At 38.0% G+C, this 60,948-nt stretch overlaps 2 protein-coding genes and 2 long non-coding RNA genes across 4 annotated transcripts; 3 read left to right on the forward strand and 1 right to left on the reverse strand.

Annotated features, from left to right (window-relative positions):
* Nucleotides 1-33,232: 33,232 nt before the first annotated feature.
* LOC147493618 (uncharacterized) lies at nt 33,233-39,900 on the forward strand. The gene is made up of 3 exons (XR_015200214.1): nt 33,233-33,442; nt 33,540-37,018; nt 39,806-39,900. It is a non-coding gene; the product is annotated as an uncharacterized LOC147493618 (long non-coding RNA).
* Nucleotides 38,928-39,385, reverse strand: LOC147493619 (uncharacterized). Its single transcript, XR_015200212.1, has 2 exons — nt 39,334-39,385; nt 38,928-39,260 (listed from the first exon to the last, which is right to left on the reverse strand). It is a non-coding gene; the product is annotated as an uncharacterized LOC147493619 (long non-coding RNA).
* Nucleotides 39,901-41,961: 2,061 nt separating the features above from the next.
* LOC147493620 (uncharacterized) lies at nt 41,962-43,518 on the forward strand. The gene has a single exon (XM_086567883.1). It carries the CDS (start codon nt 41,962-41,964, stop codon nt 43,516-43,518), a length of 1,557 nt encoding a protein of 518 aa, XP_086424009.1.
* Nucleotides 43,519-43,926: 408 nt separating this feature from the next.
* Nucleotides 43,927-46,862, forward strand: LOC147493621 (uncharacterized). The gene is made up of 5 exons (XM_086567884.1): nt 43,927-44,338; nt 44,417-44,668; nt 44,751-45,471; nt 46,326-46,389; nt 46,651-46,862. Exons 1-5 carry the CDS (start codon nt 44,001-44,003, stop codon nt 46,860-46,862), a joined length of 1,587 nt encoding a protein of 528 aa, XP_086424010.1. The 5' UTR covers nt 43,927-44,000.
* Nucleotides 46,863-60,948: the final 14,086 nt, after the last annotated feature.

Below are 60,948 nucleotides of genomic sequence, written 5' to 3' on the forward strand. Positions count from 1 at the left end.
CTAGTGCTCTAGCATGGAATTGTTTTCTAATCCAATTAGTCGCTTTTAAGTCTAATGAGAGCTTTATTTAAGGTATGTTATACTTCGATACCTATATAAAATTGATTATGTTGAATCTAACTATGAATGCTATGGAAATATGATTGTTTTGAATCTAGATAAAGGATTAGAGGGGAATTGAATCTACCTCGAATCCAACTTAATAGCCTAGCATAGATTCTTGTATCTCTCGATTCTTACGTTCTTACGGCAAGAAATTCGAAGTTCTAATCCCTAGTGTTCAAGGCATTTCTACCGAAAGTACTAACTAGCATGTGAGGTCGTCCACCCATTCTCATGGCGAATCACGACCTTCTAGATTGGAATAGATTCTACAATGCTTCTACACTATACCACTAAGTTTTCATCAAGGCTTCATCAACCCCTCTAATGGAGGTTTTAGCCTTGAATCATTCCGCAATCATTGCCATATGAATCTAAACTAAACATATTATCAAGATTCAAAATTTACTAATCTAAACTAAATGATAATTAAATTCTAATTAACAACTAAGAAATGGTAACCAACAATAATTAAAACTAGATCTAATAGATTGAAATAACACAATTCGAAATTGATAAAATAACTATTTTATTTATCTAATCAATCAAGAACAATGATTCAAAGACTTAATCTAAAACAAGAATTGAAAATGGAACTAAAACTTAATTTAATTAATTAAACTAGATCTAGAATTATCTATATTATTTTAGGTCTAACTAGCTACCATTAACAAAGAGCTAAGCTTTGGTTTTTATATGTCCAGATCCAAAAATCGTGCATGGGCTTGGAGCCATGTTTTGGGCCAGAGAATCAGGCCCAAAACCCAATATTTTCAGTCCAAAAAGGCCTCTTCAGCTGCAGTTGGCTTCAACAAACGTTTCGTCCACTTCTGCTCCTCTGATTGGGTCAAGGCTTGGACCATTGGAAAGCTCTTTCCGAGCCGGTTGTTTTGACATAAGGTAGGCCCCATTCTGAGGTCTGAGTCCAAAGATACGGCCATCGGAAGTTCTGCTGACTTGTGTGCTGTTTCTGCCCGTGTTGACTTTTCAGCTTTTGACCGGGCTTTAGGAAGGCTTTGTCTTCTTGAATCTAGGCCTTTAATCACGGAACTCCTTAGTAACCGACCTTTGCTCTTTTATCTCGCTAAAGTGGCACATTTCTGCGCACATAATGGACTTTGAAACTGAAATGCATAAAAACACGTAATCGGTGTTAACTCTTAATTATTACTCACATAATTGGTCTAAAAGTATGATCATTATTCTGGGGTTAAAACTACAGTTTTGGGCTCTTATCAAACCACCCCCAAACAGCATTTTGCTTGTCCTCAAGCAAAGATGAGAAATTAGAATAAGTGACCAAAAATGGAGTTCTATCTACTCTCGTTTACTGAAAAGGATTGCATTGACCATATATGCAACAAGGCGCTTAAACCACTAGGAATTCCCTAGTGGGCGAGTTTAGCCTCATTGAGAGTTTTCCATGAAGGTACTCACAAACTTTAACTATACTACAACGACTAAGAAATAAAACTATTGTTTCCTCATTCATGTCCCAACTATCTATACATCTCACTAGCAACCTAATAAGAATAACTAAGTCAAAACCCTAAGCTAATACATGCATAATAATCAATCATCTATGATACAAATATAAATACTACGAGTAATACTATGAAATGCCTAGCGGTTTTCGTTTTTTTGAAACTTCGAATAGTGTCCTTAAGTAGGTCCTCACATAAATGTCAAGACAAAACCACTCGATTTTTCTCTCGAGTTTTTTACTCCGATTAATGCGATGGGCACACTTTACCTTACAATCTCAATGACAAACAAGGAAGCCGGTCGATCAAACACATCCGCCACTTACTATCACACTAACCTAATCCTAATTGAGCTAGAGGTCTTTATTAGGTGTTGCGGGTTTAGGAAATGGTTTAAGAAGGAAGGAAATGGATATTCAAAAGGACAAGTCCGAGATAATAGAGTCTTCATATTATGTAACTTAGAGAAAACCTTGTTATTTTCTTTTGCTTCTATACTTTGTTTCCATCCTTAGCCATATTTTTTTTTCTTTTTTTTCTTCTTTTCTTTGGCTTTTTGACTCCCTTTATTCTATTTTTGGAGTTTATATATATATATATATATATATATATATATTTTTCCTTGGATGGAAACTTCTTTTCTTTTTTGGATGGAAACAACTACTAATTTACATTTTACCGGGTTTTTCTCTTCTTGTTTCTTCACTCATTTCTATTCTCGGACTTATTCTATATTGGGTAAGTTGAATTTTTTATTTTGTTTTGTTTTGTAATAGGGTAAGGATTTGTGGGTTATGAAAGGCTAAAGAAAGGCTCGAGGGGCTTAACTAGCGGAAAATAATTTATAGGTTTGAATTTACGGCTATATCGATCCAAAGAGGGCCTAAATTCTCACTTAGGATATGGCATAGTGATCAAGCAAGTGGACTTGTGATTTCTCTATCCGGATTTTACTTCTCCCTTGTGTCATTTCTCAAATGTTTAAACTTATATAATGCTTTTTAGGCTATATTCTCCGCGGATTTGTAGAATAAGTACTCTAGCCTAGATTTGAAAACTTCTTGCTAACAATCATAGATACTCATGTAATATATTTATTTATAGATAGATGCAAAGATTATTACCTATATATTAACCTAAGTTTCTAACAATTATTCTCGATGCAAAAGCTACGTTGAGACTTCTAGATTGTTAAGAGCATAGAGAAAGAAAACAATACCAATACTCCTAAGTGTATAGTATAAACTTATTTATTTATATTTTTGAAATTTTTTGAAACTTTAACTAGAAAACAAATGCATATTATACATATCTATATCCTAATGGATATGGATGCCTTAATTACACATGTTTCTATGATGAATCATGCTTTGTCCTCAAAGTATTGTAAATAAAGAGGGTAGGAAAAATACTATTGAAACGTGTGAAATTCAGGAACATCTACAAAACAAAGTTAGAGCGTGCTAATCTAGGAAATAAAACTGGACGAACTCTATAAGAGTTCCACCCATTATGGGGTTAACCGAATTAAATTGCTTGGGACATAAGCGGACACTAACAAAACTAAAACTTACCTTATCTCCCCGCTTTAAGCATCCTCTTCGTCGTTAGTGAGGCGAGGTTCCTTCGCGATCCCCGCCACCCATTGTAATTTGCCAAGCTTGCCGCCAGTTATCATCTACTAATGCTAACCTGTTAAGTGCTATCATGTCTGATGGGATGTACGGGGCAACCAAATGAGGCTGCACCTGCCATCCCGGCCAAGTCATTATTCGCAACGAGTGAACCACCCGATTGGTGGGTCTCATGACTTCAACCCTTTTCCAATCTATGAATTGTGTACAGAATACAGGTAAAACAACTACGCATGATGCGGCTTACTAACATAGGCATAAGAAGATACTTCCACCTCATGGTTTGGGCTCTCTTAAGACTAGCGACTAATACTTCGAAATGTCATATCGGCGACGTCCCCCTCAATTAAAGCGAGGAAAATGTCACCGCCAGCAGATCGTTTGCGAAATGAACTACCATTCCACAAAAATATTCATCAGGATGAATAACATGGTGGTGCCTACGTTTAGGGAAAGGCTACCAAGGGCAATGCTATATCGCCCCTGGTCCATTACTCGAAATACCCCTCCCCCATAATACTCATGGAAATATGTATAATCATAAAGATATGCATTATCGGTCATATATGCCCATGTGTGAACAGGATCAGGTATTGGTAATCCTGAAACTAAAGCGACCACATTTTTATCGAATTGATGTGCCGTGTCTTCGACTACGACGGAGAATTCTTGTTCTCCATCCTGATTACAATAGAATTTAACATGGTCGTAGAAATAAGCAAAGAAGTCGTGGTGAATATGAATCATCATCACTTACCGTAGATGGCGCCATCCTAATAGCAGGATCCCGTAGCCGGAACCAATGTCCATAGGTCTCGGTGCCCAACACATCTTGAAAAGACTGTTCGGTATGACTATAGGAGATGTCATCTTAACTACTCTTTGAACAGTTCAAAAATCCTGGGACCCTCGAAAATTGGAATTTCCCGTTAACGAAGGCGGTATTAGCCACATAGAGGCGGTCGCTCGTGTGTTAATGCTTTTACAGTGTTTTGGGCGCGAGTCGCGCTCAAGGAGGGCGCGGGTCGTGCTCTGACAAAATTTCGTGAAAATGTAAAGGGCTAGGCTTTCGGCCACGAGGCGGCGCTCGTAAGTCTTTGAAACCGGGGTTTAGAGCAAAAAGAAAGAAAAACTTGGAGTGGAAGGTACGGGATGATGGTGGGGTGTAGTGTGGTTTGTTAGCGTAGAAAGAAAGGAGTTTAAATAGGTTCTGAGCTACCAAAACGAATCGGGAAGTTCCTAATTTGTTTGAAGGCAATTTTCGGAAATAGAAAAATTCCAAACCTGAAAACGGAAACAAACCATTTCCATGATTTTCTATAAATCCTGGTATCTTTCATACTTGATTTAGAATAGTAACTTCTAAACTTTCCTAGATTTCATGCTACCACCACACAAATCATAGATATGCCGATATCGGCCAAATTATCAACCTTTCCTCCAATACAACTTTACAGACAGATGATCATATAACGACGACTTATGCTCGGTATAAATATTTCCACCCCAAACAAGTTCGGGAAGGTGGGATTAATGATAAAACAAGTAGTACTTTCGAAAATAACCAATTATATTAAAAATAAAATTTAAATCCAAACAACATTAAATAAACACATTACTATTTAAATTTAACTCTTTGAATTAAAATCCAACTAATAAAACAAAATTATGAAATAACAAATAACACAACCGATGGTGAACACCTAGTTCTGTGATGATGATGATGGGCCCCGGATGGAGATTGGCTTGAACCATCTTTTTTTTTGGCGACGACGCTCATGCCCGTCGGACTCGGCTGAAACAGAGTCCTCCACGGGTGGCATCGTCGTAGCATCTCTATTCGAACAAGCGTTAGGCTTCCATCTCGCATCGAAGTCGCATCTAATTGGGTTTGTTGATGCTGGTGGATAGTCTCCATGTTAGACAAGATATCGTCCAGAACCCTTCGAGCATTTCAAATCTCCTCTGAAGGTTCCCTTGCTTCTTTTGAACTACAATCTGTCTATCTCGGATATTTCCACAAATACCATAAACGCACCGCAAGGCAGTTTGCAACACTTGCATGCGTTCTAAATTAGAATTACAATTATCTAATGCATCTTCATCCAGACATGTCATATCTTCCCTTTCATCCTCTGACTCAACCATTTTTCTTCGACAACGGCCAAGTCTCTTGGATGCAATCCGTATAGATACTTGCATTAGAATGCAATTTGATCTTAATAGGAGCAGATCTTGCGACAGCTCTAAAGGAGAGCATGATCTTAGTGATCAATACGGGAAGAGGCGCCAAGCTCTTCCCCACTCCTCGAATCACATTAAACATTAAATCAAGGATGCAGAAATTATACTTATTTGTTTGCAAAATCCAGAGAACGTGCAGACATTGCAGGCCGATATCACTGACTTTGTCTTTTCCGAGGATGTTCCTACCAACCCACTGAGCTACAGCCAGTTGATTGGTTCTCAGGGTGGACTGGCGGATGTAATGAGATGTCGGATTGTATTCACCCTCCAGGACAGTATCCTTCATCAAAGCAGGAACTCCAGTATACTGGGATTCCTGAATTGTCATTACCAGGTTGCTTTCAAGTGTAATTCCTAACAGTTCGGCCAACAACTGTCTCGTTACTTCCCTCCTCGTTCCTCCTAACTTTATGAAAATCCTACCCCCTTCCAATTCTCGCTTTTTATAAAACTGTTCTACCAAATCATAGTGATAGAACTCCTCAGTCGAGTACCACAGTCCATTCCAATGCTTCTTAATCATCTCCGCGTCGTAAAATGGCGCGAAACTGTCGGAAGCAAACGCGTGCTCCGGCAAAATTCTAAGTCGTAGCACCATTGAAGTTTCTTAGACAAGTAATGGTTTTGTAGACTGTGGGGGAGGCGAGTGTGAAGAAAAACTACTAAAAACACGGTGGTGGCGGTGGTTACTTGAACTGGTGGCTGTGTTTTCTCGAGTCAGTGGTGGGATTAATGGTTTATAGAAGATTTAAGTTGGCTTTGATTATCTTGGTGTGGGTGTAGTTAGGTTTCCTTCTCTCTCTCTCTCTCTCTATTTTTTTTTTTTTTTTTTATTTTTTTATTTTTTTATTTTTTTATTTTTTTATTTTGGTTTTCAAAGTTTTGATTTAACTTGTAACCGGCGGGATTGAAAGGGAGACACTGTGCGTGCGGTTTGGGAAGGAAGGAGACGCACAGTCGTGCGTGTGGTTTGGGCCCAAGCCCAATTTGAATTCCGAAATTTTTCGATTTTTCGCGCAATTTCAAATTCAATTTGCCGCTTCGTTACTGGCCCGATTTTGGCGAATGAATTATGGAAATGATCAGTAGAGAATTTCCAATCCAATGATCCATAAAACACTCAATTCCAACCATGGGTGACATATAAAAGGGTGGAAGAACGCCTCGAAGTGCGTGTGTGACGTAAGTTATGCGAACGAAGGAATTCTAGGTTTAGATTACGTCAACCCAATTGAACTACAAGTAATGGGCCTAAGCAACACCAATGGAAAGTTCGAGCAATCCCGATGGAAAGATCGACTGCCCACCCCCAAACAAATTTTTAAACACAAAATTTGTTTAAAACGTGGGTCGTTTAAAGTCAAATTCCCAAGACTTGTTGGATTGCTATTTCTATGATTTTAGAAATTTTATTTTATTTTTATTATATTTTTATTATATTTTTTATTAGTTTATTATAAGAAATACGAAAAACAATAAATACATAATTCACCCCATAGAGGAACATGACTCAAAAACGGAGAAAACATGCAAAAGTGGAAAACGTGAATTATGTTAACCGTGGACTTAGGATCCGGTACTTACAGCCACACACTCCATAGGGAGGGCCCGGTTACCTGAATGGTGCACTTACCACTATATGGGAGTGAAAGGAAGTACACCAAATGACAAGGTCAGTCCTCATAGACAGGGTCTTGTAAAAGGACTTCCTCTACATCAGGGGACAGAAGTTCGTGAAAATGTTTTAACCGTTGACCATTAACTTGAAAGGTATTGTTGTCATTTGGATTTACCAAGGTGATTGCCCCGTAAGGGGTGACTTCAGTAACCAGAAAGGGGCCAGACCAACGGGTTTTTAGTTTTTCTGGGAAAATATGTAGACGGGAGTTGTAAAGCAAGACCTTTTGACCGACCACAAACTTTTGCGCAAGATATGCTTATCATGAACATGTTTCATGTTAGCTTTATAATCCTTCGCGAGATCGTACGAATCGCTACGGATTTCTTCAAGCTCATTCAATTGCAACTTGCGTTTGACACCTGCCTCATCAATATTGAAGTTAAGGCTTTTATAGCCCACGAGCACGCAGTGCTTTAATTCAACGGGCAAATGACATGGTTTCCCAAATACAAGTCTAAAGGGAGACATACCTATAGGAGTTTTGAAAGCAGTTCTATCGCCCATAAGGCATCCGATAGGCAGCTTTGACCGATCTTTCCTATCGGGGGTTTACAGTTGTTTCTAAAATCTTTTTGATTTCCTATTAGAAACTTCTACTTGTCCGCTAGTTTGTGGATGATAAGGAGTTGCTACTTTGTGTGTAACTCCATACTTTTTTCACTAGGGATGCAACAACTCATGTTGCAAAATGTGTTCCACCATCACTAATGATGGCTTTCGAATGCCAAACCGACGAAAAATATATTCTTTAATAAAAATACAACGGTCTTATGGTCATTGCTACACAGCAAGCTAGGGCCTCTATCCATTTAGACACGTAGTCCACGACAACTAGAATATAAATGAAACCGTGGAAACCGGAAAGGACCCATGAAATCAATGCCTCAAACGCCAAAAATTTCTACTATCAAGATTGGATTTAATGGCATCATATTACGCCAGGATTAAGCCCAAGTTGTTGGCAACGAATACACGCCTTGCAATGCACTTGGGCATCTTTAAAAGGGTAGGCCAATAAAATCCACATTGAAGAACTTTAGCGGCTGTTTTCATCCCACTAAAATGGCCACCACACTCTTTGTCATGGCGAACGATAGAACTTCATTGTATTCCCACCGGGAATACAACGACGAATAATCTGATCCGCATGATACTTAAAAAGATAGGGCACATCCCAAAGTATAACTTAACTCGGCCAAGAACTTCTTACGTTCATTTCTTGATCAATTATAAGGCATAACATCAGCCGCTAAATAATTTACAATGTCGGTATACCATGGTGTTTGAAAAAATGGCATACGATGCTCATCGGAAAAGAGTCCGATATGGACTCGAATCACCGATCATCGTTTGTGAGTCTAGATAGGTGGTCGGCAACTACGTTTTTGACCCCTCTTTTGTCATTTATTTCTAATGTGAACTCTTGCGGAGAAGGATCCATCGGATTAATCTCGCTTAGCATCCTTCTTCGCAAGAAGGTACTTAAAGGGTGCATGGTGCAGTAAACTAAGGTTTTAGAACCAACCAAAAATAAGGACTAAACTTATCTAAAGCATAAATGACGGCTAAGAATTCTTTTTCGGTAGTTGAATAATTCCGTTGAGCATCGTTTAATGTTTTACTAGCATAATAAATCACAATGGACTTATTATCTAGTTTTTGTCCCAAGATCGCACCAACCGCATAGTCACTAGCATCACACATGAGTTTGAAAGGTTTAGACCAATCGGAGGTCTGTATAATTGGTGCAGAGGTTAGGGCTTTTAAAGTTTCAAAAGCCTGCTTACGGTTAAAATTAAAATCAAAGATTGCATCTTTCAAAAGCAGATTAGTTAAAGGCCTAGCTATTTTTGAAAGTCTTTAATAAATCGCCTATAAAACCCTCGCATGGCCTAGAAAGGCTCTAATATCACCGGGACAAAATCAGTGGTTTAGGTAGAATTCGCTATCTTATCTAGTTTGGCCTTATCTACTTCGATGCCATCACTAGATACAATGTGACCTAGTACTATGCCCTTTTTCCATGAAATGACACTTTTCCCAGTTTAAAACGAGGCTCTTTTCTTCACACCGTGTCAAAACCTTAGACAGGTTAGACAAACAAATCGTGAAGGAGTCTCCATAAATAGAAAAATCATCCATGAAAACTTCCATAAAGCTCTACCATGTCACTAAATATATGAAGCATACACCATTTGGAAGGTTCCGAGCATTACAAAGGCCAAAAGGCATTCGCTTATAGGCATACGCCCAAAGGGACATGTGAGGTAGTCTTTTCTTGGTCATCAATATCAATAATAATCTGAAAATAGTCCGAGTAGCCATCCACAAAATAATAAAAAGCATGACCAGCTAGGCGCTCGAAAGCATTTGATCTATAAAAGGTAAGGAAAAGTGATCCTTTCGTGTCATAGCATTTAACCGCCTCAGTAATCAATACAGATCCTCCATTTCATAGGACCTTGTGTGACAACATAGTCACCCTTCCCATTTCGTACCATGGTAACTCCCGATTTCTTAGGAACTACATGAATGGGGCTTACCCATTCGCTATCAGAGATTGGGTATATGATACCCGCATCGAGTAATCGTAAGACTTCTTCCCTAACCACCTCTTTCATGGCAGGGTTCAAGCGACACTGAGGTTCGCGAGAAGTCTTCGCGTTATCCTCCAAATGGATACGATGAGTGCAAACATTAGGGTCAATTCCCTTAATGTCGGCTAGGGACCAACCAATCGTAGACCGATGTTCCTTAATCACCTGGATTAAACTTGTCTCTTCATTCTTAGATAACAGAGAAGATATAATTATCGGATGACTACCATCCGGATCGAGTTAAATATATTTTAACTCTGGGGGAAGGGGTTTAAGCACTGGGGTGGAAGGAAAATCAATAGATGTTTCGTCGGGGTCCTCATTTTGCATAATGAATACTTGCTTAGGTAGCAAGTCTTCATACTCAATATGTGGAGCAACCGAAGTGTCTACAATTGGTGTGGACTCAAGGATGGTGTTGACTTCCTCTAAGTAGGAGTCATTTACAAAATCTGAAGTTCCAAAAGAAAGGAATTTGTACATATTGTTTTCAGGAAACATGTTGTTAAAATAATCTTGAGCTAAGCTCTCGATCATGCTAACCTCCCCATCTATAGACGAATCTGGTAATTGTTTCATCATTTTAAAAACATTCACCTCAACTATAAGATGGCCAAAAGATAAGGACATCTTACCATCGCGGCAATTTATAAGTGCGTTGGCAGTTGCTAAGAAGGGGCGCCCTAAGATGATCGGTACAGAGTTGTTGGCGACTTCTGTATCGAGGATAACAAAATCAGCAGGATAGTAGAAATCCTGAACCTTAACAAGCACGTTTTCCACTACACCCTTAGGATACTTAATTGACTTGTCCGCTAATTGCAACGTTATTTTTGTAGGTTGCATTTCCTGTAGACCTATTTGTTTATACAAGTAATACGGAGTAAAGTTAACACTTCGCCCCGTGTCTAATAAAGCGGTCGTAGTGTGGGAATCTCCTAAGGTGCATTTTACAAAGAGGGACGACCGGGGTCCTTGTATTAACGATTCCATTATTTTCGGATAAAGTTGGGAATTGTTCGCTTAAAAAGGCGCCTTTAGGTATGTTGGTCTTACACCTAGTGGTGCACAACTCTTTAAGAAACTTAGCGTGGTTAGGGGAGCTTTTTAATAGCTTCGAAAAGGAAGGTTTATCGTTAGATTCTTGAAAACGTTCCTAATCTCCTCAAAGTTTGTATCCCTGGTTAGCATGGCTAACTTCTGAGGGAATGGTGGTTTTGCTCTATATTTAGCGTATGGCTCGACTTGATGTGTTACCTTGGCTTTCTGTTTCTTAGTTTGTTGTTTAACTGGTACCTCTACAGTGGTAGGGTCTTCAATTTCTACTTTGGTATCTAGTTCGATATCCGGTGTAGGGAGTACTGATGGGGTAACTATAGGCATAGTTACTTTGTTATCAACCACTCTTCCAGAGCGGAGAGTGGTGATGGCATTTAGGTCACCTACTATTGTCGTTTCCGTACTAGTATTACCGTTTACCTCAAAGGCTGTGTTTGTTGTTTTAAGGTTGGGTATGGCTTGTCCTGAAAACATACCTTTTGGTTGGGCTTTCTCTTGGGCTAACTATTGTATGCCCTGATTTATGGATTGTAAGATCTGTTGGTTTGATTGAGTCATTGATTGGAAAAGTTGTTGGGTAACTCAGTATAAAGCGCGATACGATCCGGTTGTGTAGGTGTAGTAGTCACAGGTGGTGCGACTGGAACTATCTCACGTTGATTATTAATGGGTGGGTTGTGATAGTTACTATTGTTAACCGGAACGATACCTCTATTGGTATTATAACTATTATAATTATTCTGACCTTGTGCTACACCTTGTCGTGGTTGTGCTTGGTTGTTATAATTATTATAATTTCCTTGACCTTGTCCCTGTCCTTGCCTAGGTGGAGCTTGATTATAGTTGTTTGCTTGCCTAACATTTTGGTTATTAAACCCTAGAGGTGTAACTTGTTGATTGTTTCGCCAACTAAAGTTGGGATGTTGTCTCCATGGGGCATTAGGAATAGGATAGTTATTAATAGAGCAAACATTATCTTGCTCTAATTGTTGTTGTTCATAGGCGAGAGGACAATAGGAGTCAGGGTGCTCAGGACTCAAACAGAAATTACATGGGTTGGAGTTTACATTCATGACGGGGATAGGCTTTTGTTGAATAGAAATAGCCTCTACCTTTTTAGTTAGAGATTCGATTAAATTTTTAAGTTCTGGATCGGGTTTCATCTCAAACATACCGGCGGCCTTAACTGTTGAAGAAGAACTAGCAAAGCGGGGAATATCATCACTCCCCCCTCAATTGTTATTGCGTTTAGTTTGTTCTTCTAAAATTTGTAAGCCTCCGGGCTCCTTTTACTTAGGAAACTACCCCCATTCATTATGTCAAGGACTTCTTTATGGTGATGTTGAAGTCCTTTGAAAACGCAACCGAACTAACGTGTCTTTTGCTAGGTTATGGTGTGGACACTCTATAAGCAGATCGGTGAAACGATTCCAAGCCTCGAGAAAATGATTCATGAGGGTTCATTTAAAGAAATGAATCTTGGAAAGCATCTCATCCGTCTTTTTAGGGGTGGGTAAAAATGTTCCATAAATAGCTGAACAAGTTTAGCCCACGAGTCCACAGAGTTAGGGCGCTTTGGCAGTTAACCAAGACGCCTTTATCGGCTAAGGTGAAGGAAATACCCTCGGTTTAATTTGTTCCGCACCAACCGTAGGATGATGGAATGTTGTAAGGACTTGTTCAATCCTACGATGTGTTGGTAAGGTTTTTCATGGCCTAAACCATGGAAAACGGGTAACAAATTAAATATGTTTGGGGATTCAAAATCCCCCACCGGGTCCGCTAGAACGATGCAAGATTTAGGGCTATCGCCAAGGCTTTGTAAAAGTCGGAGAGAGGAGTCTCTTTTTCTTCACCATTGTGGTCGTGTGGTTGGTGGAATAGTAGTTAGAGGTGTAGTGATTGGTATACTCGATAGATTTGTTTGTTGACGTTGACGGTTAATTACGCTCGGTGTTTTTCTCCCACCGCACCTTAATCTCATGCAAGTCTAAGTCTAAACACGACAACAATCCAAACAATCTTGATATATTAGTATGAACCTCTAACCGAGATGCGAGGTATGGAAGAAAGGAATACCGATAAATGTCCTTGCTTCGCTTATGAATAGCGTCTTGTAATGCGCGTGTTTGTAAATAACAAGTTAGAACACCGAAAAACTAAAAATCGAAGTTTGAAACAAACCCGTTGAAAATCCGTGGATTTTTTGGCTTAGCCTGCAGTGCGCCGCATATAAGCGTGTCGCTCCTTGTTCCATGACTTAGCGGGTCGTCGCTTCGGTATGAGGGCGGTCGCTCGTGGTCCAAGAACTTAGGGGTCGGTCGCTGTTTCCCGTTCCAGACTATAGTAGCGCGGTGCGCTCTTTATAGCCGGATGTCGTCGCTTCGGTGTAATTTTGTTTGTCGGAATTTTTCGACAAAACAGATAACCACAAAGATGAATCAAACAAGGGTGGGTGGGTTTAATGAGACTTAAAAATGACTAATTCTATTATGAAAACAATGCTAAAGTGCAACTAAGATGGCAACGGCGCCATTTGATAAATGATAAAATTGATAGTTTTACCTACGAAATAATGTGATGAAACTTACAAACGCAAGTAAAACTAAAACTATTTATGATCCTTATATGCTTATCAAAGATTTCTCTACTCTCAATCCTATGAGATATAGTGGAGTAGGAAGTTCGTTCCACTCCTAGTGCTCTAGCATGGAATTGTTTTCTAATCTAATTAGTCGTTTTTAAGTCTAATGAGAGCTTTACGAAGGTGTGTTATACTACGATACCTATATGAAATTGATTATGTTGAATCTAACTATGAATGCTATGGAAATATGATTGTTTTGAATCTAGATAAAGGATTAGAGGGGAATTGAATCCACCTTGAATCCAACTTAATAGCCTAGCAGATTCTTGTATCTCGATTCTTACGTTCTTATGGCAAGAAATTCGAGTTCTAATCCCTAGTGTTCATGGCATTTCTACCGAGTACTAACTAGCATGTGAGGTCGTCCACCCATTCTCATGGCGAATCACGACCTTCTAGATTGGAATAGATTCTACAATGCTTCTACACTATACCACTAAGTTTTCATCAAGGCTTCATCAACCCTCTAATGGAGGTTTTAGCCTTGAATCATTCCTGATCATTCCCATATGAATCTAAACTAAACATATTCAAGATTCAAATTTACTAATCTAAACTAAACGATAATTAAATTCTAATTAACAACTAAGAAATGGTAACCAACAATAATTAAAACTAGATCTAATAGATTGAAATAACACAATTCGAAATTGATAAAATAACTATTTTATTTATCTAATCAATCAAGAACAATGATTCAAAGACTTAATCTAAAATAAGAATTGAAAATGGAACTAAAACTTAATTTAATTAATTAAACTAGATCTAGAATTATCTATATTGTTTTAGGTCTAACTAGCTACCATTAACAAAGAGCTAAGCTTTGGTTTTTATATGTCCAGATCCAAAAATCGTGCATGGGCTTGGAGCCATGTTTTGGGCCAGAGAATCAGGCCCAAAACCCAATATTTTCAGTCCAAAAAGGCCTCTTCAGCTGCAGTTGGCTTCAATAGACTTTTCGTCCACTTCTTCTCCTCTGATTGGGTCAAGGCTTGGACCATTGGAAAGCTCTTTCTGAGCCGGTTGTTTTGACATAAGGTAGGCCCCATTCCGAGGTCTGAGTCCAAAGATACGGCCATCGAAAGTTCTGCTGACTTGTATGTTGTTTCTGCCCGTGTTGACTTTTTAGCTTTTGACCGGGCTTTAGGAAGGCTTTGTCATCTTGAATCTAGGCCTTTAATCACGGAACTCCTTATTAACCGACCTTTGCTCTTTTATCTCGCTAAAGTGGCACATTTCTGCACATAATGAACTTTGAAACCTGAAATGCATAAAAACACGTAATCAGTGTTAACTCTTAATTATTACTCACATAATTGGTCTAAAAGTATGACTGTTATAGGGTTAAAACTACAGTTTTGGGCTCTTATCAGTTAACATGTTTAGACAAAAGCAGAGACAACTAGGTTTTCATGTAGAAGATGAAGTTAAGTCTATTGAGAGTTTTGTATATCACATTAGTGCTTCTGAAGATCTCGTCTCTACACTAGTAGATACCCCTCTTATAGAATAAGACAAAGATCATAATTTTGACTCCTTGAACATAACTGAACTAGAGAAAGAATTTTCCACCCTGCCTTCCGACACTACAAGAGATGGAGTAAACCTCACAATAGACGAGATAGATGAATTCCTCAAAGATGGAGATGAATACCATTTTTTTTTGCATGCAAGTAGAATTAATATTTTATAAATAGGAATAAAAGAATACAACTCTAACAAAATGGAATTACAACAAACTCTAAGAATCAAATCTGTAGTAAGTCCGGTGAGGACATTCTAAGGACTTAATGAAAGGGGGTCTATTGGGATTCCAATAGAGCTCGCCTTTACTCAAAGTTTATCCATGTTTTGCTGCCGTATCTGCCCCAAAGTTTGCTTCTCTGAGAGTATGTGAAATTTTCCAGTCAATCAGCTTTGATGCTCTATACCACCTTGCTCTCAGCCATCGTGGGACTTCTCCTCCTTTGAATGCTAGGACTACTGCCATAGAGTCACTCTCTATCCAGAGTTTTTTCCACCCTTTTTCCACCGCAGTTTCAGCCGCCAAAACCACTACCAAACTTTCTGCCTCATAATTTGTAGTAACCCCTAGGCCTTGTACCAAGATACCCAGAATTTCCACCGTATTGTTTCTGAAAATGATTCCCGCACCCCCATTGCCTGGGTTTCTGAAGGCCGAACCATCTGTGTTGGCCTTAACTACTCCTATATTAGGAGGAATCCAGGACACTTCCCTGATTTTACTCGCTGGCCTCACTCTTCTTTTGATGTTCAGTTGGTTTAGAATCTGAAAATCTATGGTAGAATTACTCATTGTTCCAGTTAGCAGGAGACCAGCGATGCTTACCCCTTTGATGACTTCGCATCTTATTCTCAGTGGATTTAGCTTCACATCTTCAAAGAAAATACTATTTCGCACTTTCCATATTTGAACCATGAGATGAATAGCCGCAACATTCCAGAGTTCCTTTCGTATCTGGCTGTGCCCTCTTCCTGCCTCCATGATCGACTTTAAATTGATGTCTAAGGGCTTTACTCCAAAGTAGTTCAAAGCCCACTGCCACAGTGTCGTGGCCTCCTCACACTCCCAGAGAATATGCTTCACTCTTTCTGCTTCCTTCTTACAGAGCCTATATCGCGAAGCAAGTTAAACTCCTTTCCTTTGCACTCTGTCATCTGTTGGGACCACTCGGTGGATCAGTTTCCAAGCTAGGCCAGCCTGTCCTGGATGGATATGACAAGCCCACACCCACTTATACCAACTGATCTTATTTTCCTTCTTTCTAATCACCTCGAACCCTTGCTTCACTGAGAACATCCCATCATGAGAGGGTTTCCAAATTTTGTTATCGTGCTCTTCTCCTGTTGGTGGGTTGAGGTGATTGACATTGATGCCCGCTTTCAACAACACTTCTTGAATAGGTGCTGCAATATGCCAATTGTTATTGATGATAAGGTCTGAAACCTTTGCCGAGAATTCCCTCCAGTTTATACCACGAACCACGCCGCCATCACGACCACCAAAGGTTCCTGCCACACATTGATGCTTCTTCCTTGTCCCACAATCCACCCTAGGAAAGGCTTCATTTCTTTTAAGGCCCATTTCAATCCCGACCATACTGAAGAATGTTTATGGTAGGTTAAGTAATTGTCATCTCTCATAGTGCATTTTTGCTTCATGAATCTGCTCCACTCAATCTCCCCATTCAGAAAGTTCCAGGCTAACTTCATAAGAAGTTCAAGGTTCAGCTCCTTGAGCCTTCTAATTCCTAGTCCCCCTTCATCGAGCGGCTTACAAACCTTTTCACATTTTAAAGTGACTGCCTTTCGCACCGTTGGATCCCCAGACCAGATGAAATTTCTGATGGTGAGTTCACATTCCCTTATGCATGTTGCCGACCATTTATACACCAACATGTTGTATACTGGAAGGCTGCTTAGTATTGACTGTGCCAGAACCACTCGACCTTGGAAAGACAGCATCTTACCAGTCCATCCACTAGCTCTCCTCCTGATTTTGGCCACCAAGATTTGTATTCTTGCTCTAGTTACTCTGCCTTAGAATATGGGTGCTCCAAGGTACCTCTCCGGTAGTTGGCTAAGCTGGAATTCAAACAGGGAGGCGACTCAATGCTTCTTGGTGTCCGGCATGGCTCCCAAGTAGAGTTTGCTCTTTGAGGGATTAAAAAACTGCCCTGCTGAAAACTAGTAGAGATAGAGCATCTCTTTAAGAAGTTTGAGTCTACGCATGTCTCCATTCGCAAAGATGAATATATCGTCAGCAAAGAGGATGTGTGTAGGGCTAGGACAGTTCCCGGCTACCGTCATATGCTTAATTTTCCCCATATGGAAGAGCCAGTTAATACCTCTGCTTAGGACATCTTCAGCTATGTCAAAAAGTATTGGCGAGAGTGGATCACCTTGCTGCAATCCTCTACCAGCCCCAAAAAAGCCACAAGGACCCCCATTGATCATAACAGAGATATGAGCACTTTTTAGCAGAGTAAAGATCCATGAGCACCAAGTATCATTAAACCCAAATCTTGAGAGAACTTCTAGAAGAAACTCCCAACTGAGTGAGTCAAACGCTTGGGTAATATCCATTTTCATTGCTAAATTGCCACCCCTTTTCTTTAGATCCAGCTCATTCATAATTTTCGAGGCCAAAGCAATTCCTGTTGTGCCTGTTCTTCCTTTAATGAAGGCTAATTGCTCTCCACTTATAATGCTGTTTAGGATATGCTTTATTTGCAAAGATAGAATTTTAGTGATAATCTTGAAGAGAAAGTTGCTCAAGCATATAGGCCCGAAGTGGTTAACTGTCATGGAGTTGTCTATTTTTGGTACTAGGACGAGGAAACTAGAATTCATACCTTGAGGGAGTGTGTTATCCCTAAAGAATGAAATGATAGCTTGGCTGACCTCATCCCCAATAATACTTCAAAAAGAGTGATAGAAACATCCCTGGAATCCATCTGGTCTTGGGGCACTGTTAGCATCCATGGCAAATGTAACGCCCGTATTTAAAATACGTAATTTTCTATTTATTAATTAATTAAATTATTTATTTAAAAATCAGCTGGATTGGATTTGGGATACGCGGGCCTGATTTCTGGGCCCGAGTCTGTATTGGGCTTGGGTTTCAAACCCAAGTATATATTCGTATTGTTATGGAGAATAGGATTTTAGAGAATAAAAAAATAATAAAAATGGAGGCGGCTGGTTTGCTCGAGCGTTGGAGCGTGACGAACTACGAGAGATTCGTGGTGCTTTTTATACAGGTGACTAGCTATTTTTGCTATTTCACCGAATTTATAGTATTCGTGTATCGGTGTATAGGTTTCTATTTTTTTATATATACTGCTCATTATCTTGTTTTATTCGGCGTCGTGTTCGTCGGGTTGTTAAAACTCTAGTGAAATATCGGAAATTGTATTGAACTGTTGAACTGTGATACTGTGGGAACGGTTCCAAACTCGGGAGCTTTGTTAATGGAGGCGCGAGTCCCATGAATCGTTCGGCCATTTTAGTTATGTTGTTTGTATTGGTGGGTGTTGGAGTATTGGAGGTTGGCAGTGGGGCGGTCAAAGCTGTCGAAGTTTTGTATCCGGCAGTAATGGCATCGCCTGTACTGATGCGGTTTGAAATCTTGTCCTTGTGAATCGAAATTCGTCGGCTTGAAGGGGTTGTTGGGTTGATGTTTGGGTGATGTCGGGGTTGTTGATTGCTTTAAACAAATCGATGGAGGTGTCTTTGTTGAAGCTTGAAGCATTCTCATCAATGGCGGCGACTAGTAACCGCCCAGTCTTCATTTAAAACTTTGTTGTTGGTTGGTTGGTTTTGATTGTGTTTTTGAATGGAGTTTGGTTGTTGAGGTTTGAGTGCGTGAGGGTGGTCGAGTGGGGCTGTGTGAAGCTCGGAGAGGAGCGTTAATGGCGGCGGTAATATTCTAGATCTAGTTTTGGGTGAAGTTTGGATTGAATGATTTGAGGATTTGGCGTTTATTAAAGTTGGTTGGGTTTGGATGGGGAGTCGAATCGACTTGATGGAGAGGAGAGTTGGTGGCCGGCGCGATTTGGTGGCTGGTGGTGGAGGAGAAGCCTGAGGAAGAAGATGATCGGCTGGGCTTGGGCCTGGGTCGGTTTCTCTTGGGCCTTGGGCTTAGCTAGGTTAAGTGGTTGGGCCTTAGCTAGTTTAAGTGTTTGGGGCCATTTCATTTTAAGTGTGTTGGGCCCATTTCATTTTAAGTTGTTTTGGGCCAGTTCAGTTTAAAGTTTTTTGGGCCGGTTTCAGTTAAATTTTTAGGCCGAACCCATTTGTGTTTCGGGCCAGTTCAGTTGAAGTTGTTAGGCCTAAACACTAGTTAGTTATTGGGCCGGATTAATCCTTTGTTTCGGACCAGTTTAGTTTAAGTTGTGGACCAGTTTTAGTTTAAGTGTTGGGCCGGTTTCAGTTAAATTCTCCGAGCCGAACCCATTGGTGTATTGAGCTAGTTTCTAATTTTGGTTTTTGGGTTGGTCATATAACTGAAAATATATCTAATTGGGTCTTTAAATGTTTAAACTTTTGGGGCCGGGTTTTAAGGTTTGGGCTTGGCCAGTTGGGTCCGAACCATTACCTTAGTCATGAGCCCATGAGCCATGCACATTGACCTTAGCCATGAACCATGGCTATGAATCAGTCGAACATGGAAACGACAGTTTGACTTTGACAATGACAGTTTGACTTCGACCATGATGTGTTGACTTTGACCATGACGTGTTGACTTTGACCGTTGACTGTGGAATGTTGACTTTTTCCAGTTTTTTTCACATGTTTAAGAATATGGACAAATGTAGTAATAAAATATTGTCGGAAATTGTATAATTTTGTTTGTCTTTATCTAATTAAGATTTGACGTAAGTAGTGTGTAAAGCATATAAATATTGGCACGTAACTAGAGGGGAATTCTGATAATAAGAATTTGATATATATGTTTTTATGAGTATTAAACTATATACGGACTTAGATTCATGGACTTTAGATTTTTGGGGATTTGATTGTGGACTGTGGACTGTTTAATTGTGCTACGTTTTATGTTGTAAATTGTATGGACAAATCAAATGTATAAACGCTTCATTATTTTATATGTGAGATGCTACTATGAGGTAGTATAGTATGTGTGGATATTTTCCCACGGGATTATGGCTTAGTGCAATAATATATTGGCACGTGAAAGAATGAAAGTGGCTATGAGATATAATTGAGATATTTCTAAATATGGTGGCTTAGTGCAATAAGGTATTTGACTTGCACGTGATATAGTGGGATTATTATGAGTCATAGATGTATGACACCTGAATAAATTACGTAACGCAAATCCTAGAACCTGACTACCACAACTCATGTGATTTGCCCTGTGTGGGGTATATGATATGATTGGCCCTTGTGTAGGGTGTATATATAAGATGTTGATTGACCCATGTGTTGGGCAATCGTAGCCGAATAGTGGCTTGATTATTCCGTTCGCAAAATAGAATGAGGCGCGCGATATTTTATGCCGAATAGTGGCAGTACTTACATAATGGCTTTCGTGTGAGGGTTACCTGGTGTGCGGCATCCCACTCAGGGTAGTTACGCACGAAGTGGTTCATTATGTAAGGGGAGGTATGTGGATGTACATGTTCGGCGTTGGGAAGCGATTGTGGTAGCCAGGGAAACTAGGTAAGGCATAGATATGACATGATTTTAGGGACACGCAAAGAAAGCCTTAATTAATATAATTATGGTAATATGTTGGTTAATGATATATCTTTAGATGGATGATTATATATGGTTTTGCAGAAGGGTGGGTCAAACTACTTACTTGTGCAGAGAGGACCCACTCTGTAATTGAGCATGGAATGAGGTAAGTATATAATATGCTTGACTGGTTATAGTTTAGTTAGAACCTAAGGTGCCTCGTAGAGGAACTAAATGTCTTTTATTATGCGTATGGTTTGTTGTGTGGTTAGTGGGAAGTTAAGGCGCCTCAGTGGAGGAACTACCTGCCTTAGTTATTGAACTTAAGGATGTTGTAGTAGTTGTTGGAAGGTAAGGCACCTCGGTGGAGGAACTAACTGCCATATGGATTATGTATATATTTGGTATAAATATATGTTGTATTTTAGGGCTACTCATACCAGTATTTTTATAATGCTGACCCGATGTGCATGTTTGCTTATCGGGTGTGTTCATTAAATAAACATAGTTGATAAGTCTTGATAGGTTTAGTGTTGAAAAAGATTGGTTGCTGCTTGTGGTTTGCGTTAGCGTCGCATTTCAAGATAGGCGTTGTTTTCCTTTGAGGTGATATAGATTTTCAGTTGAGATAAGGTTATTTGCATTTTCATTTGTTAATTTTTGTAATGAAGAAGACCTTTGTTAATTTGAAATTTTTATTGGTTTTTAAATTATCCGCATATTTAAACTGTTTATGGGTTTTTGAGAGTTGAGAGTGCGTCACACCTCGAAGATCGAAGAGTCGGGAACAAATATTGTTTTTCCGAATTCTGTCGAAATTCGGGGTGTGACAGCAAACACAACATCTTTGACCTCTTCCCTGGTGGGGATGGCTGTGAGAGAAGCATTTTCCTCATCTGTAACAAGCTTAGGGATGAGATTTAACAGGAATGGGCTTATGTTGATTTTTGAGTATTTATATTTTTCCTCGTAGGCTTCCACAATAAATTTCTTAATCTCTTCCTGTTGCATCAACTTGTTTCCCTGGTCATCTTGTATCTCCACAATTTGAGATTTAGCCAATCTCATCTTTGTTGTGGCGTGGAAATACTTTGAGTTTCTCTCCCCTTCTAGAGCGTCAGTAACTCTGGCTTTCTGTCTCAGAGTCAGAATTTCCACATCTTTAACAACTTGAATCTCCGTAGCCTTTTCCACTTCTTGGTTATGTAACTCAGAGTTAAAAGGATCCTGTTCCTGCTATTTGAGGATGTTCTCAAACTTGTCCTCCAGTGCTTTGAGATGTTGTTTCGTATTTCCATAGACCCTCCAACTCCATTCCTTCAGAACAATTTTGAGTCGTTTCAACTTTTTTACCACTTTTCTTATGGGCGCGTCATGTAAAGGCTCCTTCCAACTCCTTTCTACCACTTCTCTCAAATTTTCATGATGAACCCATGCTTGCTTAAATCTGAAGGGAATATTCGAAGGCTTTGGAATTTTGGTGTTCCAACCTACAATCGGGCAATGATCAGAGTGTCTTCTTTTCAGAATCCGGCTTCTCCAGCCAGCTCTGACATCAATCCACCCTTGATTTACTAGCATTCTATCAATCTTTTGATACATTCTTCTATGCCCCATTCTTTTATTGCACCAAGAGTACTTGAATCCCATATTGGTGGAGTCGATCAGAGCATTTGAGTAAATAAAAGAGTTGAAATCTGAGATGGCTGCTAAACAAGGAGTTCCTCTGCCTTTGCGCTCGCTTATTTCATAAACTATATTGAAATCCCCCACCACCGCCCATGGTTCAACAACCAATCCTAGCTGTGAAAGCTCCGACCATAGTGCTCTTCTGATGCCATATGCACTATTTGCGTGGACGAAAGACAAGAAAAGATTTCCAGATTTCACTGTGATATGCTGTTGTGAGAGGGCATACAGTATCACCACTTTTCCCTCCCTCCAGCAAAGTCAAATGTTTCCCACTTTACTAGGAGTATCATTATGCAAAAATATAGAGTCAAAACCTCATCTGCTAAGCTCCAGAGGTAGCTGAGCAGGCGGTCTTATTAGCGGCTCCGCAATACACACAAATTCTGGTTTATATTCCTTAACAATATCCTCCAAATACATCCAAGGATTTTGTCTTCTTATTCCTCTCATATTCCAGAATAGTGTATTCATGGTATATTGTTATTTTGAGTTTCTGGCCCTAGTAGAAGGTGGGGTTAGGACTTGCACCTGCCACAAAGGCTTATACCCTTTCTTGTTCTTAACTTGCTGCTCTTTTTTTTCCATCTGTTCCGCCCAGTTGCCTGACTCCAGAATCTTTTCTGCTTCCTCCAGCGCATGGAATATGTTACCTTGTGGTATTGTAATGCACTCTACAGGTGAGTTGTGTTGGCTCATGCCATCTACTTCACTCTGTTCTTCTTCCGCATTCCCATCCATTTCCATATTGGGTCTCGCATTTCCATCCTCGATATTTTGTTCCGTATTCAACTCTTGTATTTCGAGCATTTCAGAACTTTGTATTTGTGGTTCATACCTCTCCAAAAGCTCATGATTGGTCTCTATGGCTTTCCCCACTGCTGTTCCTTCTTCAGTTGCAGTTTCCAGATCAGCTTGATCATGTGTCTGCTTACTCCCTCCAGCTTTCGAAAAATCCTAACTTTGTCGGTCAACCTCTACTACTACATCATCAGTTTCACTTCTGTTTCCCTCTGCTCTTTCATCTTCTTGCTGCCTTGGCACATGCTCCTCCACAATCAATGGTTGAGTTTTAGAGTTAGGAACTTCCTCATTCGCTGTTCTATTCTTTTTTCGCCATTTCTTTTTTTGGTTTCGCGTCATGGGTTTCTCCCTCATCCCTTGCCCTTGGGATGTGTTGACCACCGCAGTTTCACCCAACGTCTGAGCTACCACTGTTTTCCCTGTTTGAGCCAGGTCCTTTTTCAAAAATCGACAGGAGCTGACCATGTGACCGACTCCTTTGCAATGGGTGCAATAATCTGGAAGTTTTCCCAATCGAACTTCTTGCCAGAAGGCAACTCCATAATTCTTTGATTCCACCCAGATTTTATCAGGGATTTTTTTTGAAAGATCGATGTCAACCAAGACACTCGCAAAATACCCAAGCTTTCTCATTGCTGTGGTTTCGTCCACATGCATTGGACGCCCTAGAGTTTTGCCCATTGCCAATAGGTTCTTAACTTCCCAATATTCCAGACTCAGCCCCGGAAATCTAACCCAGACCATCGCATGTGATTGGGTTTCCTTCTCTATGGTGAAGTTTGGGGTCCATTTGCTCAAACGAAGAACTTAAGCATCAAACAACCAAGATCCTTGCTCCCAGACCTTTGTGTAATCCTCTTCCTTATCAAATTTAAACATCAAGTACCCCTTTCCCAGAGGAGTTACTAAGCATTCTCCTAACAGAGCCCATTTTTCGACCACCAAAGCTTTCACCTTGCTCAAGTCCATTTTGACTAAATCAAGCCTTCCAACCAGCGATTTCAAACAATACTGAATACCTCGATCCACTTCCTCTTCTATCATACATATTGTTGGGTACTGATAAGAGCCCAAAAATGTAGTTTTAACCCCTTAACCATCATACTTTTAGACCAATTATGTGAGTAATAATTAAGAGTTAATTCTGATTACGTGTTTTTATGCATTTCAGGCTTCGAAGTCCATTATGTGCAGAAATGTGCCACTTTAGCAAGATAAAGGAGCAAAGGTCGGTTGCTAAGGAGTTCTGTGAATAAAGGCCAAGATTTAAGGAGACAAAGCCTTTGTAAAGCCCGGTCAAAAGCTGAAAAGTCAACACGGGCAGAAACAGTGCACAAGTCAGTAGAACTTCCGAAGGTCGTATCTTTGGACTCAGACCTCGGAATTGGGAGTATCTTATGTCAAAACGACTGGCTCGGAAAGAGCTTTCCAATGGTCCAAGCCTTGACCCAATCAGAAGAGCAAAAGTGGACGAAAAGTCTGTCAAATCCAACTGCAGCTGAAGAGGCCTTTTTGGACTGAAGGAATTGGGTTTTGGGCCTGATTCTCTGGCCCAAAACATGGCTCCAAGCCCATGCACGATTTTTGGATCTGAAACATATAAAAACAAAAGCTTAGCTCTTTGTTAATAGTAGATAGTTAGGTTAGAAAATAAATTAGGTTAGGATAAGAAAAGTAGCCATTAAACCTTAGTTCTAGATCTAGTTTTAGATTAATTAATTAGTTTATTTCTTGAGTATTGAATCATTGTTTTTATTGTTCATTAGATTAATAAGTAGTTGTTATTCATTCAATCATATCTTGTTCTTATTGTTCTATTAGATTTATAAAGTTAATTACTTATTCCATAATGACATGTTCTTATTATTGTTCTTGTGTTGGGAATGGTAGTATAGAAATTTCACATCAAATCATTACTCTCACCATTGTTCCTTTTGGGTTTGATTAGTTGAATTTAATTTAAGTCTAGACAGTTAAGAGTGGAACAAATCCTTACTCATTATATTGCATGATTATGTTTTGAGAGTAAGAAGAATTGATTTAAACGTAAGAACGGTAGGATTACGTATTAGTGTTGTTAACATTAATATTTAGGATTCTACTATTTTTATGGTTATCAGGTACTCCCCTTGCATTCCTAGAGTTGGAAGCAAACAACCTAGATGAGGAATTCGACAAGTTTCTAAGAGCCTGTGATGATCCACCCTCTCAAGCACTGCCTAGAACACCACCCTACAAACAACTACCTGAGCTAATCCCTCACAGAATCCAATCATTCTTCCCACCCTTTTTCTTCTAACACTTATCCATATTTCAAGTATCTTCCACAACCATCCATTTTCTCATGATCATTCACTTGGACATCTTTTCGTTCAAAGAAAAAGAATAAACTTTATGCTCGATTAGGTTCTAGATCCATCAGAATTCACTCCCATTCTACTAAGCCATGCCATAGGAAATCTTGGTGCTTAATTTTGTTTAATGGTGCATCCCGTGTTAACTATTTATGGAAAGATCCACAATTATTTAGATTATTGATATATGGGAAACTGCATATTAATACATATATATCACATTAAGTCTAGGGAATCTGACTTTAAAATACTGAAGTTTTTGTACAATACCAACTTTCTGGAGTATAGGCCAAACAAAAATTTTCAAACTTAAAAAGAGTTTTCTAATTTTGTTTGGGGGTGGCGTATTTTGGTATTTCATTTCAAATCTTTTGCCACCCTTTGCTTGTCATGTTTACTCCAAGAGTTTGTGTTAGTTAAATGCGTAACGGTTTAATTGTGCTTCATGTTATCATATCATTTTTACAATATTTACATTGTAATCGCCAATTTTGCCACGTTTCTATGTTAAATTCTTTCCTTATCTCTTTACACTTTGAGGACAAAACATTCGATTATTTGGGGGTGGGATAGAAACATTTTCAAAAATTAGGCACTTTTAGGATGTAAATTACGCACTTTTCTTTATATAAAAAAATAAAAATAAAAATCATAAATATTGTTTATACTAGACACTTAGTGATAATGGTATTGTTCCCTTCTCCATGATGATATTAGTCTAGAAATCTCACGTAGTACTTGAATTAGGATTTAATTTTTGAAACATAGATTAATACGTAGGTAATAGTCATTGCATCTTTTCACGAACATCTTGCATGAGCATCTTTGATTGTACTTGGCAGTATTTTTCTGAGACCTAAGTTAGAGTACTAAATACATATCCTGTGAGCATCTAGCCTAAAAGCCTCATAAGAGTGAAATATCTGAGTGATGACACAAGGGAGAAATAAATTATGAGTAGAGAAATCACACATCCACTTGCTTGATCACCACACCATATCCTAAGCGAGAATTTAGGCCCTCTTTGGATTGATATAGCCTGAAATTCACACCTATATGAAATTTATTATCCGCTAGTCGCCCCACTGAGCTTTTCATTAGCCTTTTCACAAACCACAAATCCTTTACCCAATAAAACAAAAGAAAAAAATAAAATCAGCCTACCTATCTGGATAAGTATGAGAAATGGGATGAGTGAAGAAAAGAGAAGAGAAATGTAAACAAAAATTAGTTAGTTGCTTCAGAAAGAAAAAAAAAAGTTTCCATCCAAAGAAAAGAAAAAGAAAAGAAAATAAAAACTCCAAAAATAGAATAAAAGGAGTCAAAACCCAAAATAAAAAGGCTAAGGATGGAAACAAAGTGTAGAAGCAAAAGAACAAGGTTTTCTCTAGATACATAATATGAAGACCCTACTTTCTCAGATTTGTCTTTTTGAATATCCATTTCCTTCCTTCTTTAACCAACACCTACGCCCCGTATTACCTAATAAAGACCTTTAGCTCAATTAGGAATATGTTGGTGTGATAGTAAATGGTAGATGTGTTTGATCGACCTCGGCTTCCTTGGATTGTCATTGAGATTGTGAGGAAACGTGTGCCCACTGCACACTGGAGTTAGCAAACTTGAGTGGAAAAATCAAAGTGTTGTGTGTTTTGACACATTCCTTGTGAGAACCTACTTAGGCACGCTACCCAAAAGTTTCAGAAACAGACCTACCATTGCATTTCATATCATAGTTCATTATATAGTTGTTTATCTTAAGATGATTTGATTATTATGCATGTATTAGTTTAAGTTTTAGAATGACCATTCTTGTTTAAATACTAGTGAGATGTATAGATCATTGAGACATAAATAAGGAAACAATAGTTTTATTTCTTAGTCATTGTAGTATAGATGAAGTTTGTGAGTACCTTCACTAGGAAACTCTCACGAGGCTATAACTCGTCCACTAGGGAATTCCTAGTGGTTTAAGGCCTTGTTGCATATGGTCAATGCAATCGCACTAGGCGAAACGAGATTAGTTAGAACTCCATTTTTGGTCACTTATTCTAATTTCTCATATTTGCTTGAGGACAAGCAAAATGATGTTTGGAGGTGGTTTGATAAGAGCCAAAAACTGTAGTTTTAACCCCTTTAACAATATAGCTTTTGATCAATTATGTGATTAATAAGTAAGAGTTAGTATTGTTATTGTGTTCTTATGTATTTCAGGTATTGGAGTCGAATATGTGTAGAAATGCGCCCCTTTTGCGAGATAAAGGAGCAAGGGTTGGTTGCTAAGAAGTTTTGTGATTAAAGGCCAAGATTCAAGGAGAAAAAGCCTTTTTAAAGCCCGGTCAAAGCTGAAAAGTCAAAGTCAACGCGGGCAGAAACAATGCACAAAAGTCAGTAGAACTTCCGAAGGTCGTATTTTTGGACTCAGACCTCGGAATTGGGCCTATACTATGTCAAAACGACCGTCTCGGAAAGAGCTTTCCAATTGTTCAAGCCTTGACCCAATCAAAAGGAGCAAAAGTGGGAAAAAAGTCCATGGAAGTCAAATCCAGCTGAAAAGGCCTTTGTTGACTAAAGAAATTGGGTTTTGGGCTTGATTTTCCGGCCTAAAACATTGCTCCTCAGCCCATGTACGAAAAAGTGGATCTGTTCTCCTCCATTTATATGGAGAAGACTTAGCTCTTAAGGATAGTTAGATCGAGATTAGAAAATTAGGTTAGAGCCATTAAAGCTTAGTTCTAGATCTAGTTTTCAATTAATTAATTGGTTGTTATTCTTGTTTTAATTTCAGTATTGAATCATTGTTTATCATTCATTAGATAAATAAAATAGTTAGTTCTTGATAATTTCGATTTTGTTATTTAAAATTGCTTAGATCTAATTTCAATTCTTGTTTGTTAATGATTTCTTAGTTGTTAATTTAGATTTCAATTATTGTTTAGTTGAATTTAATAAAGTTAGAATCTTTATATTATATCTTATTCAATTTCATATGGAAATGATAGTTTGATAAATCAAGGCTAAACCTCCATTAGAGGGGCTTAATGAAGCCTTGATGAAAACTTGATTGAGTAGTGTAGAATCGTTGTAAGAGTCTATTCCACTCTAGAAGGTCGTTGATTCGCCATGAGAATAGGTGGACTTCCTCACATGCTAGTTATGAATTGGTAGAGATGCCATGTATAATTAGGGATTAGAATGACTAATTCTTACCGTAAGAACGTAAGAATTAGATTACAACAATCTATGCTAGTTCTTAAGTTGGATTCAAGGTGGATTCAATTCCCCCCCTAATTCTTATTCTAGATTCAAATCTTAGTATCCCATAGCATTTCGTAATTGGATCATTATAGTTAGTGTCTTGTTCTTAGAATTCCCTTTGTAAAACTCTCGTTAGACTTTAGATAGTTTCGCAATTATAGAAAACTTGAATACTAAAGAACTAGGAGTGGAACGAATCTTCTATTCCAACTCTACTTCAATAGTATCGAGAGTAGAAATCTTTGATAATCACGAGTATAGTTAAGTTTTAGTTTTACTTGCGTTTAGAGTTTCATCGCTTTATTCATTAGTAAAACTATCAATTTCACTTCTATCAAGTTTCTCTCTCTCTCTCTAAGTGTTATGTGTGATCATTGTCATGGAATGAATTGACTGGTTATCACTTGTCCTTTTCTCTAGCACCCTTTCCTCCTTTTATAGCTGCTCCACATGGCTTCATCCAATCGCTTTATGACATGTGTCCATCCTTGTCTCATTCTCTTCTACCTGCAATTTATATGAATATATTGGCTCTCTTGCCGATATTGTATTTAGGCAATGATTGAAATAATGACCAATATTGTTAGTGTACAATATCTGGCCACCACACACACACACACACACACACACAACTTTATGTACAACATAAATTATAACCTAATTTTTTGTGGATGTGTTTAACTAACCATGAAGATAATCTCTACAAAATTTCAACTGATTTGATAATGTTTAACTATGTCAAAAGATGATTGCAAAATCGTAAAATCTGAGCCGTTTAAAAAAAAATCAAAATTGAGAACGATTTTTAATTAGGTTAGAGATTTCTAAATGAGACAAATTTTTGTGGAGATGTTATCAATGGTTAGAAGATCATATACACAAACTATTAGCACTTAACTCATCTTGTAGGGAGTTGTGGTATAAACTATGATATAAAAATTATATACACGAGCAGGATCCGTTTACCATACTTTTTATACCATAGTTTATACCACAACCCCCTAAAAGATGAGTTAAGTGCTAATAATTTGTTTATATGATCTACTAACCATTGATAACATCTCCACAAAAATTCATCTCATTTAGAAATCTCTAACCTAATTAAAAATCGTTCTCAATTTTGATTTTTTTTAAACGGCTCAGATTTTACGATTTTGCAATCATCTTTTGACATAATTAAACATTATCAAATTAGTTGAAATTTTGTAGAGATTATCTTCATTATATATATATATATATATATATATATATATATATATATCGGGCTGGCTACGTCGACATACAGAAATAACATACGAAATTGACATATGCATTCTAAAAGTGGATTTGCACATTGCCCTAAGGGCTGATATTTGGTAGATATTACCTACCTACCATGGATAGTATCTCCATAAAAAATCAGCTCAATTGGATGTGTGTACTCTTGTCAAAAGAGTGTTAAAATTCTGGACCGTCGGATAAATTTTAAACTTGAAATCAACTTTTGGTAAGGTTAGACATGTTCAAATGAACTGATTTTTGTTAGAGATGATCTCCATGTTGTAGATATCACATCCCCAAAAAAATCAGCTCTTAGTTTCATTGTGTAGGTAGGTAGGACTACGTATGTCAATTCCTTATGTTATTTTTGTATGTCGGCGTAGCCAGCCGCTGGCTACGTCGACATACAGAAATAACATATGAAATTGACATATGTAATCCAAAAGCGGATTTGCACATTGCTTTAAGGGCTGATATTTGGTAGATATTACATCCCTACCATGGATAGTATCTCCACAAAAAATCAGCTCAATTGGATGTGTCTACTCTTGTCAAAAGAGTGTTAAAATTCTGGACCATCAGATAAATTTCAAACTTGAAATCAACTTTTGGTAGGGTTAGACATGTTCAAATGAACTGATTTTTTGTAGAGATGATCTTCATGTTGTAGATATCATATCCCCAAAAAAATCAGCTCTTAGGCTGTGTTTGGTTCAAGGAAAATTGAGAAAAAAAAAAGTGTTTTCAAGGAAATTGAAAACTTTTGAATGTTTGGTTCACAATGGAAAATAAAAAACTAGAAAACAGATTCTTCAAAGTGTACAAAAAGAGGAAAGCAACACCCATTTTAACAGAGAGGTAGTTGTTTTCTATTTTTAACGGAGGCTTGCAAGAGAGAGAGAAAGGGAGAGATTTTCGAGATAGTAGGTTTCAAAAGATTTTGACTCCCTATTTTGCGCAAGTTTCACAAGTCTTGATCCAGTACTCCCAAACTACAACACACTTTTCCATTTCCAACCAAATACACAAAATCCAAATTCTTGTACTATCATTACATGGAAAATCAAATCAAAGAAAATGTTTTCTTTTAGAATTAGATTTCATTGAACCAAACATAGCCTTAGTTCATTGTGTAGGTAGGTAGGATTGCATATGTCAATTCTGTATGTTGACCTGCTCGTTATATGAACTCCACTTATACGAACTCCGAAAAAACTCCACTATGAACTCCAAAAATCAGCTTCTAATTCATATAATGAGCAAGTATGGTAACGAGCAGGATTCGTTTACCATACTTTTTATATCATACTTTTTACCACATCCCCTTATAAGATGAATTAAGTGCTAATAATTTTTGGATATTGTTTCGGCAGTAAACTGCTTCAACACAACGAGAGCAATGGTAAAGAACGCACTAAGAAACAGAGGAATTTGATGTTGGGGGAGATGAAACTGAACCAAATAATGGCTGCCTACGTACCCAAGATCTATTCTCTAGGGATCAAGTTTCAACGTAGTTCCTTATGAAAAATAATGTGGTATTTATATAGGTAGAGTAGAGAGTCCTTGTAGCTCAAGTAATCTTGTTGGTTGAGTAATTGTGATAGAATATAACTGTCAACTGATAATTATCTCTTTGATAAGAAATGAATCTGGACATAAATCAACGTATATTGGTGACAAGCCATGTGGCTAAGGTTCAGCCTTAGACACATGAGTTAATGGGCATGTACATTGATCCATGATATTGCGAATTAGGCTTTAGCCCTGTTGATTAAATGAATAAAATAGAGACCCCTACTAATGGACGTTTGCCACGTAGGTGGGGGTCGAAACACCGCCCCCTCTTTGTCAGGCGAACAAAGTTCACATGGCAAAGAAGAGAAGATAAAACACGGAACACGTGAATTAATATAAGAGTAAGCGGAGTGTATAAAAAGTGTCGTGTGAACGTAAACGATAAGATAAATGGACAACCGGGAAAAATTCGTGAATTAGCGGAAATGAAAAAATGTCAAATTAACGGATACGGGACGCAATGACGTAGTTAAATAAAAAACGGCCGAAAACGCATAGATAGAATAAAAGATGCACATAAATAAAATACGGTCGAAAATATCAAAAAGAAATTGAGTGCCGAATACTGTACCGAACGCATTTCGTAACAAGGCGAAAGTGATGTCGACGACGCGTACCAGCGGAATAGCAATACTAGGATTAGACCGTTTGAAAACTGTGGAGAAAAATCCGCGAAATATCCGACGGAACGGACATAAATCGGCGAATTACTGTGAACGAAATAATTGGAATTCGAAAAATGTACAAGAGTCAAAAATTTGTTCCGAAATATGAATACGAGTAGCGTGATAAGTGAGCATAAGGAAACATAAAAGAAGTGTACATCATATAATACTAGGATGCTAAAATAAATCCGGATTGGATAAAGGATAGAATTGCATCATCCACCTTAAGTCGGTTTGGATGGTAGAATTACATAGGGACTTAAACACTGGACCAGTGTATATATAAACAGATAACACATAGAAATACATGCTTAGCATAAATCTTAGAGAAAAGTCACGATCTAGCACTGATAAACGGTAGAAAACAAAAGTAAACACCACCGTGTTCTCCAAAGTACTAAACCATTGTGACGACAGAAGTTTCCGTCGCGTCGCGCGCTAGTTTCGTTTAAAAAAAAAGAAAAGTTCTTGGGTAGACGAAGAAAAGGTTAGTACTGTTGTCATTGTTTATCTATACATACGGTTTTAGGCATCGACAGATCATAGGAGAAGTGAACATGGAAGCCGCTATAACATTGATGACGTTGTACGAGCTGTTGGCATTGGAGCTTTAGTTGATATAGGTAGTTTCATCACCTTGTCGTTGGAAGACCCATGCTGGGCTTGGAAGGCGCCCGCAGAAACTCACCCGTCAGCGCAGCGAGGATATCGCGGTAAGCATTCTTTGTGCGTTATGTTGTTTTTTGTGTTTTTTTTTTTTTTTTTTGCATGGGCGTTCACTACACCAAATTGGCCAAAAAACAACAGGTGTATTCGGCCGTAAACGACGGTTAATAGCCCACGTAATAAAACTTGAGCCCATAGCCGTGGTTGTCTAACTCAATAGCCGTCGTCCTCTTATAATAGAATTTGGAGCTTTGACGAGCTAATTCCCGCTCTACTATTTCGCTAAAAATTAGACTTCGCGGCTAAATTTCGATTGGGCAAATAAGAAAAATATAGCAGAGAGAGAGAGAATTCGCCTTCGTCAAAACAAATCAGATAGTGACTACTTTTCTTCTTAAACAAAGTGTGAGAGAAAAATAGATATTGAGGTTCGTTTGGAAATCTTGATTGTTGTTTTCATCTCGTTCTGTCGCCATCAACAGCTTAGTTTCAGGTAATCATATAATCTCATTTGCAACAATTAACACTTTATTTTTATTTTTTTGTATAAATTCTTTAGATTTCAATTATTTTATTTGTTTTCCCATCAGTTTTTCGGTTTCAATTTGGGGGGTTTTGGTGGAATGTGTTTTGCTCGATCATCCAATTAGCAGGTACTACATATTTTGATCTTAATTCTTTGATTAATATCTGTTATTAGTCGAAAAATTGAATTTGTTGTTGTTATATTAAACCAATTGCAATTTATTTTTAAAAGGTTGAATTTTTCTTCAAAGATTACAATTTTTTTTTAAAAGGTTGAATTTTTCCGCAAAGATTACAAATTTAATGTTAAGTCACTGTAAAAAATCAGTTGGGTTGCTCAAAAAAAAATTCAGTGGTAGTAACGCATACAACTAGGATACCTTTCAACGTCCTCTTAGTTAATCCTTGGGTATACGTGGTATCATAAGCATAGCATTCCATCTTAACGAGATGTTTTAGGACTAGCTGAAACCGGTAGTGGCAAAACTATTTGCATTCGCTACCTATATTACAAAAGTTAGCTAAGAATCATTACGGTGTTTACGCGTTAGTTATAACGCCTACGCGTGAATTGGCGTTTCAGTTAGCTGACCAGTTTAAAGCACTTGGGTCTAGTTTGAGTTTGAGGTGTAGTGTTATTGTTGGTGGAATGGATATGATTGAGCAAGGGAAAGTGTTGATGAGTAGGCCTCATGTTATTATTGCTACGCCAGGGAGGATTAAGGTTTTGATTGAAATTTGGATCTGGATATTGAGGCTGTGTTTAAGAGGACTAAGGTATAAAATTGTTTTTGTTGATGATATGTAAATTTATTAGTTATAAGTATATGAAGAAAAATGTTAAAGCAATTTGAATGGTTAAAGTATATGTGAGAAACTGAGATATGCAATATGTTTCATAACCATGTGGGGATAGAATTTCTTGCGATTGGCACCTTGACGTGGTGTGTTTTAGAGGATATGTGTAGTGGATGATTGAGTTTTGTATCTGTTTTAATTGAATGGAAACACTTAAAATTTATGAACGTGTAGTTGTGTATGGCTAAACCATACAAATCTTAGGATACTTGGATGTAGAGACTTGAAGTGTTTAGAGCGAGACTTGAGTTGTCCATAGACAGAAGATGTTGCTGAAAGAAAGGCTTCAATGACTACATTTTGACCAAACTTCGTCCCAGTAAACCTTTAGGTTGAAAAAGTATTGGCGGATCACCTCTCAGAAAGGGAGGAAATCCTATTCTTCAGTTGCTGAAACAACAACATATGTCTCTGTGTCAGTGTCGGCTTACATACCTTTAACTGACCCCACCGACCATTCTCAATGTGGCTTAAAAGCTCTTCTATTTCCCTTCTCGAGGGAGTTTCGTTTAGCCCCATTCCCAAGATCGATCCCCTTCTTTGGGGACCTTTCAATCTTTCATACACTGATTTTAGAGTAGGGTCTCTAGCCCATATCTCAGCTCTTTATACCTTATTATCCCCGAGGAGCCCCCAAAGTAAGCTAAAATTCCTTTAGTTTAGAGCGGGCAACAAGCCCTTTTTTATTAGTTAGTCGGATACTAAATCCCGGTTGGCAACCTCTATCCAGCCCTTGATTCTGCTTAATACTTTGTTGGATTTGAAACTACAGCCTCAGCCCTTGCTCCACCAGCTAGAGCTTGGCTAGATGTCCACCTCTGATCACCATCTGTTTTGACTCGTTCGTTACCTAGTGATGAGCTTGACTGGTGCTCTAAGATGAACGCGGTCCGATCCGCAAAGCTGGCTCAACGGCTCTTGAGTTTGGCCCCTCTCTTAAGCAAAAGCGTTGTTTCGGGTCATTCGAATGGGCCTCAAGCCGCCCCATGCTTCAACACCTAAGTTTTCACCAGAAAAACCCAATTTTTATTATGGGCAGAAAGATTAGATTCCAGTTCAGGGAAACCAAACAAAGAAAGCAAATCGGAAATTATTTTATCACTACGCGAATCCAAAAGAAAACTCGGAGCGAGAATCAACATCCTCACTTAGGGCTAGGCTAGGCCGCTTGGGGCTTATGGCGCTCCCTCTGCGGCTTCTCCGAAAGGTTTTCTGTCACTACTTAAGATAACACAATATTGGGATGTGAATCCATAAGAGAAGGACATAATAGAATAGATAGGTGAGTGCGTTGAGTTCCGAAAGAAGAGCTTCTTCCATAGGGAGAATCTATGAAAATCTAGTTGGGATGGATATAACCATACTAACAAAGGAAACAAGATAAATACCATATAATACATTCCTACCCCGCCTAATCTCTTCTAACCGAAAGAACCTTTCAGTAAAAATAGAAAGCAAGGAGGAACATAGGTCCCACTTTTTTTCTTAGAGGCCGCCATACTAAACTAAAAGCACTTGAAGGAAGTTAATGGCAGTACTTACCCTAATATAGATATCTCTACTCAGCTCTTCCCCAGCTACCATAGCGGCGGGGAGCTACTAGAAAGGCAGGAAAGATAAAGTGCCTTAGAGAATTGAAAGCGAGGAAGGAAGATCGGGGAGTAAGATACAACCAATCGTCCAAACCGGATTTTGGTTGTCTAACTCAAGGTAAGCAACCTTCCTTAAGGATCCCAGTCTTTGTTAAAGGTCTTATGCTTAGAGTGCAACAGCGAGAATGGCTTGTTGCAGGAGCGGTGCTCGTCTCTATCGTCCATGACGCCCATCTTGAATTAGCAAGAATGCCTAAAAAAGCTGTCGGAAAGACTTGGGATTTTGGTCCGATGAGGAGGCTTCGTTTATCCTAACGTGGACCTTTTTTCTCCGATATGTTAGAATGGTCCTCGCAATACATTGTTCCAAATATTTAGCTATTTCTTTCCTTCCAAAGAGATTGACCCTCTTTTCGAGGAAGAAGCTTCTTACCCGTATTCATAAATCAATTACTACATAATACTTAATCTAGGTTCGCTTCATCACCGGGCGGCGTTTAAATCGGGTTCAACGACTTATAGTTAGTTGTTTTGTATGTCAAAGATTCCGTATGAGACCTCCGGATGACTATCTATTGACAATGTATTCGACCGGTCGCCGGGTTTTAAGGTGCCGAAAGAGTATTCGCTATTCCTAACGCCAACAATGAAAGCGGGCACTACTTCGCCGTCCCTTGAATGATTAGTGTATGTCGATCGTAAAGTAAAATCCCACAAGATGGAACTTTCGATCAACCTCGCACTCTCCGCCTGTTGAAGGGTTGCATGAAGGTAAGATTGTATGATTTATCTTCTCGCGAATCGACCGCTTTCCTCTTATCTTAAGTTCCAGAGGACAGTGATCGAGTGTTTGTTTAACAAGGTAGTTGCCCATGCTTGGGTTGAGTCCGATTACAAGTAAAATAGATTTCGGGCTCCTAACTCAGCAGAAGGCTACTTTAAGTTTATCACCCTTGGGCTTCCTATCATCCTGGCTGTTATTCTCTGTCACCACATGCTTGTGTGGCTCAGTGCGGATGCGGTCTACCCTGGCAGGAGATTTGTTAAATACTAGCTTCTCGGTGATGATTTTGTCATCGGGGATGCGCGAGTAGGTAACCAAAGCACCTCCAAAGTGAACAATGTACCGCATAGTTGAGATCTCTAAACTTAAAACAGATCTGATGAGAGACACCGCAAGTTCCTGAATGATATAGTGAAAGAGTTCCTACCAATACCAATGTTAGACATTGTACAAGGCAAATTTGTATCCCAAATTCATCCCACTTGAACCGTAATAAAGAAACACGGAAACATCACATTTTACAAAACCATGGAACCATTATGCTCTTAAGTTTAGGATGCAGGGGATTTCGCTAAAATCTGTTCATAACTGATAATGACCACTTTTATCAAGTAAAAGCATATCTAAAAGATAAATTCTGCAATTCCACATAGGAACACAAGTATTTTCAGTTCACTTTTAATCACTTTGAGTAATAATAACAACCCCATTAAGTTCTTGAGACTAAAGTACAAAAAGAACCAATAGATTTCTAACAAAAACAAAGAATGCCTATTAACCCATTGTGTATAAAGTATATAACATTCAATCAACAATTTCAAACTACCAAATGCACAAAACAAAACAGCCCCATTGCTTATTACAATCAATCAAAAACAAATCTTTAATTGCAACAAAATAAATAAAAAAACAAGAAGTACCTCAAATTTCTCTCACAAGATCTTGCAAGAAGTGAGTATTAACCGAGGAGAAGAAGTGGGCAAGCGTTCATTTGAATGGTTATAGCTAAGACCACGCCAACTATGATGACTAATAAAGAAGGTTGAAGACTTTGTTGCCATGAAAGCCTTCTCAAACAATCCACATTTGGTTTAATAGTTTCTTCTAAATCATACCCGAGAACATAAGCTCGTTTCTCAAACATCTGAGCCAAAATCTTCTTTGGAATCCCTAAAGAAACCAAGTAATCCACAATCAGCTTAATAACAGTCCCCACTCTCATTCCAAGCAAATAAGGATATTGCGTGACCATCGGGCCAATATCCCTAGGACTAACACCAATACTCACAAGATACGCAACCGAAGTACTCATCGTACCCTCGAGCTTAAACCATAAAAGCTCAGGATACTTCTGTAAAACATAACCAATATCCTGCCTATTGACATCAAGACCTCGAAGAAACTTAACAACAGGAACAAGTTCAACAACCACACTAGCATGTAAAATTTGTGGATAGTTCTTAACAAACTCACCCATATTTGACCTTTTAATCCCAATTTTCTCTCAATAGCCTAAAATAGGAATAATATTTTTCCTAACCCTACACCCTAACATTAATGGATACTCATTAATATCATCAATGGTCAATCCAATCTTTTGTAAAAACTCAACTCTTTCTTTCATAACTTCTACTATTGATGGTAATTCTAAATGTTCTAACTCATCAGGTACAATGCCCAAGTTCTTTAAATAGTCACAAAAAATAACCCTTGACACAAATATATGCAACGGTAAGTAAGAAGTTATGAGAAGAACAAAAGAAAGGTAAAAAAAATACAATCATGGAAAAAATGCTACCTACTGTATCAAATATCCATATAATAAAACATGCCTTGACATGTCATTCAACCTTGTGCCACACTCTATAACAGTTCCTACTTGCTACCTTTAACCGTGCCTTCTTTTATGTTTTAAATCACTCCACAGTCAACTTGTGAACCCACAGTCCAATCCAATCTAATATACTGATAAGTTAAAGAATCCATCACATTCAACAATGTATTCACATAAGCAAAGCATACATAATATGACCTGTTTTCACATGACCAAGGTCTCGGGTATCTAATACCATGTGATTTCCAGTTTCCCCCTCTGAAGGTTTTTAAAACAAGTTCGTTACAGTAACGAAAGTCAATAATGAATATCATTGGTACAGATGACAAGGCTAAATTTAAAAAAACTAGCTTATTTTAAATTCTAATCTAGCTACGAAGGTGTGTTTGATTTGTGAGAATGATTCTCGCATCTATCTTTGAGAAATTTTAGGTTGATACAAGTCTTCCACTCTCTAAAAAAACTCATAATTGAAAGAACTTGTCAAAAACTCGTTCAAATTCACCATCGGCTACTCACTTAATTACCCATAAAGCATCGTTTATACAAACATGTAAACTATAAAGATACTGGATTTAGATTCAATTTAACAATAGAGAATCACAGTGAACCACACAAGATTTTCATTACAATGTCATTGAAGTGGTTTGGACCCTCAGTTTGAGGAATGTGTGATGTGTTCTTGATCACTTCCAATCTTGCCTTGTCTCCCAAAAGCCTGAAAAAAGAGAGTAGATCGTTGTAATTAAGCGATATTGGTAAATTAAGAGTCATTTCAGTTGTTCACTTACTCCTTCAGCTCCAAGGTATTCTTTAAGGGAAATATTTTATCCTGCTCCCCCAAACAATTAAAACCTCCCCGCAAAAAATATATACATGAACTTGTTTGAAATTTGTTGACATTAAAAACGGTGTTACATTCTTAAAGACGTAACCTTGTGACTAATCAAAATAAGTATTTATCAGATAATTTGGATTTTTATCAAATTTGAAATAACAAAAACAAGTTTGAGTTCGCTGACGTGACCATTTACGGTTGAACGATCAAAGGGCATATGTTTTGATGAGCATTTCTTCTTTTCATTTTTCCAAATATTCTAGTTGTTAGTTAAAGCGGCTTCCTAGTAGTGTTTAGATATTCAATAAGTTTGTTTCACTCATGAATTTGTGTTTGTAAATTATATATTCGGCTCTAATCGCTTTAACGTATATGATATATGATTAAAAACAGTTGAAGTTGTTTATGAACTTCTTTTAAGCTAGCTGACGAGTATATCAATCGGTTGGCTAGGGCTTTCTATTTCATTACCTAAATATCTGCCTGATAACGGGTTATTTCGAGTTCGCGAATCAATTCCGCGGACCAGGAAAGGATCTATCACCTATATATGTGAAAATGCTCCACCTTACAGCCTTGCTTCCCAGGGTATCCTGCTTCTTGACATTTGAAATCAAAGAAAGAAGGACGATAAGGCAAACTAGTTCTTTATCGATGGTGATCATCCATACCGCTGCTTCTAACCACAATTAACATCACTCCGGGGGCTATGGGAAGGCAAGTGGAACACTTAGTTCTTGAAATGCACTTAAAGAAAGAAATTCTTCACTTTTATAATCATCATTAAATGCACTTGAAGTAGGTTCTTTACTTTCAGATATATCATCTTTACGTTCATGAAATGCACTTTCCGAAATCCAATCATTACTTGAATAATCTGAATTATCATTATCAGAAATACGACTATAACACCTAAGACTATTCAAATAAATACGACTATCACACTTAATACTACTATCAGAAAAACAACTATTTAACCTTATACTATGAATATGCAACCCAAACTTTTGTGTACTCCTACTTACGTTCGAGTAGTATTAGGTTATATAGTGTTGATAGCGGATCTGATAATGAACTTAAAGAGGAACTTAAAGATGTAATTAATGATAGTGAATTTCATGATTTATATAAATCTTCAGATTTAGTTTCTGAAAGTGACGAAATTCTTGATCGATTCGATCGAACTCTGACAACTTAGGGAAGAATGATGGGTCGCTAACAACTAACAAGGCCCCTAAATGACCGCTCCGCTCAGAAGGCCTACCTATTTTTTCCCCAATTTGTCACTTGCTCATCCCTCTCTCATGAGAGATTGTCTCTCCTTTCCCGGCGGCTTTGACTCATGCCTATAGCCAGTTGCTAAGACGATTCCCATTCAAGCATTCTCATTCAACGGTCTATCAATGCTGCCTTATTTTTTTCCAAATAGCTTTCTTTCTACTAGTTCTTACATAAGCAATTTGCAGGAAGTAAACAAAGTCTTTCCTTCCAAAATCAACTCCTGAAGTATGATCAAACTGCGGTTGGATCAAACTGCGACCCATACTGAAAAATCACGAGGTTACGCTTCATCCTCATGGCAACAATGGATTTCTCACTCTTCGCGACCATTTCTTTTCATGGCACCTCTCTTCGACCTCAATCAACTCAAGTACACTACTTAGTAGTGCTTCTTCACTTACGGAATTGTTTGGGTGTTCTCTATTTTGGCTAATATTAGCTTGTGAACTTAAATGATTCACAACAAAGTAAAAGTAACTCAATAAAGTGGTTCAATCTTTATATATAGGGGCCCCTGTATATATGTGTGTGTTTATATAAGCAAAATATCAGTATTCAAACACTCCGTTTAGTAAGACTAAAAACAATATATTCTTATATAATGACTTTAATATAAAATGGAATGTGAAAATATTTAAGGTAAGGAAGCAGCCATACTCCAAGCGGGGTGTCAGCAGTAAGCGTCAATCTACAGGGCACTTTCTTAATCCTTGTATAGAAGATCTACAGAATACATAAAAGGAAAATAACACTAATAATAACAACTGGAACAGTAAAAAAAAAACTAAATATTTTATTACCTCTGCTTTCCTTGCCGATGTCCGCGTAAATACGTGCACTTGTAAACTAGGAGGTGATCTTCTTGTGTTAGTGTGTGACTTGTGTTAGTGTGCATCACGAGATCTAAGAAGGAGAAGAAATAAAACCGAGAAGCCTAGAAGTTAGAAATAGAAAAAATATTTATGACGATTATTCTAGAAGATATGACTTACAAAGAACTGATCAAATAAGCCCTTCAATATAGTTTCTAGAAGATATGACTTACAAAGAACTGATCAAATTTTGTTTCTAGGGTTTTCCTTTTCTTTTTTCATCCAAATTAAAGAGTTGCAGTCTCTAATGAGTCTTGTTATCCCCATATATTGAGGTCTTTTGATCATATAGCGTTTTAGTGATTGATAGTATTTTGAATTATGAATGATATACCATTAAATTTTGTCTTGGTATTTAGCAGTTGCTAGCTTGAACTTGTGCTTATTGCTAATATTATATTTAGTTCTCATTCTTTTGTATAGTAGGAATGTTTCGCATTACCCCAAACAGGGCATGGATGAAAGCACCTCAAGCGTCTACGGAATATCTTGATGGTGTCATATCGTTCCTCACATTTGCTCAAAACAAACCGGGAAACGATGGATGGTACTGCTGTCCATGTGTAGCATGTCGTAATGTTAATGGGAAAAAGACTCTATCTGAAGTCAGTGACCATCTAATCCGTCTTGGTATTGATCAGACATACACAACGTGGACTTTTCATGGTGAACCACTGCCCACTAGTGGCATTAAAAAGGGGATTCCTAGCACTTCTTCAAGTGCAACCCCTAGGATGGTTGATTTGGTTAACGATGCCCACATAGATCCCGAGTCATTAGATGATTGTATGGATGAACTTCGAGGTGGACGTGACACACAAAATGAAGAAGATATACATGGTAATGATTACTACAAAAAATTGAAGGAAGATGCAGTACAACCTTTATACCCTTCGTGTGAAGATGGATTAACGAAACTTTCCGTGACAGTTGAGTTGATGAGTATGAAAGCTAGAAATAGATGGTCGGACAATAGTTTCACAGAGTTGCTCCAAATGTTAAAAGCTATTTTGCCAAAGGAGAGCACTATACCTATTGACACCTATAATGCGAAAACACTGATCAAATCTTTGGGAATGGACTATGAGGTGATCCACGCGTGTCGTAATGATTGCATTCTATACTGGAAAGAGCATGCAACTAGGGAGTTTTGTCCAGTGTGTAAGGCAAGCAGATGGAAGTCAATTGTTCTTAGGAATAAAGGGAACAAAATTCCGTGGAAGGTGCTAAGGTACTTCCCATTAACACCAAGGCTGAAGAGATTATACACAATACCGTGGATTACAGAGAAAATGAGGTGGCACACAAATTCAGTTGGAGATGAGGATTACATACGCCATCCTGCTGATTCTTCTGCTTGGAAATCAGTTAATCGCAAGTGGCCTGAATTTTCAAGTGAGCCACGCAATGTCCGGCTAGGACTAGCTACAGACGGATTTAATCCTTTTGGAATGAATAGCAATTCTTATAGCTGCTGGCCTGTCATGATGGTTCCCTATAATCTTCCTCCCTCCTATTGCATGACTCGAGAATTTACAATGTTAACATTGTTAATCCCCGGAAAAACTAGCCCAGGAGATGACATTGATGTGTATTTGCAACCATTGATTGAAGAGTTGATTGAATTGTGGACAGTTGGAAGTCTAGCATACGATGCCTACTCCAAGAAAATATTTACTATGAAAGCTATTTTGCTATGGGCGATACATGATTTTCCGGCGTTGGGTCATCTCTCAGGTAGTAGAACAGGTGGAAAGTATGCTTGTCCAGTTTGTAGTGTACATACCGACTCAATCAGACTATTACATGGGAAAAAGGAAGCTTACATGGCAACCAGAAGATTCCTACCAGATGATCATGTGTTTAGGAGCCAAAAATGCAATTTAATGGAAAAGAAGAGCATAGAAAAAAAGCCCAATCGCTTGACCGGTTCCGAGGTATTGATGAGGGTGGAAACATTTCCCACGATTAATGCGGAAAATTAAGCAAGAAAAGGAAAAGACCAAGCACACCTACGATGAAAAAATGGTTCATATGCATGGTCCAAGAAATCAAAATTGTTTGACTTGCCGTATTGGGAGGTAAGTTTAAAATGTTTCGCATCACAAGTGTTATATATTATAATATATTAGGTATTTTAACATTTTCAGTTTTGTGTAAATGTAGGAGTTATTTATTCCACACAATGTGGACGTGATGCATCTGAAAAAAAAAATGTTCTTTGAACATCTCCTTGGGACAATCATGGGAACAAAAGAGAAGAATAAGGATGGTCTTGCAGCTCGCCTAGACCTTAAAGAAATGAAGATAAGGAAGAACTTGTGGCCTATTGAAGAGAATGGCAAGATTTTCTTGCCTAAAGCTCCATTAAACTTTGTCGAAATCAAAAAAAAAGCTGGTATGTCAAACTCTAGTTGATCTGAAAGTTCCCAAAGGGTATAGTTCAAACTGGAAACATCATGTGAATATGGAGGAGCTTCAACTCAAGAGCATGAATTCACATGATTACCACATCCTCATGCAACAATTGCTCCCAGTTTTACTAATGCATGCATACAAAAAGCATAAGCCTTTGCGTGCTGCTATCTTGCAATTGTCGCTATTCTTCAATGTCTTGTGCTCAAAAGTTATTCACCGTGAGACGCTCGAGATCATGAAAAAACGTGTTGTGGAAACTTTATGTGTGTTTGAAAAGTATTTCCCTCCTTCATTTTTTGTTCCCATGATACACCTTGTTGTGCACTTGGCGGAGGAGGCATTAACTAATGGACCTGTTCCATTTCGATGGATGTACCATTTTGAGCGGTATGTAATATATATTTATCTCATTTTATGCTATTCATATATGAAATTATTGTGTCTCTGATTTATTTTATGTAACAGGATGATGAGAATATACAAAGGGAATGTGATGAATAAGACACATGTAGAAGGGTGTATTGCGGAACGGTACATTATGGAAGAATCAGTAAGATATTGCATGGAGTACATGCCTAAAGCGAGAAAAGGAAGCCATAAAAGAGGAAAGTTCACTACTAATAAAAAGGGGACAAGGTACATTTTGTCCAATTTGCAATACGAACAAGTGCGCAAATGGCTTTTGCAACATTGTCCTCAAAATGCTGAATGGGAGGCGTAAGTAAAATCTGATTTTTTTTCTTCATTACTTTCAAATTTCATGTAAATTTATTCAAATCTAAAGTTGTTTAAATTACAGGAAGTACCAGTTATACGTTGAACCCTATACATCTCATCCTTCTAGGGGTCGACGTCGAAAAAGGAATGTAGCAACTGAAAAGCCATTGGAATACGTTCCTTGGTTAAGACAACAACTACAAAATCAGAAGATGACGACCTTGAAAAGGCTTGCTATGGGTCCGAGCTTTGAAGCCAAGTCGTATGACAGATATGAGCACAATGGATACATGTTTTGTACTGCAGGGTCCGAAACGGCCAAGTCAACCCAAAATAGTGGGGTTTCAATGAATGCTTTTACTAATTTTAGAGCAAGTGCGAAGGATCAGAACCTCGTGGAGAAACAAGCTACTTATTACTGGATCATTAGGCAAATACTTGAAGTGGATTACTCTGATTTCAAAGAAGTGGTGTTCTATTGCGATTGGGTGCTGATTGGAGATAAAGTAAATGGATGTGTGGTTGATCCAGAAACAAATTTAGTATTTGTTAACCTTGGGAGGTTCCAAGGAAAATATAAGGAAAATGACGAGCCATTTATTTGTGCATCTGAAGCTTCTCAAGTTTTCTACTGCAAGGATCCAACAAGGGACAATTGGTATGTTGTCTTGGATGCTCCAAAGAGGTTGAATCAAGGTGTGGACGCGTTTGAGGATCCTTTGGTTTTTGAGGCAAGAATGAGTGAAGAGGAAATGATATCAGAATTAGTAAATGACATTGTGGAAGAAGTAGATACCACGATGGTTCTTGGGTTTAGATTGTTTTTTTTTTTTCTTTGTGTTTTAGGTTTAGATTGTTCTTGGGAAAAACCTATATATATATATATATATATATATATATATATATATATATATATATATATATATATACAGTTTTGCTCTAGTCAGGACTTCCCGGATAAAAAAACTTCCGGACCAAACAAATTCACGTGACTTTTTTTTTCTCTTTCTTTTTTCTCCACTTTTTTCTCCAACCCCACCTTTTCTCTCTCTTCTCTTTCCATAAATTCATGCTCTCTCTCCTCTCTCTCTCTCTCTCCATTCTTACGAAACCCCATCCCCTTAAGAAACAAAAAAAAGGAAGACAATATATGATAAGCGCACACACACACAGTAGATAGATAAACAGTTAATAAATTTAACACATCAAGGAAAAATCGTTCAGTATGTCAAAAAAGATTTGAAGATGAGAAGTCATACATGCTGCTTTTGTCTATCTCAGGGGCACAATCCATCCATTGGTGCCAAACATGGCATTTGTAGGATATCTTGATAGTGTTTCAAACCTTCATTTAGCTGAGCTTTGATGCAAATGGTTGGCACGATTACTTGATAATCAATTCAATCTCCCAACAATTCGGAACATGCTCGAGCAAACCAGCAAGGAGGAGAAGGTCATGCAGAAAACGACCAGATTTTATAAGAGGCATTGCATCTCAACTTTTTTTTTTACTTCAATTTCCTAATAACTTGGAATTACAACTCTTGGCACAAAATCGACCGAAAACGTGTTTATTCTACATGTTTGATTGATGTTAAGACAATTGAAAGGAACAACATTATCATCATCATGAATTAAAGATCTCCTCCATCTGCAGTTTACAGGAGCATGGTTCTATCAAACCCAGTTACGCCTAATCGAAATCAAGGACGCCGCATGCGGTATGTGTGGAGCATTTGCCCGCCTTCACAACAATCGATGGAGCCCATCCCGCATGAAGCGGAAACTTGTCTCTCGAGATGATAGAAGACGACTTCGAGCATTGTAGCCATACTCTAAGCAAATCTCAAATTGTCGGTCGCGACCTTTTTTGGTCGTGGGAAATAGTTGGTCACAATTTGATCATAAAATCAATAAGCAGACTGATCCTTGACCTGCCACCAGTTTTGATGGCTTCACAAGATTTGACTAGCTGCGTGTAGTGCGAGATTTTGGCCTGGAAGCTTTAGATACAGTCCCAAAGCTTGCTCCAGACCCAACTGTTGGACCTGATGCGAAGGATGGTGTTGAAAAAAGTGAGTTCCCAGTGGCAGTGGTTGAACCAAAGGCTGGAGTGCTAAATGCGGAAGGTGCTGTTGTAGACCCAAACAAAGATGTTGGTGGAGTCCCAAAATTGAAGATTGGGGCGCATTAGCGGATGATCCAAAAGGGAGGACACCGGAGCAGCACTCGATGGAGTTGAAAACATCGAGGATGACAGAGTAGAAGACGATGTATTAAATAGTGAAAACCCGCTTCCGGATGATGCGGATGGTAGTTCATGGAGTGTTTGATGTAATCGCCATAGGCGACTTGAAAATAAGCCAGCACCTAGAGTAGATGGTTGTGGCATTGAAGGCAAATGCAAGGTTGGATGAACTCTCTTCGCAGCGACTTCTGTTTGGCCAATTCCCTTCTGCCTGCCTCAAGAAATGGATCATTAGCATCACCCTTGCGCCGCTGGTCAGCAAGATAAGCTGTTTTCATAGATTCAATGTACTGATGAAGACTCTCCACCTTGGCAGCTACATGAACAAAGAAATCATGTACATTTGACATAACTTTTGGTAGAGACTGCAACAACGATGAGTCGGTGCCAGAAGAATTCTCGTCAGACTGCATCTCAACTTTTAGTATCAACCATAGTGGCGAGATATGCAAAGAAATGGGTTGGGGATTTTGGAGGAAGAAAAATTGGTTATTAGAAGCCTTCACCCTTACAAAGAACTGTGGACTACATGGAGAAGAAATTATTATATGTACAGTCTCTATATTAGCAACGACAGAAATTTGAAGGTCAATGAAGGAACTACCTGGAGGGCCGATAATGGTGCCAGTCCACGATCTCATAAATATGTCATCACCATCATCCATTCCATAGCTAACTGTTCCATCCCCAATTCCTTTCTCCCCCCTCTCAAGTTCCTTGAGTAATATGAAATTTCTAGGAACTGCAAATGACCAATGCACATTCAGCTATTACATACTCTTATAGGAAAATATGCGGATCAAAATATCAAAGACTGATTGGTATCTAACAATGAAATGACCAAATTTACTACATAAGAGAACCGGTATCTTGACTCTTTAGCCCACATTTCTCAATTCTTTAGTTCCCACAACAGTAGTAAATTAAGAAACAACACAAGCTTATAATTACTTTACTTTGTTTTTTTATCTACAAATTCTACCAAAAAAAAATAGGTGAGATTATTTCCTAGTGTTGGAAAATAATGTGGAATTTGGTTATATAAGGACATACTCTTAACACTTTATCTACCCAGTTCTCATTATAAAGGAATTAGGATTATAAACAAGTAACTCTGGTTCCAGAGCATACCTCTGATTTTTCTATAAGGGGAAGAGTGGTAAAAGTAGGAGAGTTGAGAGTTCTGTAATTGAGAAAGGAGATAGTGAGTTGTTCTTTCTAGACAATCCAACATGGAAGAGAAACATAGTAAGCAAGTTTTGGATTTGAGGCCTTGCTTGCAACTAAGTGATTGTGCTTACAGCGTAACATTGTTACCCATGAGCTCGAAGGTCGAAAAGCACAGATTTTTGGTACGTTAAGCTAGTTTGTGTTTTATTAAAGCTTGTATGCTCAACAACTACTCATAAATTCAACCACGCACAATCATAGGACGAATGCACCACATTCTGAACATTGAACAATCATAAGACAAACGAACACAGGTGGAAGTCTTCTAGTACATCAAGTGGACCATCAAATTTTCATGAAAATACAATCATAATATAAAAAATTTGAATAAATATTGCATAAATTTGAATTATAAACCTAAACAAAGGCATAACGAGTAAATCAACTTTACAAAACTAATAGAAGGGCATCAAATTTCAGTAGCAGAAATTAAACTAGAATCACGAGTTGCTATTATTAATGAGCCCATGATGAAAACACATACTAAAGAACAATGCTAATTCTAGCTACGAACCCCATTTAATTTACCGATCGAAGAAAAAAACTACTAACTCCATTTCACAAATGGATAGCGCCACCAGTTCACTATATGGTCCACTCAAGGCAAGCGTTCAACTTCTGTAGAGGCTGAAGAGTTACCACCACCATCAGCTGGACTTTGAGTGTCAGTTGAACCTATAACAGCTAATATTTAGCTCAGTACAAATAAAAATAAAAATAAAAGAGTACGTATTAAATAAAAATAGTAAGCAATCGAACATTACCAATCAACTTCGGACAGTTTCTTTTGTCATGTGATTGCCCAGTAAGTCCACATCCATTACAACGCCTTAGTTGACTTGCTTGAACCTGTGCCTTCTCTTTTCCCCCTTGTAATCTATGTTTTCCACTGCCTTTTGCTCTAACAGGATTAGGCTCATTCAAAGTCACATGTCGATGCGTTTTTTCTGTTGGAGAAATTCCAACTCCTTTAATAGCTAGCACTTCCTTAATCTTTTCATGTACCACTTTCAAATGTTCTTCATATACTTCACTTGCCTCTTCACAAACTACAGCGTCATCAAGTACCCTTGAAGTAAGATGAGATAATTTTGTGTGCCTCAACAACATAAAGTTGTTACTATTTTCTTTCACTTCTTTCCCACCATCTGTTAGTATTTCTTCCAATTTTGTGTCTTTCCTCCATCTACTCAGTATATAAGCATCCGGTAAGTAAACAATTTGACTAACTTTCAAGTAAGCCAAAATGTGTCTACAAGGAATTCCTTCAAATTCAAATTTCTTGCAGCTACAGGTAGCAAAATTTAGAGCCATATCATATACAACTTTCTGCGGTCTAGAATCTTTTGCACTTGGCCTTTTCACCATGTAGACAACTTGCTTTTCATTATCTACTGAACTTTCAATAAAGTACTCCAAACTCTCCCACAACTCATTCTGAAATCTAAGAAAAATAGACAATGTATAAATATCTGCCATCTGTTTCTCCATAGAAATTGGGGTTTTCATCACAGGACGCTCATTGCTATCAACATGATCAGCTTGCAATTCTTTATGACGCTGGTATTCAAGTGCCCTATTAAATCGCATAACAAATTCATTTAAAGAATTTTCCTTAGAGACATACCTCTTGAAAAATGCATGTGAACTTTCTGCCCTTTGACTACTTGACATGCCGGCAGCAAAAATGTGTTTCACAAATGACGGAACCCACCTAGACCGCATACCATACAAAGCGGCTAACCAAGTGTTATCTTTTAGTTCGCTTTTCCCTATTGTATCTTGCCACATTGCCTCAAACTCTTCCCCAGACTCTGTATTCCAAATGCATTTTTGAAACACAGTATAGTGATCTCTATAAATGATTGCATCCAATTTTTCAGAAAACTTGTTCAGAATATGCCAAATGCAGTATCGATGATATGTATTTGGAAGAGCTTGAGCAATAGCTTTTGACATAGTGGGGTCTTGATCAGTGATAATCATTTTGGGAGGGCCAACTGACATTACTTCCATCCATTTTTGGAGTAGCCAAATAAATGATTCTCGTCGCCCTCGTCACACGGAATGCACAACCAAATATTACAAATCTGGCGATGTTTATTCACCCCTACAAATGGTGCAAATATCATACCATACTTATTGGTTTTGTAGGTTGTATCAAACACTACTACATCACCGTAAAAGCTTGTGCGCCTTTATTGCCTTTGCATCGACCCGAAACAATGAGTCAACCTATTTTCGTCACGGGTCTCGGTTTTGAAAGAAAATGAAGAATTCTTTTTTTTGCTCGACAAAAAATATTCCATCAATATCTCTGCATCGCGCCCATCTACTAAGCTCTTTGAATCTCTAACAAAATTTCTAAGGTCTTTTTTTCTCAGACAACCAATATTTTCTATTCCACCCGCTTCCATTGAAAGAATACTAATTTGCTGGTTTATAGGTATATTAGCAGATGATAAAAGATTAGACAATGACTTTTTTGTATCAGATATGCCACGGTGAGATCTCAACAGATGTACTTTATGAGGGGTTGAAAGTGAGTGGTTGTGGACCTCGATAAATTGGCTGACGCTGTAACCCGACTTCAATTTATTCTTCAAAACTGACAATTTTGCCTTGCAACCCTCACGAACAATCCCCCGTCGCCTTTTCTTTTCTATCTTATTTTTCTGTTTAGGTTTCCCTTCTTTGAAACAACAGTACTCCTTCCTAGTTATTTCATTGCCTTCTTTATCCTTCTTAGTAGAATTACTTCGTATACTAAATCCAGCCACTTTTGCATAAGTATTGTAAAATTCATAAGCTTCATCCAAAGAGTGAAATTCTTGTCCTATTTTCGGTTTGCAATCTTCTTTTACTTCAGGCATATAAACCATATCAGACTGTTCTTCTTCATCTGAGTCCAAATGTTCAAACTCCATATCCATTCAATAGATGCTACACATCAATTTCAAAATATGAGCAGCATTATAATTAGTTGGCATTTAATAATAATTCTTAAGAAATTAAATGTATATAAATTGAGCATACCACCCAATATGTTAAAAACGGAATATAATTAATTAACATTTAATAATAAAAATTTGAGAAAAAAAAAAAAAATGGGGAAAATTGAGCTTACTTTGTGTAATCGCGATGTTTGAAAAGCAATAGTATAGTGTTGACTATTTTGTTCCACGTTGGAACACTCTTAAAAAGTAAAAAAAAAAAAGTGTGGTGGTGATATTGAGGTGAGAGTGTGAAGGTGGGGTCGGAAGTTGGGAAGTGTCGAAAAAGAAATTAAAAGATAGAGAGGAGAGAGGCGTGAGGCGTGAGAGAAAAAATTGAGGAGAATGAAAAAGGCACGTGAAATTGTTTGATAAAGTGGAGAGAGAAAGAGAGTGTGGGGTCAAAGAAAATCAATAAAGTAAAGAGAGAGGAGAGAGAAAAAGTGGGGTTGGAGAAAAAAGTGGAGAGAAAGGAGAGAGAAAAAAGTACGTGAAATTGTTTGATAAAGTGGAGAGAGAGAAAGATAATGTGTGGGGTCAAAGAAAATCAATAAAGTAAAGAGAGATGAGAGAGAAAAGGTGGGGTTGGAGAAAAAAGTGGAGAGAAAGGAGAGAGAAAAAAAGTACGTGAAATTGTTTGATAAAGTGGAGAGAGGAGAGAGAGAAAGAGAGTGTGTGGGGTCAAAGAAAATCAATAAAGTAGAGAGAGAGAGAGAGAAAAAGGGGGTTGGAGAAAAAGTGGAGAGAAAAGGAGAGAAAAAAGTCACGTGAATTTGTTTGGTCCTAAGTTTTTTATCCCGAAGTCCCGACTAGACTAAATCAGATATAATATATATATATATATATATATATATATATATATATATATATATATATATATATATATATATATATATATATATATATTTTTTTTTTTTTTTTTTTTTTCCTGTTCTAAGTTTCTTTTGAAGGAATTGATTGTTAGAATTAGTAATAGTAAATGGATGTTTTGTTTTGAGCATGATATTAAGTTGAATTGCTATGTTTTGAGCATGATATTAGGTATACATGTCGCATCCGACATTTGATCAAATGCTAATGTCGGAGGAGCAATCTAGCGAGCATGAGCATGAGCATGAGCCTGAGCCTGAGCCTGAGGGTGAGATTTTTAATATTTGGAAGTTTTATCACTCTAGTTTATTTTATTTCTTATGTATGTGTATAATTAACAATCTATTATATTGTTATGTAGCCCCACCTCCTGTGAGAATAGAAGTTTATTTCAATGTTGATGGGAAGGCGGTTGGACCAAATGCAAATAAATATGCTTCACGACTAGGGAAACTTACAAGGCAACATTGTCCTCCACACTACTCTGAATGGACCCTTGTTCCCCGCCAAGCGATAAATCTTTTGTGGAATGGTATCTTGGTGAGTATGTCTTTCATTCAAATTGTTTGTTTTGCTTTCAACAAAGGTGGGAGTGATGTCCCACACACATATATATATATATATATATATATATATATATATATATATATATATATATATATATATATATATGATTTCTGAATTTGTTTTGGTAGAGCCGGGTTCGATGTCCCAAAGGAATATCGGGGCTTCAACAACTACACAAAGCAAATAACATGTGGAGGAATTGGAAGTCTAGTCTTCGGAAGCATTGTGACCAATATGATACAATCCTAGAGAGAAAGCGGAATCGTAAAAGTGGTGTGAAGAAAGAAGAGTGGGATCTATTTGTTGACATGGAGTCAACTGAGCTCGCATGCCTTCGTCGTGAAAGGGGGAAAGAAAACAGAGAAATGATGAAGAATCCACACACGACGGGTAGGCGAGGATCAGCAAGGACTGTAGAAGAAATGGTAAGTTATAGTCAAATACTACTATGAATCCTTAAGGATGATCAATAAGGTATACGGAAAATGCTTTAGCCCATTCTTTTTCTTTTGTTATTTCTTGGTCATAAATAAGCAAATTGCTTGTTTTGCTTGTCTACCATCCTTTTGTCTTTCTTTTAGTTAGGTAAGATTCAAGTTTTAACAATTAAACATATAGGTCACAGTTGTGGATATTAGGACATGTGTCTCTAGATGTTCTCCTTCATTCTCTAGTCGACAGATGCACTTAGATTCTGTGAGAGGTAAATATGAGAAGAGGTCCTTATATGGAAGATGCTTGATTAGTAAACTAAAGCAAAGTAAAATATTCACTCGCTGAGTTTTGATTAAACTACGGGTATTCTATGATCAGTTGTAGTAAGTGTTGTTGTGGAACAATTTGTGTTTTATTTTATCTTACTGAATTTCTATTCGCAGAAGGATGCATTTTTGTATGAGCTATAGAACTAATAGCTCTTATTCAAGTGACTAAAGGGATGATATACTCTTATTCATAGGTTGCTAATGATCCTGCTAATCCCCCCCCGAATCGATATATTAATTGGTGACTCATACTAGAAAGAATGGAACATTTGTTTCGAGGAAGTCGACAAAAATGGTATGAAATATATATTTACTATTCTTATAGTCAAGAGAAGTAAGTTTAACTGATTTTACTTTTGTTCTCACTTTTACGATAAAAAAATCAATGAAATTGTTGCTTTCGGACCCGAAAGTAGCAAACACAAGGATTTGACCCATGACCCTTTTGGGAGGTGTGTTTCTTGTTTAATATATACTTTTTATATATTAATTTTACAATTATTCTTCTAAAATTAATCCCAATGTGGGTAAAAATGAGTTTGTAGGTCTTTGGAAAGGATGGAAGGGGTCGAGTACTAGGCTTGGGTAGTGGTGTCTCCAAGACCACTCTTATGGCTGCAGCTCCTTATAAAAGGAAAGCCGAAGAAGCGGAGAGATCAAAGGTGGAATTCCAAAGCCAAATAGATGATTTGAAGCAGCAGGTGATTGATGGAAAAAGGACACAAATGGAGATACAGTCACAAGTGAATGCAATGCTCGCAATGCAAGGAATTAATGAGGGAGCACCAACGCGAATCTCTACGAACTCTCCATCTGATCAGGTATTTGGTTAAAATTAGTGTACCATTTTAACTTGTAAATTGCAAATCGTAAAGATGCTATCACTACATAATCCCATATGAATAATTGGCTTACCGTTAATTATAGTTGGTTGCACATAGCTCAATTCATCTCTTCCTGCTGTTGTGTTCCCTATCACCTCAGCCCAAGTGCTTTTAGTGATATTACTTTTACTTTTAGTGCTGTTGTGTTCCCTTACACATAGCTCATTTCGGGTAGGGTAGGCGGGAGACCAAACCACCATTCCACTGTGCGTCGTTGGCCTGGATGAGACTTTCGTCCCAAATTCCATCGCCGCGGGCTATCTGGTTCAAGTGACCCCGGCGGGCTATTCTCGCTTGAGTCATATCCGTGCGTAGAAAAAAATCTTGTTCCTCTTCTTCGAGCCCCGGCTGATTCGATAGCCTGAGAAAGATTGACCACGATTGTAGTGGATTAGGCTAAAACCGGATGTTAGGTCTCGTCCGAAGTCATTCCCGTGGTGTATAAGTCAAGCCTTGCATGCCCTCCATCGCCGCCATCTCTAACGTTAACGTAAAAGTGGAGTCTTGGTCATCCTCCACTGCTGGAAGTTCTTCAAAGATGGTTTAGAACAAGGTCTAAAAAGCCTTCTTGATCTTACGGCCTTCTTGGTTTGTCCACCTCTCATCACCGACTTAATCTTTAAGCTCGAGTCTTCTCCTCGAATCTCTCCAAAGATGGTTTAGAACAAGGTCTAAAGCTAGTCCATACTTCTTTACCGTTATTGTTTCAACTAGGGCATATGGAGCAGCAGCTTTATATTGCTCAATGCTTGATCTTAGGGAGATAATTACTTCTCTTTTGCTGTGGGAAGAAACCGCTCAAATGCACGATATCGCCTTGGTTCAGTGGAGGAAGTTGTCACATTCCCGGGTTACTAGCAAAGAAAGATCAAGGACTTGAAAAGCAATATATCTTTCTAAGTGGTGTTGTAAATCCAAAATCTTTGAACTTGCAGTAGCTTTTTATTGCCTGCTAGGGGTCGTAGTGCACTTGTTAGGAACTGGTTGGTTTACCTGTGGACCCAAAACAAAATATAAAGTAAACCAGCAAAGTAACTATTATCTAGGAACATAAATGATCCAAATGGTTAGTTTGATACCTTCTCGTAAACCCTCGATTGAACCGATTTAGGGTGAATAGAGACAAATAAGCCACAACTCTAAGGTTGTACTTGTGAATTGAGGTCAGTGATGCGATAGAGAAATATCAGGAACTCTTAAAACTGAATGCTATCAAAAATGAAAAGAGCTTCAGATGACAGTCTTTTTAAAATTATAAAATGTACTTCACCCTTTTTTCCTTGTTTGATGAAAGAACAATATTTTTATGTTGTTTTAACATAGATAATAACAATCAATCAACCAACCACTAATTCTAGCCGACTAATATTTTTAGTAATGCTTGCTTTTTCTACGTTATCCTTTACCAAAGTCTAAAGTACTTAAACGATTTTGTAACTAACGGTAGCTGTTTCTAGTTAATCCAATGGTTGGTTTGAAGTTTTGAACTTCTTAGATTGGACTTTAAAGTCAGCAGTAAGTTTAACTGCGCTTCCGCGCTGGTATAAATTACATTTAGTCATTTACCGACAAAATCTTGACCATGACTCATGCCTAGGGATGGTCATGAGACTCGGTGCTCGTGAGTAACTCGGTGCTCGGCTCATTTTGAGATCGGCTCGTGCTCGCTCATGAAATAATATGAATCAAATATGAGCTTAGTTTTAGGCTCGTTTCGAGTTTGAGTTCGAGTCGAGTACGAGTCGAGTAGCTCGCGAGCTACTCGTTATTTTATTAAATTATTATTTTTTCTATATATCATATATGATCCATAAAAATGCCCACTAACCCAGGCCCATAAACATATTAACCCACAAGATAAAACCCTAAAAAATAGCCAAAACACCAAAACTTTGAGGCCGCTCTCAATTCATGAGTTGGGTTTCTCAAAGAGAGAGAGGTCTTTTCACCCTAGATTTGAGCACTTGATTTCGGCAGTAGGACAAATCGACTGTGACGAATCGAGTGTTGCTGTGGAACTCAATCCAGCTGTCTTTCTTTATGAAGGCAGCTTTCCTCATTCGCCCCAGTTCGAGATTGTGGATCGGAAGCTGCAGCCTTTTGTTTCAGACTTTCCTATAGATTCAGTTGGAATAAAAACCTTCCTTCGAGCGTGTTTGAAGGGCATGGCTCTCCCACATCTTATTCAACAACTTCTTTTGGAGAGGAAGTCAGTAATAGCTTTTGGATGTTGATGGTAGTTTGGATTCGCTTCTTACATTGTGAAAACTGAAATCTGAAATGTAATGTTTTTTTTGGATTTTTTGAGTATATATGCTACTGTTTACAGATGCAAGCTCACGAGCTAGTTTCGAGCTCGAGCTTCAATCGAGCTCGTTTTGTAAAACAAGTCGAGCCGAGTCGAGCTCGAGCTAATCGTAATTCAAAACGAGTCGAGTTTGAGCACAAAGTAGAGCTCGACCTTGAGTTTGAGCTCGGCTCGAACTCGACTCGAAAACTCACGAGCCGAATCTGAGCATGCCAATACTCGGCTCGCTCGACTCGATGACCACCCCTACTCATGCCTCGGTGCGCTATCAACTAAGTCAACCATACCAAACGATTGTTTTATTTTAAGTCTAACACGATATGTTGCCCATGTTGCCCATCAAACAAAATTCTTATATAACACACAACTCTTTGTTGGTAGTCTGTATACCTGACCAACATCATCTATTTACATCTTTGTTGGTACTTGGCAGTCTCTTATATCATTCAACTGCCAAAAGATAAGGTTGGTTGAAATGAGGACTGGATCTTACTGGGCACATATGCCATCTTATTATACTCGAGCTAGCATTCAATAAGACTTATTTATGTTATCCGCTTAAGATTTTGAGATGAAAATCTAAGTTGTAGTATATTGTATATATATAACATAAAGATACAAGTGTGAGAAGATAATAGAACAGCCAATAAAATAATAGGACTAGGAAGAAATAAACAAGAGAAAGGAATATAAATTGTGCATCTAGAATACGAGGACATGATCTTAGCAAATTCCTTGGTATTAGACTATTAAATCTTGTAAGATGGAACCGTGATAGTACAATATGGTTTCTTTTCTTCTTTTTTAGCTTTGAGCAATGCCAAATGAAATAATGAAGAGCTCCTGTATTAGTTCTGACATTATAGTCAAGGCACCAGTGATTAAGAAGCATTACACATTTATACATGAAGATGCCACTTGTTGATGTCTGCATGATGTTTTGTAATCATTAGATTTCTTCCTTTTTCTTTTAGTGTTTGGGATGTTGTAAATGACTTGGTTTCTTTTGCTTTAATTTCCTCTTGCTTATATATAAAGTCGCCAAGTTTACTTATTCATTGTTGAGTCCGCAAGAAGTTATCAACTATAAATATATAATATTGCTATATATTTGTTATACAACTCTTGATTTTACATATGAATCGCTAGTTGACATGTTTGTCATATTGAGATTTTCTTATTACTTTATATCTTGTTCATCGCAGACGATCGGTCATTCATTATCTAGGCGACCAATGGTATCACGCTCGCACAAACGCGTGTGAGCTGCAAAGCATGGGGAAGAGTGGTTGCCATTGGAAGAATGCTTGGTGATCGAGAGGATGTACCTGAGAATGCATATCGGATTATAGTGGACGAGATCCTAGAATTTAATGCTGAGTTGTTTGGTGCTAGAGGAAAGACCTTTAGTGACATTGACATGGGATCTTCTATTACATGGCCTAAAGCCTTTACTAATGTAATCTAAACTACTTTCTTAAGTTATATGAAAGATTTGGTTGTGTACAAAGTTGTAGGATAGGATTTGTTCAAGTTGTTGGATGGGATTTTTTTGTTGAAGTTTCAAGTATCCAATGAAAATATTTTGCTGTGATTTAGGTTTTTGTTTTTGTTTTATATTTTGTTATTGTTCTTCAGTTATAACTTTATAGGAATATATTTTGTTTCTATCAGGTACCCAAAAAAAAATGTTAAATAAATAAATGACAGCAAGAGCCAGTGAAACATTTATCCCATAAACAACGGCTTGAGTTTGTTGTTATATTCCAAATATAGGTGGGACGAATTTAAAGGGAAACATGTGCTGACGACCGTCGTTGTTTTTTAAACTTTACAAGTGCCCCGGGCCGTTGTATTTCAAAAACTACAGCGGTTTTTGTGACGGCCGTAACAACGAAATATAGCACATGTTTTCTTCATAAACAACAGCTATGGGCCGTTGTTTCTTGACTGTTTTTTTGTAGTGGTTGAACTGTTGAATTCCTTCCTTAGGATGTCTGATGTATTCAACATGTGGTGGCGATACACAAAGGAAGACGGTTTGGTGGTGTGCGCGACTTCAGCATGAGCTGCTGAAGAGGGAAGACGAATTGAGATGGCGAAATTGATGGCGCTGCTATGCAAACCAAGATAAATCAAATATGATACGGTGCATTGCTTCTAAGGAAGGGCATCGTAACCGCTGTTACATAATTTGGCTTGGTGCATTCGGAAGATTTAGAAAAAAACATGATACGGTGAAACGCCCTCTAAGGAAGGGCACCATACCTGTGTCCCATTTAGTTGGCCTGGTTCATCCTTGTGGACTCAGTGAACCCGGTTTTCGAGCAATCTGACCCGATTTTTTTTTTTTTTTTCCAGGTAGAAACTACCGTACTACACGGACGAAAAAACACTCGAGCAGAAAAACTCGATGACGATCGCAGACTTGGTGAGGTGGAAAGAAGGTGACAGATCTGGCTGAAATACACTACACCGAACCGCTACGATGGTCGCTTTTAAGGAAATACAAAAAATACTAGGACTCGAAATTTGAGATAGATGAAGTGTACGAATTTGAAACGAAAGTCGAAGAAGATGAAGTAGTAATAGCTTACACACAATTAAATTGCAGGAATGCAATTCCGTTGAGCAAAGAAATAGCGCAATTACTGGAGTGGTGACAAATTGCACCAGGACAACTGCCAATATCGTTCTGGTTAATCTTTACAAGAGCGCACCATTTACAAAATGAATTTAACAGAAGGTTTGGGGCTCAAGAAATCTTCGCGTTGATAATGACCGAAAAGCCATAATCGACGAAAGGGTACATAAAATTTGAAATTGAATTCAAGGATTCAAGCAGAAGTTTTAAAGGGTTCCCAAAGGTATACACCGGATGGGATAGATTTCTGTACCGCTTGCGAGGGAAGTGGAATCCGACAGAGTTTAAAGTGCCGAACAAATTTCGAGGTAAGCCAAAACATAAGTATAGAAAATTGTACTACGAGTAAACTGTTGACTAACACGAGTTATTTTGTGTCTAACAGAAAACGCGAGTACACTACCAGATATTGAATTGGACAAGGAAGTGGAGAACAACCTTCGTTTCTTCTTTCATAAATGTTCTGATGAAAGATTGGTTGATCTGAGCTACTTTGATGATATCGTTGATTTCCGACATTATGGGGGTATCGAACAACGGCCCGATAGGTCCAAGGAGACACATAGTGAAATGGCGAAGAAGAGTAAGAGTCTCAGAAATGCAATATTTGGCAGCGATAGCGATAGTGAAAAAGAAGATGGAAAGGAGTTAACACAGCGAGAACTAGTGCTGAGTTTGCCAAGCAAAAAATAGTTTGATATTTATATAGGTAGAGTAGAGAGTCCTTGTAGCTCAAGTAATCTTGTTGCTTGAGTAATTGTGATAGAATATAACTGTCAACTGATAATTATCTCTTTGATAAGAAATGAATCTGGACATAAATCAACGTATATTGGTGGCAAGCCATGTGGTTAAGGTTCAGCCTTAGACACATGAGTTAATGGGCCTGTACATTGATCCATGATATTGCGAATTGGGCTTTAGCCCTGTTGATTAAATGAATAAAATAGAGACCCCTACTAATGGACGTTTTCCACGTAGGTGGGGGTCGAAACAGATATGAATTAAAAAAGTGTGGTAATTCAATCAGCCCAACCCTTCAAAACCAAAAACCAATTTCATTTAACCAAAAAGTCATATATTAACATAAGATTTCTCAAAAAGTTCAAACAACATCCTAACCAGTACGCAATCCCTCTCAATCCGATATCCAAAAATAAACACTTGGATTAATAGTAAACAAAAGATAAAAAAACAAATTAATATATTTTTTTTCCAAAGTAAGCTAGGGCTAGGGCGACCCTGACCTGTATTAGAATTACTGTTGTACAGTTTTCCAGAAGCATCTTTCTCCACTATTATATGTAAAGTACAACCAAGTGGAGGACTAAAAAAACTACAAAAATTGCAATCTCTCTGACATAGCCCCGCTAGATAATCTGTTGCTCTATTACATTCCCTGAATATATGATCGAGTAAATTAAAGGAAACATCATCAAATTAATACTTAAACGTCAAAACACCACTTACTTTCAGGCGAATACTGGAATTTGGATTTTATGTTCTCTCTCACATTTCAAGAGATTAAGAATTATAGAATTTAGAAAATGTGTTTCTCATACAAGAACTAGCAAGAAACCAAAACTCGTATTAACTATAAACAAAAGGTAAAAAATGAATTACAACTTCAACGTAACAAAATACCACTTACTTTCAGCAGGTGAGTACTGGAATTTGGATTTTACGTTCTCTCACTACAAAAAAATAGTAAAAAAACAACGGCCAATAGCTGTCATTTACGACGAAAACATGTGCTATATTCTGTCATTAGG

This window comes from Coptis chinensis, chromosome 6 (assembly GCF_015680905.1).
Source record: "Coptis chinensis isolate HL-2020 chromosome 6, ASM1568090v1, whole genome shotgun sequence".
In the NCBI taxonomy this organism is placed as follows: Eukaryota; Viridiplantae; Streptophyta; class Magnoliopsida; order Ranunculales; family Ranunculaceae; genus Coptis; species Coptis chinensis.

Bases quoted from the DNA above. Each gene is read 5' to 3' on its own strand.
- LOC147493620 (XM_086567883.1), top strand. From the start codon at position 41,962: ATGTTTCGCATTACCCCAAACAGGGCATGGATGAAAGCACCTCAAGCG.
- LOC147493621 (XM_086567884.1), top strand. From the start codon at position 44,001: ATGGAGGAGCTTCAACTCAAGAGCATGAATTCACATGATTACCACATC. The intron at 44,339-44,416 runs GTATGTAATATA...TTTATGTAACAG, and splicing joins TGGATGTACCATTTTGAGCG to GATGATGAGAATATACAAAG. The intron at 45,472-46,325 runs GTTCTTGGGTTT...CTCCATCTGCAG, and splicing joins AAGAAGTAGATACCACGATG to TTTACAGGAGCATGGTTCTA.